This window comes from Cervus elaphus, chromosome 27 (assembly GCF_910594005.1).
Source record: "Cervus elaphus chromosome 27, mCerEla1.1, whole genome shotgun sequence".
Taxonomy (NCBI): Eukaryota; Metazoa; Chordata; class Mammalia; order Artiodactyla; family Cervidae; genus Cervus; species Cervus elaphus.
This window is the reverse complement of record NC_057841.1, coordinates 19182502-19254590: the sequence shown is the minus strand read 5'-3', so window position 1 is coordinate 19254590 and position 72089 is coordinate 19182502. Positions and strand designations below refer to the sequence as shown.

Here is a 72089-nt window from a genome sequence, read left to right as displayed (position 1 = left end):
CTGGCTGAAATAGAGAACAAAAAGTTAGTAATACTTCTAGAGATGATGAATGAGGAAAACCACACAATGAAAGGCGTTTATGCTTAGTGAAGCAAGGATTATAAAAAGTAAATAATATGTGAAATATGAATGCTCTGGACATCATTAAACAGAAAGGAAAACATGTGCAAAGACTTCAGGAGCAGGAAAGGAGCTCAGCTTGTTCATGGGACCAAGAAAAGATCAGTGGACAAAGAAAATGAGGTGCAATGTAGGAGGAGCTGAGTGAGAAAGGCAGGCAGGCATCACACATGCAGGGTGCACGTAGGTCATGGTGAGGGTTTTGGCCTAAGGCAAATAACAAGCAATATTAAGCATAAGATCTCTCTAATCTAATTATCATCTTAAAATCACTATTTCTGCCATATAGGAAAAAAAAAATGTTGGAAAGGGATGAGTAGAAGAAAGGAGACCATTCAAGAAGTTGCTGTAATAGTTCTATAGCTAGAGCTGTGGTGACCTAGTAAAGAAATAAAAGAATAGAATCTTTTCACTTTTTCTATAGGCAGGACTTGCTGATGGGCCAGGGAATGAGAGCATAAGGGAAAAGAATCAGAGATTGGTTCTAGATTTCTGTCTCTAACAATCAGCTGGTGGCAGAGACTTTAACTCTTGTGAGAAAGAATGGTAGACTGGGTAGGTGGTGGGGGGTTCAAGTTCCTAGAGAATCAGGAGTTTCAGTTAAACATATTAAGTTCAGGAACTATATCATAAATGCACAGGGAGATGTCAAAAGGGCAATTCTATATGCAAATTTAGAGTGGATACTGTAAGATAAAATATATATATAGGCTTCCTTTGTGGCTTAGCAGGAAAATAATCCCCTGCAATGTAGGATACCTGGGTTCAATCCCTGGGTTGGGAAGATTCCCTGGAGAAGGGAAAGACTACCCACTCCAGTATTCTGGTCTGGAGAATTCCATGGACTGTATAGTCCATGGGGTCACAAAGAGTTGGACATGATTGAGCATCCATGTAAGATACTGTAAGAGAAAATCTCTAGATATTGTAAGAGAAAATTGTGAGAAAGAGAAAATATATGTATATATATATACACACACATGCATACATACATATATTTGGAAGTCACCAGCACATAGAGAGTATTGATTTCTAAAATGGATAGGCTTCTTTGGATTATTTTCTGTTATAGCAATGCTTCCTTAATCTTTGTATGAAACAGAGCCTATCCAAAAATGAGAATATCTGAAAATCACATAGTGGTAAGCTTGGATGAAATAAGGATATATGAGACTTGAAATAAGTTCACTACTTTTGCCTTGCAGTATATAATTATGGTAAGAGTCCTAAGTTGGGTTCCTTGGGAAGCAGACCTTGAAGTGGAGGTTTACTGGGGCATGTTCTCAGGATCAATATATGCAAGGGAGTTAGAGCAGCAGAATTAGGAAGGAGAATATAAACTTTGACATGGTCTAGCAGAGTCCTTGACCAATCCTATCTGTAGAAAGCTTTGGACATTGGGTAGCCTCTCAGAGTTTTCTAAATTGTGGCCTGGGGTTTAGGCTTTTGTGTCCCCCCCACCCCCATCAACTAGTTATTGGAGTTAAACTCTCTCTGAAAAGAGGATATAACCTTGTTGGAGGCAACTCCCTTTGGAGAAAGACAATTTTTAAGGAGGGACTCAGCTAAGAGTCATCAGCAGGCGACATACCTGACAGAATAGGAGTCTGGGTTGGGTAAGTGTGGTCTTAGGGTGAGAAATGACATATCCACTAATACAGGGGCCCCAGACCCTGATACCAGTCCATGGCCTGTTAGGAACTGGGTTTGCACAGTAAAAGATGAGTAGTAGGTGAGCAAGCAAAGCTTCATCTGTATTTACAGCTGCTCCCAATCCCTCATATTACCACCTGAGCGCCACCTCCTATCAGATCAGTGGCAGCATTAGATTCTTATAGCAGCTAGAACCCTACTGTGAAGATGAATGCAAGGCATCTAGGTTTCATATTCCTTTTGTACACTTGTAGGAAAATAAGCTCAGGGATCCTACTGATTCTGCTATATGGTGAGTTGTATAATTATTTCATTACATGTCACAATGTAATAATAGCAATAAAGTGCACAATAAATGTAATGTGCTTGAATCACCCTGAAATCATCCCCACGTCCCCAGTCAGTAGAAGAATTGTCTTCCACAAAACCAGTCCAGGGACCAAAACAGTTGGAGACTGCTATGCTAAAGAATGAAAGAATTAAATACAAAGTATCAGGAAAGATATTAAATACTGAAGTTGCATTATCCTAATACTTTGGCCACCTGATGAGAAGAGCTAACTCATTTGAAAAGACCCTGATGCTGGGAAAGATTGAGGGCAGGAGGAGAAGGGGACGACAGAGGATGAGATGGTTGGATGGCATCACCAACTCGAACGACTTGGGTTTGAGTGGACTCCGGGAGTTGGTGATGGACAGGGAGGCCTGACGTGCTGTGGTTCACGGGGTCGCAAAGAGTCAGACACGACTGAGCGACTGAACTGAACTGAACTGAACTGAAACCTACCATATAAAATGTTTTCACTTTTTTAAGAGCTTCAGTGTGCATCTTCAGTGGATGTAACTTTTTATTTTATTTTTTTGGATGTAACTTTTTATATTAGGTTATTGTTACATGTAATTGTTTTTTAATGATGATCTCTTCAAATTAGTCATAGTAACCCCAGTGTGAAATTTTGCACTAGTGATAAAAATATTAAATTATATTTTTGAAACTTCAGAAAACTTTTGAGTTGAAATTATGCTTACATATTATAAAAGAGAAGAGTTATTTTCCTGTTGACAAATATAGTGTTGAGTTTTCTTATGAAATGTCTTCAAATATAATTGAATTTTTGCCATAAAAATAATTTCAAAATAAAGATGGAATTCCCATTTGCAGAAAATGCTTCTGTTTTCAGTAGTCACTTGGCAGCTAGTTTTGTTGCCCCGGAAAGCCAATCCTGAAGCAGTGTCTTTGGTTGTGCTCAATGCAGTGTTAGTCACGAAGCCCAACACCTGAGCGATGGCTATAAATATCTTCTGAATCCCACTCTATTGAAATCACCTTACCAGAAACCTTAAACATGGCTGCTCACTTTAGGAAATGAACACAGCAAAGGTCCATGACACCTCATGCGTTGAACAAGCTCTTGAGGGCTAAAGAAACGTCTGCCCCGTGACATGGCTAAAAAGTCACTGAGAACTGAGAACACCATTTACTGTCCCTTCATGAAGTGATACTGGAACATGACATTAAAAAAGGACTTAGCAAAAAATAAAGTTTATTCTCGTTATATGTAACAGTTTTGTTCTATAAAGTGTCTGAAAACACTGATTTAGTGATTACTGAATGACTGTTCTTAGAGGGAATATAGGATAAGGTTCCTACCAATCTCTGGTCACTACATTTTGTAACCAGAGTAAAGTGTGGCATTAAATAGAGCACAAAAAGACACTTGTTTACATGATGAGGGGTTAAAGAGAAGGCAGAGTGTGGTCCCATTTAATCTCCACTGAGAACACGTGCGTTGAGTAAGTCAAATTCGTTTTCATTCTGTGCATATCTACAAATGACGGTAAAAACATAAGAAGTAAGGCTTGTGGGAAATCCTGTGGCCAGAGGAGACTGGCAGGCTAGTGTCCATGGGGTCGCAAAAGAGTCGTACACGACTAAGTGAATGAACACACACACACACACACACACACACATTTTAGCTAGTAGGAAAATTCACAAATATCAGATATGAATAATGAGGATTAACTATACTTTTAGAAAATAAAGCTTGACTAAAGCAGTTTCTTATCCAGACCTACTTGGAGACCCTCACCTTTCTGGGTCCACTAATCCAAAACTATTATGTCATGATTTCTACCCAATTCTATCCAACTCAGCTTGCAAGATCACTATTACAATCACCCAGTCATGAACCCTGTAATTATTTCTCCCTAATTTTTCCATTTTGTGACACTACTTAATTGCTTTCCCTTACTGTAGCAAGTCTAATAAACTTAGTTTTTCATAATGAGCTGTTGATTTTTTTCTGATTATCTTTTGGTAAGCAACAGCACCATGTTTAGCCCAGCAATGTTCTAGGTATGTATAGTTATAGCAAGCTTTTCTGTAGTACATACGACTATGAATCTCTAAGAACACCTTTAAAATTATTTAAATCTAACTCTAGTTGAAAACTATGACAATTGGGTGTCACTTTCTGTCTTGCTCAACAGTAACTCACTGGAACAAGCTATCGGCTCCTTTATTTTTTTATTTCTCCTTTGGTTTAAGATACAGACAATTAAAAATACCTGTGGTGGAAAATTGAAATAGTGCTGAGCAATGGAAGCAATGTGCCTAATTACTATGAGATGGGAGAGAGATGGTAAATGACTGTTGTGTCAAGCTGAAGGCGTCAGCACTCATATTTCTCATATGATATGGACTGTGACCTGATCTCACATTTATTCAATTAAACCAGGGAGTAAAATTACAAAATGTTTTTTTGTCTTTTCACATCTGCCAAATCAGCAAGACCTTTAGATTTATTTCCATAATTATGTCACCAGCCCAAATACCAAGGATCAAATAAAAGGGGGTCATCTGAAAATCCTACATAAAGAAATTTGAGAATATGGACCAAAATGGGAGAGCAAGGGCTCTGGTTCTATTCTGGCACTAACACCAGGCAAGTCACTTACGTTCTTGAGACTTCAATTTCTGTCTCCACAACATAAACAAATAGGATCAGATATCACTGAGGTTTCCTTCACCTCAGACTTCTTACAATTTGCATTGACAGGGTCAACATCTCTTCTTGTATTCTTGGATATTTAACTTTACGCATATTCATCTCTCAGAGAAAATGGCTGGATCTGCTATAGCCCAGTTTCCTCTCATTTCAGAACTATAAAAATTAGGACATCTGGCAAATATGTGTTCATAATTAGTTATTATCAATAGGACCATGGGCATGTTTCAGAAATAGTTCAATAATTTTAAGTCTCATGAGTTTTAGTAAACAAAAGCATTCTAGTATTTTCAAGCTCTGTAGAATCTCAAGAGGATGTCTTTTTTTTTTTTTCCTGCCCTTCACTGCACTTTACAAACAAGACAACTGAGGCCAAGAGGAGACAGCTTGTAGCCAGTTGTCATCAGGAAGGAAAACTAGTTGAATAATTAAATAATGTGATAATCATCAGGTTGGTCTGGCTGTCAGTTTAAGGAGAAAGGTAACAAGTTTTTTGGTTAGAGGTAACAACCTGATTTTACTTCAAAATAAAGTTTTTTGAACAGAGAATAACAGTGGAACCTCTGGGGATGTGGGCATATATATCTTCAAGTGTTTCCTGCTTGAGGCGGCTAGAAATGAAGAACTAGTCTTAGAGAAAAGCACATTTCAGGCACAGTGTTCAAAGTCAGCTTTCATACCTACCCTTCATCTCAAGTTCTTTGTGTTCTTAACCTAGTTTGGGGATCTGCCAACTGATCTCTGTGACAGTTTGCTCTCAAATATAAAAGATCTTTGTGTTCTGGATAATATGAGTAACTTTTGGTCTAAGTGTGATTTATCTGCTTTAAATGGAACTCTGTCTTTGAGACTAAAGTTCTTAATAAAATATTCTGTTAACTCTCAACTGCCCCCAATTTGTATTTAGTGCCATTTTAAACAAACGATTGATGAAAATCAAAAATCAAAGGAAAACATCACTCCAAAAAGAGATTCCTACTCACAGTGCTAAAAGAGCATCAAAAATAGATATGGAAATCTAAGTTCCAGATATTCAGTGGTACTTTTAAGGGCCCACAGTGTTCAGTTAAATCATGCCATGCAGTGAAATGCAATCACTTTCCATGAACAGACCTGTGTCTCCCAAAGCTCAATCCTTACTTTCAGGGTTAGAGGTTGAAGAAGAGCCTCTCCTCTCCAGGCACTTACCTGCAACATTCAGCTGCTTCCCGCACGGTGGGAAGGCTATTTTAACCAGTAGGTTTCCCTCCTTTCCATCTTGCCTTCTATGTGCTGGCTTCTGAGATAGACACAATTTTATCTAGCTAAAATACTCTGTAGTCTTAATAACTATCTGGGCATTTGCCTTTTCCTGTTTCATTTTGTTTTGTTGTATGTGTGTGTGTGTTTTCCCCCCTTCCTTTCCATTTATTCTACACAGTCATTTGCATTGCACGTCCCCATTAGACTATCACAGGGAAGCTGGAGAGATCCCATCTGTGCGTTTCAGGGGGTGAAATCAAACAGCCCTGGGACAGGTGGAGCAGGCAGCAGGAAGGTGACCCCAGGCACACAGCAGGTGGGGCAAGCAGCGCCGGAAATCAGCAGGCGGCAGGCAATCTGAAGGGCAGAAAGGCCCTTGCCGCCTACGTCCAGGCAGCAAATCAAGCAGAGGTCAGCAGGTAAGGGTGATGGGAGGGCAGGCCAGGCATGTGACCAAGGGGGCGGGAGAAACAGAAGGCAATTAGCCAAGGGGAGAAGGCAGATGGAGGGCATCCACCAACAATTATCAGGGGGCCGGGGAGCAGGAGGGTAATAATAGGAGGCCGTTCTGAGGGGCAAGAGGACAGCAGGCAAGGGACACGCAGCAGTGAGGACACTGCGCATGCACATTGAGGAAAGAGCCTCATTACCTGGGAGCAAGACCAAGCAGTTAGCGGGGCCGTAGGTGACCAAGAAGTGTGACCCCAAGAATGTGCAGGCTTGGCAATCTGGGTGCCTATTACAAATCCTCACCTTAGAAATATTTGCACTGCATGCATTGATCCCTTGCCCTGAGGACCTCCGAAAAATGTTGTCTGATGACAGTAACAGAGAAAGCAGAGGCCAATTGCAGGGCAGGCTACTTAGCGTACCAGGTAAAATTTTAAAAACAGAGAAAAACGGAGAGAAATTCCATTTTTTAGGTGTTTTTCATGAGTCAGTCTCTGTCAGATCCTTTATGTGTGTGTGTGTGTGTTAGTCACTCAGTTGTGTCCGACTCTTTGCGATCCCAGGGACTATAGTCCACCAGGCTCCTTTGTCCATGGGATTCTCAGGCAAGAATAGTGGAGTGGGTTGCCATTTCCTTCTCCAGATCCTTTATATGTGTTATCTTATCTAATTGCATAACACCAGTATTGGTGTTAAGTTGAGAAAACTGAGTTTAAGAGACAATATGGACCTACCCCAAGACCACAGAGCATGTACACAAGAGCTGTGATTTCAACTTGAGTCCATCTGCCACTCAGACTCTTCCATCTTATGTAGCATGGTGGGTCTCAAGATTGGAAACCTCAGAGATAAAGTCTTTGGTTTTATTTAAACATAAATTTCCTCAAGAAGACACTTACTACAACATAGTGTTTCTCAGATTTGAATATTGTGCAGATCCCCATAAGATCAAAAAGTCCTCAAATATCCTCAAGTTTCAGAGGTCTGTGTGCAGTACCAGAAACTGTAAATGACATATTCAACAGCTCTATATGAAAAGTAGACTCTTTGAAAACCTATTACACTGGTGAGCTCTGTATCACCAATCTCTCCATTCTGCATGTTAGGACACTTTCACCTGAAATTCACAGAAAGCCCTGATCCAGAATGACTGGTAATTAGAAAATGCATTTCACATCACAGAAAGTTCAGAGCTGGAAAACGATCCAGTGTCCCTCCCAAGATTCTCTTGCTCTGCTTCTCCCATGGTGACTTTCTCTTCAGCTCAGCAGCAAGATGGCATTAGCAGCTCCAGGTGTTACAATAAGCAGTGTTCTGTGCTGGGAAGAGATGAAGGACTTTCATATCTTGTGTCACTTTCTTAGAAGTAAAGAGAGGGGTTCAGAAGCCCCTTAACCCAAGTATACTTCTTTATACAGCTCATTGGCCAAAAGCAATGATATACTGGTTCTGAACCAGTTACCTGCAAAGAATGGGACTATCATGACAGGTGATTCTAATACGATCCACTCTTCCTCAGAACTATGTCCTGAAAAAGGTGGATACCTGAATATGAAAATTCTTTTAAACACAAGGAGAAGGATGGATGCTGGAAAGGTAACCGAGTGTCTGCTTCAGTCCTAAATCAGTGATTGTTGACAAAGCAAATAACTAAATGTGAATGATCGCTGAGCAAGTTTGATTGGGGAAAGGAGTAAAAACACTAAATGTGCAATTGTTTTCTAAATTGTTACTCATCCTATAGTATCAATGTGATCTTGAACAAATCCCTTCATTTCCTCTGCCTTGGTTTCCTCATCTATAAATCTAAGAATATCAGTCCCATTTAACTCATAGGATTGTTATGAGAATTATGTGTGTGTGTGTGTGTGTGTGTGTGCATGTGCTCAGTCATATCTGATCCTTTGTGACCCCATGGACTGAAGCCCACCAGCCTCCTCTGTGCACGGAATTTTCCAGGCAAGAATACTAGAGTGGCTTGTCATTTCCTTCTCTAGGGTATCTTCCTGATCCTGGGATCAAATTCATATCTCTTGTATATCCTGCATTGGTAGGCACGTTCTTTATCATCTGAGCCACCAGGGAAGCTGATACATCTATGTGTATATAAATGTATATATGTATATGTGTGTGTATATATATATATGTGTGTGTATACATATGTATATATGCATGCATATGTAAATGCGTTGTATGTGACAAAGGAATATGTAAATGTGAAGCCTTGTTATTATTAATATTCAAAATTTAATCAAACTGGTTATTCTGTCAGTGAGAAAACATTTATTATACTCTATGAGCCAAATACAATTTAAGTGCAAGCTTCAGAGGCCACTAAGAAATATAACACCTAGGAAATTCATAAAACTCACTGTGGAATCAAAATATTACATGTCTAAGATTATATACTAGACCATTAAAAGAACAAAACATAATTTTAATTGTATCAGGAAAATTGGATTTAACTTAGAAAAAAATAAAGTTAGGTCTCTTTATATTTCAAAACAAATTATCAATAGAATAATGATCTAAATAAAGAAATCTAAAAAAGTGTTAGACAAACCATTAGAAAATATTTATTTTCAATCTCAGGGTGGAAAGGGCTTTCCCAAGCAAGTTTCAAAATCCTGAGGCCATAAAAGGAAAGAGATTGATGTACTTTAGTGCATAAAATTGTAGACTCCTACAATAAAATATAGCATAAGCAAAAATAAAAGACAACTGAAAATTTAGGGTAAAATATCTATAACATTTATAATATATAAAGTATCAATATCTATGAAATACTTTTGAAGTAAATGAAAAATCAAATATAAAACTGAACTATTTTCAGTAAAACAGTATTAATTTTCAATGCAAGTAAAAGAAAAGAACATTCATCTTAAGAAATTGTACAAGAATTTAAAAATCAAAACCATACGATAATACTATTTTTGCCCACCAGATTGGCAAAAGGTTTAAAGGTTGGTATCCCATGCTATAAGTTTAATGTAGGGAATTCGACAGGTGCTTTCATGTAGATGGGGTAAAAGTATGTTTACTTTGGAAGGCAATTTGTCAGTATATAACAGAAATGTAAGTGCTCATATTCTTTCAATAAGCAGCCTACATTTAAGAAATATATTTTTCAGGATATATTTACAATGTAGACAAGAATATACATGGCCCCAATTGTTTTAGCTATGGGAATCTCAAAATAAACATCTATTGACAGGTTAGTGGTTAACAGAATGGCAGATGTTATCTAAATCTACATCTTATATACAATATACATCATGTATTTAGATAATATGCATGTTATCTAAGCTATCATTAAAAATATTAAGGTAGACTTCTGCGTAGTAAGATAACTAAGATGTATGGCCACATGACAAAAGGAAATTAGAAAACAGTCCTATTTTTCTTTAAAACTACTATAAACAAATAGTTATCTATATACAAATAGTTATATACTATATACATTTGTACATACACATATATACAAATATATACTATATGTACTATATACAAATAGTTGTCTATATACGTGCAGTCCCTCTCCGTCTCTCTTTTTCACACACACACACAGAGGTTTATTAATATATAGTCAAAGGAGTTTAGACTCCAGAGTGAAAAGTATGATGCAATATTCTGAAGGAATTGGGATGTGTCTGTAAGAGGAAGAAACGTAGATTTTACACTTTGGTTTGACAACTATCTTTTCAAGTCTTATCTGCTCATAGACCTGGGATGATTCCACATCTCCTGAGACTGAATCTATTACCTCCAGAATGACTCATTGTTTTCACATTTTCTGAAGTTCTGTTTCCAGGCCCTGCTCTAATAAATCCCATGTTTTAGAATACTGCATTTCAGGATTGTGAGACATGCTATAGATCTGCACCTATTTTATAGAGTAACTGCTAACTAGATGTGACTTTTAGGCACTTGAAATATGACTGAAGAACACTGAGACATTTGTAAATATAAAATACTTGCAGTATTTTGAAGACTTAGTGGAAGAAAAGAATTTGAAATACTTTGTTAATAATTATATACTATACTAATATGTATAAATAATATTATGGATATATTGGGTTAGATATACATGTATTAAAGTTCATCAGAATTCACTTTGATTAAGATCATATTTAAAATAAAATGTTATATAATGCCAGGTTTATATTTACCATAACATATCAGTGATTATATGAATTCTTAATGAGTAGCAAAATGAATAAAATAACGATGTATATGCTGTTACTTTTTAAAAGTATGATTTTTACCTTGTCATATTTAATCATTTTTTGTTCATATTTCAATTAACTAAATTTGCATTTATTCAATATTCAGATATTGTATTGGGGTAGGGGTGTTTAGAACAGATATCTGAAGCATCCATCACAGAGCAGCATATATACCTAAGGTTCTCAATAATTTATTGCTGGATGAGTAAATAAACTAATTCTTTAGTTCAAAATAGGACGATTAGAAGCTTCAGAATGTAAGAAATATATTACTGAATTATAGATCATTTACTGCAGTCTCACAGGATTTAGTCCCACGTGCACTAAGATAAACCAGTGTTTTCTTTTATCCCAGAGGAGAACAACTCCTGTTGGGAGGAATGATGAATGCTAATGAAAAAGAGGGTAACCCATGTTGTTCCTAGAAATAACAAAAAATTAATTGCCAAAAAAAAAAAAAAGGACTTCTTAGTAAAATAGTAATAATTTAAAAACCTCAAAAACTTGCAGTTTTCAATCTGGCATCGCTTAGAAGTGACCATTATGATCTAACAAGTAAAACCTTGTTAAAGTTTTTACTAAAAAATCAACCATTCTACTTAGATCTATCAGTGACATGAGGTTACTGGGCAAACCATTTCCCCTAAAACTGAAGAGATAAACATGCAGACACAAAAATCAGAATTTACCAAAGCAGAAACTCAGGAGCAGAAACTTCTTCAGGAATCAGTGCCTGTAACTGATGAATGGAAGCCCAGTGCGGACACTCTGAGAGGTAAAAGCACCATGAAAACACAGTCCTAGCAACCCTATGCTTTTGTGAAGTAACTCCATGAGCACTACCAGGTTCTGACATAAAAGAAATAAAGTATTCCCTCAGGCTTCTGGCACGGGGAGGGAAAAACTAACCACTTTGAAATATACTGGAGCATTCTGCTTTTTCCTAAGAAGAAACAATTTTGCCAGAATATAATTTATTGAGATTTTATCAGACTCTAATTTACCTCAGAGCAGGGAAGTATCCAACTCCAGAAACCTCTAGACATCCTAACCCACCTAAGGTGGTTTGGGAGAGTACTGAAAACTGGTAAAGTTCACAGGCAAGGAGCATAGGTTCATGAAAATACTGAGATCTAATCCCAGGTCGATAGAACACTTTCCCTCCCTCCAAACTTTACCACTACATTACTAAAGGAATTTTTATGGAAGTTCCTTTAATTCATGACATATCATAACCACTTTTCACCAAAAAAAAGTACATGTCATATTAAAAGGTAAAATCAAAATTTGAAGAGAATAATCAAGCCTTAGAGTTAAAGTCAGATATATCAAGAACGTTTGACTTATAAGACCAATTTTAATAAGGAATTTTTAAAAAATTATGAATAATATGCTAAGAACTTTAATGGGAAAAATAGACCATAAACATACAAGAGCATGTGGATAAGGTAAACAGAGAGAAAAAAATTCTGAGAAAGAATCAAAAAGACATGCAAAAACATTATTATAGAAATGACGAATATCTTTGAAGGATTCATTAGTAGACTAGATATTGCTGAGAAAAGAATCACTGAGCTGAGGATATGACTATAGAAACCTCCAAAACTGGAAAGCACAGGGAAAAACTGAAAAAGGGGAACTGAGTATCCAAAAACTGTGGGGCGACTACAAAGGGCATAATATACAAATAGCGGCAACATGAGAAGGAGAAAAGGGAAAAGGAACAGAAGCAGTGTTTGGACCAATTAACTCTATTTCCCCAAATTAATGTCAGGCATCAACCGCAGATCCAAGAAGCTCAAAGAACATTAAGCAGGATAAATGCAAAAGCCAAATAAAATAAAGCAAATAAAAATAATACCTAGGAACATCACTTTCAAACTTCAGAAAAGTTAAGGAAAAAAAAGAAAAAAATCTTGAAAGAAGCCAGAGGGGTAAAAAGTGTCTTATCTGGAATCACACAGGCACTCCTCTAAAGTGAATTGTGATCAGCTGAGAAGCCTATTGCAATCTTAGAGCCACCACTAAATAAATACTTAGAAGTAATGATTACACAACCAACAAAGAAATTAAAATGGCATTCTATAAAAATATTTACTTAACGCAAAATGTAGTAGTAAAAGAGAAACACAGGAATATTTTAAAACATAAGAAAAATAGAAAGCAAGAGGTAAATGACAGGCATAAATCTAACTATAGCAATGTTTACATGAAATGTGAATGGGCTAAATACAGCAAACAAAAGCAGAGATTGTCAGAATGAATAAAAACAAGATGTAACTAAATGTATGTAAGAGAAATAACTTATATTAATGGGTGCAAATAAATAAAAAATAAAGGCATGTAAAAAAGGTAAAACATGAAACACTAACTCTTTGAAAATTGGAGTAATTATATTATAAACATTATAAAAACATATTTAAATACAAGAAATATTACTAGAAAATAAAATATACATTTTATAAAAGTAAAATGCATCAATCATTAGGAATATATAATCATAAACATTTATATACTTAAGTATATTTGCCCAAAATACATGAAGTAAAAATTTGTAAAATTGAAAGTGAAATTAGACAAATCAATATTGCTAGTTTGAAGTTTAAATAACTATCTCAATAATGAAAAGAAATACTACACAGAAGATTAACAAACATAAAAAGAACTTGAATAACACTATAAACCAAGGCTTGGATATTTAAAGAATGCTCTAACAAAAGAATATATATTCTTCTCAAGTGAACATGGAATAGTCTCCAGGATAGGCTATATTTTATGGCATAAAATCATCTCAATAAATTTAGAAGTTTTGAAACCACACAAACATATACTCCAACTATGATGGAATCAAATTAGAAGTCAATAACAGAAAAAAACTAGGAAATTTATAAATATTTAGAAATTAATCAACATTCTTCTATATAACCAATGAGCCACAGAATGCCTGAATTTATAAGATGAAGTTATAGGAGTGCTTAAAGAAATTATTTTTAAATCTCTATATCAGAAAAGAAAAACCTCAGATTCAAACTATCAAATGTCTACCTCTTCACTAGAAAGAGTGAAAATGAAAATAAACCTAATCAGAAGAAGGAAATAATATAAAAATTGGAATAAAAAAATAGAGAAAATTTTAAGAGTTTATTTTTAAAAATAATCAATAAAGTTGACAAACATTAAGCTAGATTAAACAAGAAAGTAAGGGAGAAGGAAAAATGTGGAAACAGTGTGAGATTTCATTTTCTTGGGCTCCAAAATCAATGGGGATGGTGACTCCAGCCATGAAATTAAAAGACTATTGCTCCTTAGAAGAATAACTATGACAAACCTAGACAGAGTTTTAAAAAGCAGAGACATCACTTTGCCAAAAAAGATCAATATAGTCAAAGCTATAGTTTTTACAGTAGTCATGCATTAATGTGAGAGCTGGACCATAAAGAAGGCTGAGCACTGAAGAATTGATGCTTTTGAATTGTGGTGCTGAAGACTCTTGAGAGTCCCTTGAACTGCAGGGAGATCAAATCAGTCAGTCCTAAAGGAAATCAGTCCTGAATATTCATTGGAAGAACTGATGCTGAAGCTGAAGCTCCAATATTTTGGCCATCTGATGTGAAGAGCTGACTCATTGGAAAAGATCCTGATGCTGGGAAAGATTGAAAGCAGGAGGAGATGGGGACGACAGAGTATGAGATGTTGTATGGCATCACTGACTCAATGGACATGAGTTTGAGCAATCTCCAGGAGTTGGTGATGGACAGGGAAGCGTGGGGGTGCAGAGTCAGACACAGCTGAGCGACTGAACTGAGACTCTCAGTAAGTCAAATGTTTATATCATAAATGCTGTAGTGAGTAAACATAGGTCTTCAGTAAAAGTCTCAGTGCAAATAATATAGTTAGTCTTTAATGGTCATGTTTTTCAGGTTTTCTCACATTCTGGAGACTGAAGAAATGATGTTTTCCTTATTTATTTATTTTTTTTTTTCTGGAGGTGGGCGTTGAAGTTTTAATGATTCTTCTGCATAGCAAGGGCTTCCCTGGTGGCTCAGTAAGTAAAGAGTCTGCCTGAAACACTGGAGAGCAGAGTTCTATCCCTGGGTCAGGAAAATCCCCTGGAGAAGGAAGTGCAACTCACTTCAGTGCTTTTGTCTGGAGAATTTCATGGACAGAAGAGTCTTATGGTCTATAGTCCATCTGGTCACAAAGAGTTGGACACACCTGGCTGACTGACTAAACTTTCACTTTCACTGCATAGCAAGAAATGAGCAACCGCTGGACAAACTTAAAAGTATATGAGGCTTCTGCTTCAGAGAAAATAGTGAGTTTGAGCAGGGAGATAGTGAAGGACAGGGAAGCCTGGCATGCTGCAGTCCATGGGGTTGCAGAGAGTCAGACACAGTAGTGACTGAACAGCAACAGAAATTAAACAAGAAAGTAAGAGAAGATAAAATTACCAAAATTAGAAAAAGAGGAGACATCACTATCAAAACCTTCAGAATGAAGTATATTTTAAAGAAAAATTATGAACAACTTTATGGAAGGAATTACATAAAACAGACAAAATATACATTTATACTGTATTCCCTAAAGCAACAACTAAGAAATAACTCAAAAATAAAAAGCAAACAAACAAAACCTGAAGAATTAAAAAAATCATTCATTTTTTAACATAAAGGAAGGCAGTAAAGAGAATTTTAAAATGAAAGACATAAAAACAAATCGCAAAATTACTAAAATTGACTCAAGAAGAATTATAGCAGCAATAGCAAAAAAACTGAAATGGTAAGTAAAATTTCCCCATTTAAAAAATCTCAGGCTCATATGGCTTCACTTATATATTTTTAAGAAACTTTTTCAGAAATTAGAGGAAAAGCAAACAGCTACCATCTCATTCTGTGAACCTAGTGTTATCCTAAAATGTGATCCAAAAAAGACATAAAAAATAATAGTAAAATAAAATGACAGATAAATTTAGAATTGAAAGACTGTCAACAAAATATTAGCAAGCCAAATCCTGCACTATATGAAAAGAATTATACACCATAACACAATAGACATCCCAGAAGGCACAGTGGCTTAACATCCAAAATCAATTAGTGTAATACACCATATTAGTGGGATAAAGGACAAAATCCATATGACTGTCTTCATAGACACACATACACACAAAAACTGACAAAAATAAAATACTCATATGATAAAAGCTTTCAACACATTAGGAAAAGAATAGAATTTCCTAAATTAATGAAACATACCTTTGTAAAACCTCCAATTAATACTCTATTTATTGGTTGAAGAAAATTCTTTTCCACTGAGATCAGAAACAAGACCTGGATATCGATTCTCACTACTGCTTTTCTTTTTTAATTGAAGTATAGTTGATTTCTGGGATTCCCAGGTGGTGCTATTGGTAAATGCACTGCCAAAGCAGGAGACTTAAGAGACGTGAGTTCAATCCCTGGGTCAGGAAGATCCCCTGGCAGAGGGCATGACCACCCACTCCAGTATTCTCGCCAGGAGAATTCCATGAACAGAGGCGCCTGGTGGGCTACAGTCTATAGGGTTGCAAAGAGTCTGACGCAACTGAAGCAACTTAGCACCCACACCCTCATAGTTGATTTCCAATACTGTTTTAGTTTCAGGTATCTATATTTTTACAGATGATACTCCATTTAAATTTATTACACAATAATGACTATATTTTCTGTACAACATATCTGTGTTGCTTATATTTATTATACATGGTAGTTTTTAATCTCTTAATCCCATACTTCTATCTTGCCACTCTCCCTTTCCTCACCCTTTCCTCTCCCCACTGGTTTCTACTAATAAGTTTTCTGTGTTCATGAGTCTGTTTCTGTTTTGTTATATACATTTGTTTCTTTTAGTTTTCAATTCCACATATAAGTGATATTATACAGTATTTGTCATTTTCTGCCTGTCATTTCACTGAGCCCAATACTCTCTAGGTCCATCCACATTGTTTTAAAGAATAGAATTTCATTATTTTTGTGACTGACTAAATTCCAGTGTGTGTGTGTGTGTGTGTGTGTGTGTGTGTGTGTGTGTGTGTATCATATCTTCTTTATCCATTCATCTGTTGATGAACATTTCAATTGGTATAATGCTGCTATGAGTATTGGGGTGCCTGTGACTTTTAAAATTAATATTTCTACTATTATTTTTGGATATATACCAGGAATGGAACTACTCGATCATATGATAGTTCTAGGCTTAGTTTTTTGAAGACTTTCCATAATTTTTTCCATAGTGGCTTCACCAAGTTACATTCCCACCAACAGTGTACAAGAGTTTTCTTTCTCCACCTCCTCACCAACACTTATTACTTACAGATTTTTTGATAACAGCTATTCTGAAGGGTGTGAGGTCATATCTCATTATTGTTTTGACTTACATTTCTCTAATATTTAACAATGTTGTACCTCTTTTCATGTACCTGTTATCTATCTCTATGTCTTCTCTGGATAAATATCTATTCAAGTCTTCTGTGTATTTTCAACTGGGTTACTTTTTTTTCTAATAGTTTCATGAGTTGTTTATGTATTTTGAAGATAATCCCCTATCAGTCACATCATTTGCAAATACTTTCTCCCATTCAGTAGGGTGTGTTTTTGTTTTGTAGATGGTTTCTTTTGCTTTTCAAAGCTTTTAAGTTCAATTAAGTCCCATTTGTTTATATCTAATTTTATTTACTTTGACTTAGGAGTCAGATAAAAAAAATAGTACTACATTTTGTGTCAAAGTGTGGTTTGGGCTCAGGTCTTACATTTAGGACTTTAATCCATTTGGGTTTATTTTTGTACATGATATCAGGAAATGTTCTAGTCTCATTTCTTTACATGTCCCTGTCCAGATTTCCCAGAACCACTTACAGAAAAGATTGTTCTTCTCCATTGTATTCTTGCCTCCTTTGTCATAGATTGACCATAGATGAATCAGTTTATTTCTGGGCTCTTTATTCTGTTCTGTTGTTCTATGTGCCCATTTTTGTGTCAATAACATGCTACTTTGATTATTATGTCTTTGTGATGTTGATGTTCAGTCACTCAGTTGCCTCTGACTCTTTGCTACTCAATGGACTGCAGCAGGACAGACTTCCCTGTCCTTCATTATCTCACAGTGCTCAAACTCATATCCACTGAGTCAAATATGCCACCCAACCCTCTCATCCTCTGCCACCATCTTCTCCTTTTGTCTTTAATCTTTCCCAGCATAAGGATCTATTCCAATTAGTCAGCTCTTCACATCAAGTGGCCAATGCATTGGAGCTTCAGCTTCAGCATCAGTCCTTCCAATGAATATTCAGGGTTGATTTCCTTTATGATTGATTAGTTTGATCTCCTTGTTGTCCAAGAGACTCTCAAGAGTCTTCTCTAGCACCACAGTTTGAAAGCATCATTTCTTGGGAACTCAACCTTCTCTATGGTTCAACTCTCACATCCACACATGACTGCTGGAAAAATCGAAGTTTTGACTATGTGGATATTTGTCGGCAAAGTGATGTCTCTTCATTCTAAAATTCTGTCTAGGTTTGTCATAGCTTTTCTTCCAAAGAAGAAGCGTCTTTTAATTTCATGGCTGTGGTCACCATCCACAGTGATTTTGGAGCCCAAGAAAATAAAGTCTGACACTGTTTACATTTTTTTCCCTATTTGCCATGAAGTGATACAACCATATGCAATGATCTTAGTTTTTTGAGTGTTGCATTTTAAGCCAGCTTTTTCACTCTCCTCTTTCACCCTTACAAGAGGCTTTTAAGTTCGTCTTCACTTTCTGCCATTTGCTTTCTACAAATGACTTGCAGGTGTCATCTGCATATCTGACATTCTTGATATTTCTCCCATCAGTCTTGATTCCAGCTTGTGATTCATCTATCCAAGATTTTCACATGATGTACACTGCATATAAGTTAAATAAGCAGGGTGACAATATACAGTCTTGACATACTCCTTTCCCAATTTTGAACCAGTCATTTTTCTATGTCCAGTTCTAACTGTTGCTTCTTGACCTGCATACATGTTTCTCAGGAGGCAAGTAAAGTGGTCTGGTATTCCCATCTCTTTAAGAATTTTCCAGTTTGTTGTGATCCACATAGTCAAAAACTTTAGTGTAGTCAGTGAAGCAGAAGTAGGTGTTTTTTCTGGAATTCCCATGCTTTTCTTCTGTTATCCAACAAATGTTGGCAATGTGATCTCTGGTTACTCTGCTTATCATAAATCCAGCTTGTACATCTGGAAGTGCTTGGTTCATGTACTTTTGAAGCTTAGTTTGAAGGATTTTGAGCATTATCTGGCTAGCATGTGAAATGAGTGCAATTGTATTGTAGTTTGAACTCTCTTTGCCAATACTTTTCTTTGGGATTAGAATGAAAATTGGCCTTTTCAGTCCTGTGGCTACTGGAAAATTTCCAAATTTGCTGGTATATTGCTTTAACAGCACTATCTTTTAGGATTTTAAATAGTTCAGCTAGAATTCCATCACTTCCACTAGCTTTGTTAGTAGCAATGCTTCCTAAAACCCACTTGACTTCACACCCAAGGATGTCTGGCTCTAGGTGAGTAAACACACCGTCTTGGTTATCTGGGTAATTAAGAACTTCTTGTATGGTTCTGTATGACCAGTTTGGTCTCCTTGCTGTTCAAGAGACTCTCAAGAGTTTTCTCCAGCACCACAGTTTGAAAGCATAATTTCTTGGGTGCTCAACCTTCTCTATGGTTCAACTCTCACATCCACATACGACTGCTGGAAAAACCATAGCTTTGATTATGTGGACCTTTGTTGGCAATATGATGTCTCTACTTTCTAAAATTCTGTCTAGGTTTGCCATAGCTTTTCTTCCAAGGAAGAATCTTAGTAGTATTTTTTGAAGTTAGGAGGTATTGATCTTCCAGTTTTGTTCTTTATTCTTAAGCTTGGTTTGACAATCTTTGGTTTTTGGTGGGTCCATATAAAATTTTAGATTATTTTTTCTAGCTCAGTGGAAAGAGTCATTGGTATTTTGATAGGGATTTCATTAAATCTAGATTGTTTTGAGCAGTGCAGTCGTTTAAACAATATTAATTTTTCCAGTTCAAGATATCTTTCCATTTCTGTGCATCCTCCTCAATTTCCTTCATCAAGGTTTTATACCTTTCAGACTGTAGGCTTTTCACCTTGTTAGTGTATTCCTAGTTTTTTTTTTTTTTTTAATACAATTTTAAACAGGATTATTGTCTTCTCCTTCTGACAGATTATTAGTTTTCTCTTTCTGACAGCTTATTATTAGTGTATAAACTGATAAAACTCCCATCAAAGCTGATAGGAGGAAACATATCTCAAAATAATAGTGGTCGTTTATGACAAACTCACAGATAACATCATATTCAAGAGTAAAAACCTAAAGATCTTTTCTCCAAAATCAGAAACAAGATAAGGCTGCCTCTCTTACCACTTCAATTTAACTTAGTATTGGAATTCCTAGCCACAGCAATAAGGGAAGAAAAATAAATAAAAATTGGAAGGGAAGAAGTAAAACTGTCACCATTTTCAGATGTCATGGGGCTTTGTGGGTGGTGCTTGTGGTAAAGAACACTCCTGCCAAGACAGGAAACTTAAGAGACATAGGTGGAATTTCTGGGTCAGAAAGATCCCGTGGTGGAGGGCATGGCAACCCACTCCAGTATTATTGCCTGGAGAATCCCATGGACAGAGGAGTGTGGTGGTCTACAGTTCATAGGGTCACAAATAGTAGGACACAACTGAGGCAACTTAGCAGTAGCAGTAATATTATTCATAGAAAGACCTGACATTTCCACCAAAAAAAAAAAAACCCACCAAACTGTTAAAACTAATAAATTAACTTGTAAAGTTGGAAGATACAAAATTAATATACAGAAATCTGTTGACATTCTCATTACTTCTATACAGCAATTATTCTGGGGTTTTTAAAAAAACTAATCAAGCCAGAAAAAAAGAAATATAAGGCATTTCAATAAAAATGAAGAAATCCCACAGAATCTACAAAATTAATTAACTGAAACATTGTTAACACTAACAAATGAGTTTGTCAATGTTGTAGGATAAAAACAAAAACAAAATAACTTTATGATGGTGATGAATATCTGAAAAATGATTTTTATACTGCATTTAAAGTAGCATCAAAAATACATAAACCTAGGAGAAATTCTGTTGGAGATGAAGGACAAATAAACTAATAACTATGATGTGCTCAGTCCCTACTGCCATGTCTGACTCTTTGCAAGCCTGTGCATTATAGCCTGTTAGGCTCCTCTGTCCATGGGATTCTCCAGCCAAGAATACTGGAGTGGGTGCCATTCCCTTCTCCAGGGGATGTTCCTGACCCAGGGATCAAATGCACATCTCTTATACCTCCAGCTTTGGAGGTGAGTTCTTTACCACTAATGCTACCTGGGAAGCTCCAATAACTGCAATATATTGCCGAAGACTATAAAGAAGACTTTAATAAATAGATGAATATATCATTTTCATAAATTGAATATTTAATAGTTCTAAGATAATAATTCCTCCTGAATTGATCTATAGATTCAATTCAATCCCAATCAAAAGCATAGCAGGTTTTATCTTGAAAATTGACAAGTCAGGTCTAAAATTCTTATGTAAATACAAAGATCTTAGAATAATATAAACATGTTTTAAGGAGAAGAAAAAAAATCAGAGAATTTAAATGATCTGACACCAAGAATTAATAGAAAGCTACAGTATTTGAAACTGTGAGGTATTGGTAAGACAGAAAAAATAAAATAAATCAGTGGAAGAGTTGATAAACCATAAATAGAGGAATTCAAAAAAGTTATAAAGATAATTCATTGGAGAAATGAGAATGAGAGTGTTTTAAAAAATAGTGCTGAGTAAATTGGATATGCACACAGAAAAATATAAACTTTTATGCCATAATTTGCTTCATACCAAAAAGAAATACTCATAACAGATCTAAATGTAAAGACTAAAACTATATAATTTTAGAAGAATAAATAGGAGAAAAATCTTTGTGATCTTGGTTTAGGCAATGTAATTAGATACAACACTAAAATCAGAATTTTCAATAATCATTACCCTAAAATAGACTTTGATAAGATTAGGATCTTCTGTTCTTTGAAGTAAATAACCAAGTTGTGAAACATACACACACACAGAGACACTGAAAGTTCAGTTCAGTCACTCAGTTGTCTGACTCTTTGCAACCTCATGGACTGCAGGACACCAGGCTTCCCTGCCCATCACCAACTCCTGGAGTTTTCTCAAACTCATGTCCGTCGAGTCGGTGGTGCCATCCAACCATCTCATCCTCTGTCATCCTCTTCTTCTCCTGCCTTCAATCTTTCCCAGCATCAGGGTCTTTTCCAATAAATCAGTTGTTTGCATCAGGTGGCCAAAGTATTGGAATTTCAGCTTCAGCATCAGACACTGAAATACTATTTAGAAATAAAAGGAATGCAGTATTGATATATCTAAGGATATTGATGTATCTCAAAATACTGCTGCTAAGTGAAAGTTAACAACAATAAAAAAAAGTAGATTATGCTATTTATATAAAGTCAAGAAAATAAAAGATACAGTGATAAAGAGCAGATCAATTGTTCCCTGGGAGAGGGGGACTAGGGAGAGTCAGTAGGGGGGATTACAAAGGATCAGAGGAACACTTTTGTAAGTGATGGATATGTTTGTTATCTTGATGTTGTTGATGGTTTTCCAGATGTATGTCATAATTTATCAAAAAGTATACTTTACATATGTGCAGTTTAATGTATATCAGTTATACCACCATATAACTGTAAAATGCACACATCTACACACAAAATGAGGAGAGAGGAGATAAGTGAATGAGGAGAGAGGAGAAAAGTTAATTCTTAATTCCCGTGGTCATCATGAGTAATTAACTCTGTTTCAAAAGTACGAAAACTTTTGAAGGACCCTAACATTCATGATGCACAACAAGAGAAGACACTGCAATGAGAAGTTCTCACATGACAATGCAGAGTAGCCCCACTCACCGCAGCTGGAAAAAGCCTGCATTCAGCAAGAAGACCCACTGCAGCCATAAATAAATGAACTCTTTAACTGAAAAAAGAAAAAGAGAAAGCAGCTGTGTATATTCAGTGCTTGATATAGTAGAAATTATTGAGGTTTTTCTGTCCTTTCTGTGGTCTCCATTAATTGTAATTGGTATAGGTCCAGTTAAACTAGAAAACCTTAAACTCATTGAAGTTCTGCAAAAAGCAGTGGGAGATATTTTTCAGTGATCCAGAGCTAATGTCAAACATTGCCTATATGCAGATAAAACTGACTTAACCTCAAAGATGGGTTCAATCAATATTCATTTCTAATGTATAAGAATATTTTGATTAAATATATTATAGTTGACCCTTGAACAGTGTGGAGTTAGGGATGCTAACCCTCCATGTAGTTGAAAAACCATGCATAACGTTACTGTTGTCACTTTCCGTATGTTCATCTACATGTACAAATACAACCAACCACAGATCCAATGTAGTATGTGTTACATACTTTTTAATAATTTTATTTATTTACTTATTTTATTTTTGGCTGTGCTGGGTTTTCGCTGCTGTAGGGGCTACTCTCTAATTGCAGCCTGTGGGCTTCTTATTGTGTGGCTTCTCTTGTTATGGAGCACAGGCTCTAGGTTTCCAGAAATTGCAGCATGTGAGCTCAGTAGTTGCAGCTCCCAGGTTCTAGAGCACAGACTCTAGTTGCAGTGCATGGGCTTAGAAGCTCTACGGCATATGGAATCCTCCTGGGTCAAGAATGGAACTGTGTCTTTGGCATTGGCAAGTGGATTCCTTACCACTGAACTACCAGGGAAGCCTTACATATTTAAAAAAAAAACCCACATATAGGTGAATCCATGAAAGTCAACCCACGTTGTTCAAGGGAATATCATATAATAATTAATATGATGAATAATTATCTCCAATTTATCTTACTCTAAATTTTACTTGTTGCAAGGGAGAGAAACATATCAACAGAGGTCTGTTGTTTGTCCTTGGGATTTTTGTGACCTTTGAGAATGTTCCTCATTACGCCTTTGGATCTCAGTTTACCCTTTTGTAAAATAAGGCCATGGAGATATTTCCATGCATCCAGGATGTTGTAGGATAATGAATTTCTTGATAACTCCTTGTGATCTTTGACACAAGCATAAAGTATTGTTATTGCTACTCAATACTATTAGCTAGGGTATGGTGTTGAACTGATAATTACTTCAAAGAACACTTCATAAAATGCTAACTGTAAAGTGTACATAAATTTATACATCCAGTAATATCAAACCAGCTTTGAACAAATATTTTGGAAGGCTGCCAACATTATTACTTTCATGGTGTTGGTAAATTTTAATTTATATTCAAACCCATCACCTCAGTTCTTCAAGCGCAGCTCTCTTCAATACCAATTCAAGTTCTTTGGGATGAATAAAGCCAATTCATTTACCTGTTTCACTAGAATGATAACAGCTTGTGATACAGTATTATGAGGAAAACCCCTCTCCCATAGTTTAGTTGTGGTAGCTTTATATTTTAATGTTTTAATAAGAAAAGGGAAATGGTTGTAGAAGTTAGGAAAGCCTGAAGTCAGAATTTGGGAAGGTTAAAAAAAAAGCAAGTAAACACTGCTATGTTAACAGAACTAGTCATGCACTTATTGTTGAATTTGCCAAAAACACTGTTCACTGGAAAACAGTTTTATTGTCATTTCAGAATACATATTATAATTCTGTAATCAGAACTATGAAGGATCAACAAGAGGCAGGGTGTGAAACTGCTATCAGTACATGCTAGTGTTATTCATATACATTTCCCTTTGTATATTCATATACATTCAAACAGAGGGAAATGCGTATGAGTCTCATTTGTCAACAACTTAAGGAAACCCTGGTGTCTATTGGATCGTTTGAGCCCCAGGACTACTGCCCCTACATCTTCTCACTTTTAATTTTGAAGATTTTCTATTCTACAAAAAAATTGAAAGACCAATATAATGAATACATATATAGCCATTATCTGAACCCACTAATTGTTAACATTTTTCAATATTTGCATACAATCTTTTGCTCTTTCTCCTTCATATTTATAGAACCATTTGAAAATACGTTAAGTATATTTCTCAGTCTTCTTATTTCTTCTGAAAAAGAAGAGTTGCTTTTAGCCACTGATACCAAGGTTCATTGTCCCCCAAAAGGAATGAGCAACGTTCACCATTTTGTATAGGTTGATCATGTATGGATACATTTTAAGAAACTCACATAAAAAAGACTTCTGTCTGGGCATGTACAGAATTTTATTTTCAATTTTTGATTTTCAGATTGAGCATGCAGAATAGGAGTGACCACATAATTTATTTCCTAAACCAGGAAATTTATGAACGTGAAAGGGGTCACTGTTAATAATTACTCCAGGAGAGCAAGTGTAAAACAGGACTGCCTCAAGTATGCTGCAACCCTTGGCCATTCTACCTTGCATGCACAGTATGGATACATTGCTGAGGAGTAACTTGGACCCTAATTAGTGTGCTTAACTCTTAACAGACACAGCCCCAGAGGACAACAAGTTCCGATGTCAGCTGATGAATCTGGGGCACAACTCCTAGTCTAGTCTGTGTGATTAACCCTTCAAACAGTGTAGACTAATTTTTGATCTTTAAAAAGAAGGAAGGAACTTATTTATTTAACAAAAATTTTCCAAGGAAAATGAGATTCACTGTATGTTAATTGCAGTCAGGGTGAGGTTCAGGGTCAGTTAGTTAGTCAGTAAGTTGGACTTGCTGGACACTCAGACTTCACCACTGCTGTCAAGTCTCCAACTAATTTATTGTGAGTCCTTTAGGCTTCAAAGCTTTGTAAAAGAATCAAAGGTCAAGATCTGATTGCTGAACAACATAAGAGGGTTTTTTTTCCCCCCACTGCTGAACTGTACATCTTTTGAGAAAGTATTTATGCAAATCCAGTTTAATTTTTCCATCTGAATGCAACCCTGCAAGTCAAAATAACCATTTCCTCTCACCCACTGTTTGGTCGGGCTTTACCCTGCAAGTCACTCCTCTGGTCAGTAGTAAGTACGTGAAGTGAAATTGTACCAACATCAAGGTATCAGTAGAAAAAAGCATAGTTTAAAAAAAAAAAAGATAAAAGAGGTGGATGTTTTAAAATAATCTGAATCTCTATAGATTGCATCTCAAGTCACTATGGACTAGTCTAGCTGAGCAAAGGAGGAGATGGGAAGCATGACTGTACAATGCCAGGACTGTTTCCTAATGACCTGAAGTTCTCCTCCTTGATCTTTCAAAGATCCTCCTTTCAGGTTTAGAGAATTCCCTTGGCTGATGCCCAGTCTCTCGGTTACTAGAGAAAGGAGAGAAAAACCAACTTTTCCAAGGAATAGAGGAATCTTGTAAAACATTTAACAGAAGATGACCAATAAAGAACAAAAATCGGTAGCATGATCTCTTGTAATTACCAGTCTAAGAGTGCTGTTAGCTACTGTGGGCTCTGAGCTCTTGTAGAAGACTTCAGGGAAGCCTTATTCATTGACCTGGGATTTGACATGTGGATAAGAAAGAAATAGGTAATGCGGATAGTCAAACATTTAAGGAAGGAACAAAATAATTGAAATTGTGAAGGCATGATGCAATTCCAAAATGTTTTAAGTAGATGAGTATAGTTATATAATATGTTATGGTTTTCAAAGTACTTGTATGTATAGTGGGAAAAAAAAAAAAGTGAAGTAAAAGTTGCTCAGTCATGTCTGACTCTTTGTTACCCCATGGACTGTAGCCCATCAGGCTTCTTTGGGCAACACTATCTTTTCCAAATTGTAGTTAAAAAAAAAAATTAATGAGAAAATTAACACCCAAGTCCTTTTGAGTTTTCAACAGCAGAGTTGGATCAAGTAGATGCAAATTTTGGTGTACTGTTGTTGTAATCATTTTGCTTTTATAGATGAAGAGAGTGAAGTTCAGAGTCAGGACTCAAGCCAGTAGTTTCATATCTCATATTCTACACTTTTTCACTGTATCTTATAGACTAAAGAAAGAGAAATTGGGGGTCAAATAATCCATTAAAAGAGAAAATCCCAAAGGACAAATTAGGGAGAAGAAAGCTGTGATTTCCAAGTGGAATCTTTGGTCACAATAAAAAATAGATAGACTATCAGGGAACAGAGGTGCCAGGCAAATACCTAGGGAAACCAATCAGAATTCATAAGATTTCCACTAACTTTCTCCTGCTTTCAGTCAATCTTGGGTACAAATATTATATTTGTTCCTTTCTCTCACATTCTTCTCTGCTTACAGAGTTCTTGTTCTCTCTACCCCATCTTCTATATCCCTCAGCATCTTGCTCTTTAAATGCTGCTCAGAACTCTAAGTCATCATTCTCTGATCCTCATGAGCTTCTCCAGCACTGGTCTCTGAAACACACATTATCATGGCATTGTTCTGTGTACACCGAATATGTCTCATGTTCTACTGTTGATTCTTGTGCCAAGGCAGAGTAGAACGTAGCAGTATGGTTTGCTGAGAGCACACTGCTTTGTGTGTGTGTGTGTGTTTTTTTTTTTTTTAATCTTCTTTTCACCAATTTGGGATTCATTTTATTCAAAAAATTCTTTATTTCTTGATTTTCTAGTAATATTTGCTTTCTATTTTAAGTAATTTTGATGGTGGATAGATGCATTTTGAAAATGTTTATTCCATATTTTATAACTTTATTCCAAAAGGAAAGGAAGACATGTGACACACCAATTCACTGTGCACATGAGGGCCTGAAATCTTTCCTTCAGACCTAGAGCACAACTGAATTTTCATCCAGCACCATATTTGGCTCTAAGCTGGGAGAACACAGCTGTACAGAGGCCTAAAGTTCTCATTTTTTTCACATGCAGTGAATGAACAATGTCCCACATGCCCTGATATCAGTCACTATAGTCCCTCTTAGTATCAAAGGAATGAGTTGGCATGATTAGGGTGCATTTTGGCTGTGTTCTCTTCATTCTCCTGATTTCGACCAGACACCTGCCAAGACTTATCATTCGGCTTTACTCTTTGAAACTGAAAGAAGTTTAAAATAAGATATTCAAGCTTTGTTTTCTAATCACTATGAGTTGCATACTATTGCCCTGGTGTCACTTAGAGCAATAGGTCTGATTTATGCACCCTAGAAATCTGCATTTTAAATGAGGCTTCTTGGTTTGGGAGTCTATATAAGCTATAAGTGATAAGCTGCTGCTATTCAGTCACTCAGTCATGTCCAACTGTTTGTGACCCAATGAACTGCAGCATGCCAGGCTTTCCTGTCCTTCACCAAGTCCCAGAGCTTACTCAAACTCATCTCCATTGAGTTGGTGATGCCATTCAACCATCTGGTCCTCTGTTGTGCCCCTCTCCTCCTGCCATCTCTCTTTCCCAGAATTAGGGTTTTTCCAATAAATTGGCTCTTCACATCATATGGCCAAAGTACTGGAACTTCAGCTTCAGCATCAGCCCTTCCAATGACTATTCAGGACGGATTTCCTTTAGGATTCACTAGTTTGATCTCCTTGTAGTCCAAGGGACTCTCAAGAGTCTTCTCCAAAAGCAGCAATTCTTCAGTGCTCAGCTTTCTTTATAGTCTAACTCTCATATCCATACATGACTACTGGAAAAACCATAGCTTTGACTAGACAGAATTTTGTAGGCAAAATAATGCCTCTGCTTTTTAATAAGCAGTCTAGGTTAGTCATAGCTTTTCTTCCAAGGAGTAAGCACTCATTTTCCCCCTGTCTATTTGCTATGAAGTGATGGGACCAGATGCCATGATCTTAGTTTTCTGAATGTTTAGTTTTAAGCCAAATTTTCACTCTCCTCTTTCACTTTCATCAAGAGACTCTTAAGTTCTTCTTCAATTTCTGCCATAAGGGTGGTGTCATCTGCATATCTGAGGTTATTGACATTTCTGCCGGCAATCTTGTTTCCAGTTTGTGCTTCATTCAGCCTGGCATTTTGCATAATGTACTCTGCATATAAGTTAAATAAGCAAGATGACATTATCCAAGCCTACTTTTATTCCTTTCGTGATTTGGAACTAGTCTGTTGTTTCATATCCAGTTCTACCTGTTGTTCCTTGACCTGCAAACAGATTTCTCAGAAGACAGGTTAGGTGGTCTGGTATTCCCACCTCTAAGAATTTTCCACAGTTTGTTGTGATCCACACAATCAAAGGCTTTGGCATGGTCAAAAAAGCAGAAATAGATGTTTTATTGGAGCTCTCTTTATTTTTTTGATGATCCAACGGATGTTGGCAATCTGATCTCTGGTTCCTCTGCCTTTTCTAAAGCCAGCTTTAACATCTGGAAGTTCATGGTTCACATAATTTTGAAGCCTGACTTGGAGAATCTTGAGCATTACTTTGCTAGTGTGTGGGATGAATACAATTGTTCAGTTTGAACAAATTGCCAGTTTGAACAGTCTTTGGCATTGCCTTTCTTTGGGATTGGAATGAAAACTGATCTTTTCCAGTCCTGTGGCCACTGATGAGTTTTCCAAATTTGCTGGCATATTGAGTGCAACACTTTAACAGCATCATCTTTTAAGATTTGAAATAGCTCAACTGGAATTCCATCACCTCTACTAGCTTTGTTCATAGTGGTGCTTCCTAAGGCCCACTTGACTTTGCATTCCAAGATGTCTGGCTCTAGGTGAGTGATCACACCATCATGGTTATCTGGGTCATGAAGATCTTTTTTGCACAGTTCTTTCGTGTATTTTAGCCACTTCTTCTTAATATCTTTTGCTTCTGTTAGGTCCATACCATTTCTGTATTTTATTGAGCCCATCTTTGCATGAAATGTTCCCTCAGTATCTCTAATTTTCTTGAAGAGATCTCTAGTCTTTCCCATTCTATTGTTTTCCTCTATTTCTTTGCTTTGATCACTGAGGAAGGCTTTCTTATCTCTCATTGATATTCTTTGGAACTCTGCGTTCCAATGGGTATATCTTTCCTTTTCTCTTTTGCCTTTAGCTTCTATTTTTCCCCCAGCTTTTTGTAAGGCCTCCTCAGACAACCATTTTGCCTTTTTACATTTCTTTTTCTTGGGGATGGTCTTGATCCCTGCCTTCTGTACAATGTCACGAACCTCTGTTCATAGTTCTTCAGGCATTCTGTCTATCAGGTCTAATCCCTTGAATCTATTTGCCACTCCCATTGTATAATCATAAGGTATTTGATTTAGTCATATCTGAATCGGCTAGTGGTTTTCTCCAATTTAAGTCTGAATTTGGCATTAAGGATTTCATCATCTGAGCCACAGTCAGTTCTCATCTGGTGATATTCCTGTGTAGAGTTGCCTCTTGTGCTGTTGGAAGAGGGTGTTTGCAGTGACCAGTGCATTCTCTTGGTAAAACTCTGATAGTCTTTCCTTGCTTCATTTTGTACTCCAAGTCAAATTTGCTTGTTATTCCAGGTATCTCTTGACTTCCTACTTTTGCATTCCAGTCCCCAGTCTCTTAGGATGAAGAGGACATCTTTTTCAGGTGTTAGTTCTAGAATATCTTGTAGGTCTTCATATAATCTTTCAACTTCAGCTTTTTTCAACATTACTGATCAGGGCATAGACTTGGATTACTGTGATATTGCATGGTTTGCCTTGGAAATGAACAGAGATCATTCTGTCATTTTTGAGGTTGCACCCACGTGCTGCATTTTTGACTCTTGTTGATGATGACAGCTACTACATTTCTTCTGAGGAATTCTTGCCCACAGTAGTAGATATAATGGTTATCTGAGTTAAATTCACCCATTTCTGTCCATTTTAGTTCACTGATTCCTAAAATGTCGATGTTCACTCTTATCATCTCTAGTTTGACCACTTCTAATTTACCTTGATTCATGGACTTAACATTTCAGGTTCCTATGCAATATTGTTCTTTACAGCATCTGACTTTACTTCCATCAACAGTCACATTCACAACTGGGTGTTATTTTTCCTTTGGTTCTGTCTCTTCACTGTTTCTGAAGTTATTTCTTCCCCCTTCTCCAGTAGCATATTGGGTACCTACAGACCTGGGGAATTTATCTTTCAGTGTCATATCTTTTTGCCTTCTCATACTGTTTATGGGGTTCTCAAGGCAAGACTATAGTCAAAGCTATGCTTTTTTTCCAGTAGTCAAGTATGGCTCTGAGAGTTGTTCCTATATAAAGAAGGCTCAGCACCAAAAAATTGATCTTTCAAATTGGGCTGGTGGAGAAGACTCTTTAGAGTCCTCTGGACAGTAAGGAGATCAAACCAATCAATCCTAAAGGAAATCAACCCTGAATATTCTTTGGAAGGCTTGATGCTGAAGCTGAAGCTCCAATACTTTGGCTACCTGATATGAAGCACCAACTCATTGGAAAAGACCCTGGTGCCAGAAAAGCAAATCTACGTTGAAGACAAAAGGAGAAGATGATGGCAGAGGGTTAGATGGTTGGATATCATCACTAACTCAGTGGACATGAATCTGAGCAAACTCAGGGAGATAGTAAAGGACAGGGAGACCTGATATGTTGCAGTTCATCGGCTTGCAAAGAGTCAGACACAACTTAGCGACTGAATAACAACTCCTTCATCCAAATGTGTTCATTCATTCACTCTTTATGAAGTAGTTTTAGCTTGAGGCACTGTACTAAAGATAGAATAATGCATGAATTGCCACTTCTGTCTTCAAGAAGATTACTATTTTTTTGGTAAGAAATAAATAAGCATTTAAGAAGTGAATGGTGTTTCCTTGGTGGCTCGGATGGTAAAGAATCTACCTGTAATGCAGAAGATCCCTGAGTTGGGAAGATCCCCCAGAGAAGGAAAAGGCAACCCACTCCAGTATTCTTGCCTGGGAAATCCCATGGACAGAGGACCCTGAAGGGCTACTGTCCATTGGATTGCAGAGAGTCGACACCACTGAGCAACTAACACTTTCATTTTTTCTGTTCATTGTGCCTTAAAACCACAATAAGGCAATAAGAGAAATAATTAATATAGACAGAAAGAGAGAGAGAATTAAGGAAAAAGTCTCCTTAGAAGGGATTCAGACTGTTGGTATGAGAAGAAATGATGCTCTATGTCAAGGGATAACATAGCATTAAGAGAAAGAGAATAAAATCACACCCACACCTAGAACATTCAATGAGCCTTTTGCCTTCTGATGTGTTGATTTAAACATTAATTTGACCTAATTTAGTAACCCTATTTTGCAAATACTATTGTTTACAATCCTTAAAGGGATTTAAAAACTAAGTCTTATGCCATTTTTAATCCCTAGATTCCTAATACACTACAGGAATCAATGACTGCTAAAGATGATCATGACAGTAGTGGTGATGGTAATAAATAAGATGAAGAGGAAGAGAAGGAAGGTGAAAAGAAACGAGAATAAGGATATAGAGAGAGAACATTTTGTTGGGATAGAGGTAGAATTGTGAACAACATATTGATTCCTTCTATGTTTGTGCCTAGAATTAAACTGAAACAGCCACAGCAGATTGTGAAGTATTTCTCCTGACTGCTCTTCTCTCAGATACAGAGGCATAGTTCTAAATACAGTGACTAATGTGTTGGTTCTGAATATTTGGCACAAGAGAAAAGATCTATTTTTTTCCAAGCCCTTATAAAGCAGTACAAATTAAGGGCAGTTAACCAAAGGAAAAAAGTCCATCTGTTACTCAGGGCAACATTTCCCTCCATTTCTAGTCTATGCTTCTTCATTTAGGCATTAAGCTGTTTTTTGTTTGTTTGTTTAGTTTTCTGCTGGAAAAGGTAAATAAAGTGAGCAAAAAATCAGTAAAAACCTATGGAAATTATGAATGGATGACACTTTAAACATAGCATTAGAGTAGTTGAATTGGAAGAATGTGATTTTTATCATCCTACATTTTGATAGTACCCTGAGGATAAATTCAAGAAACCTCAAAAAATGAGGTTTGAATGTTAGATCAGTAAAAGTTACACTGATATCTTCTTAGGGTCTTACTGCTAAACAAGGTGATATAAATTTTAGAAACTTGGTGTCCCATGAGCTATGATTATATAGAGACATTATATTATTTAAGAATCAAAAATGAGAATCAAATATATGTTTTCATGTTTTCTTTGAGTAGCATCAGCCTTGTGATACACTCAACTATAGTTCTATTGGAACCTTTTCCACAATCATTTTATTCATAATAAAAATAGCAGCAAAAACATACAGTTTGTTTAATTGCTTTTTAAAGGGCACTATATGAAGAAATTTACTCAGACGTGCCAGGTGACTCTAGAATACCTGCTATCTCTCTTCTTCCAGTCCAGATGCTGTCTGTCCTTTGATTTCAAATGACTTCCCCCTGTCTTGAACATCTATGAAACTTGTTTTCCACATCATTTATATGACCTTTTTATGTCATTTATATGACCATTTATATTATATATTATATTATATAATATAATATATTATATACAATTTGAAGTTGTATCTTTTTATCCCAACTAAAGTATAAATTTATAAACATCAATGAAAAAAATTGTAAATATGGTGACAAAATAAAAGTTTTTGCAGATTATTTAAAATATCAGAGTCAATTCCTATTCACTCCATAAACAGTTTTTCATTGTATTAACTTTTAGATCAGAATATATGAGCAACATATTGGGTGATTTTTCACTCGCTATTGCAGCTAACGCTCAGTTCAGTTCAGTTCAGTCCTCAGTCATGTCTGAATCTTTGCGACCCCATGGATTACAGCACACAAGGCCTCCCTATCCATCATCAACTCCCAGAGGTTATTCAAACTCATGTCGATTGAGACTGTGATGCCATCCAACCATCTCATCTTCTGTTATCCCCTACACCTCCCACCTTCAATCTTTCCAGGCATCAGGGCCTTTTCAAATGAGTCAGTTCTTCACATCAGATGGCCAGACTATTGGAGTTTCAGCTTCAACGTCAGTCCTTCCAATGAATACTCAGGACTGATTTCCTTTAGAGTGGACTGGTTGGATCTCCTTGCAGTCCAAGGGACTCTCAAGAGTCTTTTCCAACACCACAGTTCAAAAGCATCAATTCTTTGGCACTCAGCGTTCTCTATAGTCCAACTCACACATCCACACAGGACTACTAGAAAAACCATAGCTTTGAATAGACAGACTTTGTTGGCAAAGTAATGTCTCTGCTTTTTAATATGCTGTCTAGGTCGGTCTTAACTTTTCTTCCAAAGAGCCAGCATCTTTTAATTTCATGGCTGCAGTCACCATCCACAGTGATTTTGGAGCCCAAAAAATTTAAGTCTGCCACAGTTTCCACTCTTTCCCCATCTATGTGCCATGGCGTGATGGGACTGGATGCCATGATCTTAGTTCTCTGAATGTTGAGCTTTAAGCCAACTTTTCCACTCTTCTCTTTCACTTTCATCAAGAGGCTTTTTAGTTATTCTTCACTTTCTGCCCTAAGAGTGGTGTCATCTGCATATCTGAGGTTATTGATATTTCTCCCGGCGATCTTGATTCCAGCTTGTGCTTCATCCAGCCCAGCGTTTCTCATGATGTACTCTGCATATAAGTTAAATAAGCACAGTGACAGTATATAGCCTTGACATACTCCTTTTCCTATTTGGAACCAGTCAGTTGTTCCATGTCCATTTCTAACTGTTGCTTCCTGACCTGAATACAGATTTCTCAAGAGGCAGGTCAGGTAGTCTGGTATTCTCATCCCTTTCAGGGTTTTCCACAGTTTATTGTGATCCACACAATCAAAGGCTTTGGCCTAGACAATAAAGCAGAAATATATGTTTTTTTTTTTCTGGAACTCTCTTGCTTTTCTGATTATCCAACAGATGTTGGCAATTTGATATCTGGTTCCTCTGACTTTTCTAAATTCAGCTTGAACATCTGGAAGTTCACGGTTCACATATTGTTGAAGCCTGACTTGGAGAATTTTGTAGCTAACACTACACATTGCAATTACCCTAACAGAAGGGTTAGCAAGCTACCTCCCTTGGGCCAAATCCAGATGTGCACATTTGTTTACATATTATCTATGGATGCTTTCTTGCTGCAATGACAGATTTTGAGTAGTTGCAGCAGAAAGTATATAACTTGTAAGGATGAAAGTACTTACTATTTGGCCCTTTACAGAAAAAGTTTGCTGATCCCTGCTCTAAAACCTATCTAGAAAAATAATTCAATCTGAATTGTCCATTTTTGTGTTTCCACAAACCTCATATAAAAAAGTGGTTAGTTTTATTTGTGTCTATTACACCATTTACTTTCTTGATCAAATTTACCCAATATATTGACCTTATCCCAACAATTATATTACTAAGTTAGACTGGTCATTAGAACAAGTATGTTTAGTTAGTCAACTGTGAAATTAGACACTTATACGAAATCTGTTGTATTAAAAAAAAATAAACTGTATGCTCTAGAATACACAGTTCTAAAAGTAAGACATTTTTAAACAAGCTAAAATGAAAAATGATACAATTTTTGAACTTCATAGGTAATAGCTAGTCAAGGGTCACAAGAGATGTTGCAGGCAAATAATTCTTTTTAACCTTACAATTCTTTTTATGTTTAATAATTTTGGACATAAATAAAGTGTTGCTCTTAAATGACAGTTACTTTGAGGAAAGATGGTCATTTAAAAAATATATGGGTTTCTAAATAAGCTGCAGTGTCTTCTTACTGTGGAATACTACTCAGCTACAAAAATAAAATATTAATACAAGTAACCACTTGGATGAATCACAAGGAAATTAAGCTGGAAGAAAAAAAAAAAAAACTCAAGAGAACACATAATGCATGATTTCATCTGAATAGCATTAATGAAATAACATGAATATAGAGATGGAAGACAGATTAGTGATTAGGGGCAGAGAGGAGTTACAGGGAGAAGGGAAGTGGTAGCTACACACACACACACACACACACACACACATGAATGAGGTAAGTACATGTGTAACTACTGAAATGTGAATAAGCATTGTGAATTGCATCAATGCCAATTTCCTGTTTTGATATTTTGCTATAGTTATGAGATATTACCATTGGATGAGACTGAGTAAAATATACACAGGATCTCCCTGCACATTAATTTGCCAATTCCTGAGAATAAAATAAAAATAAAATAGTTTTTTAATTAAAATGTTTAAAAATATCAGAGAGGTACTATTGCAAAGTAGTTTCTTTGAACAAAATATTATCCTCTGGAAGGAGAATAACTATGGCCATTAAAAAAGATTTGAATCTATATTCCTTCAGACCTCTGTAGTACCTTTAGTATTACAAAAAAAAAAAAAAAAACAAGAGAGAGAGAGAATTAGGTAACTTAATGATTACTATCTTCTTTTCGGTTCTATGGGCTATGTAAATTAAAAATGGAATATTTTCTCTTCATTTGATTGGGGCCTCTTGGAATCTGTTTTAAAAATTAACTTTGAAAAGTGTATGTACTTTTCAAAGTTCATATATATATGAACTATACTATTTAAGAACTATGCACTTAAACAATGCATTTAAGACAATAAAACTCTTGCCTAGGCTGGCATTGATTAAGGTTTTATTCTATAGTTTTTGTTTTTATGGTGATTTAGGTGTTAAATGGTTCACAATTTCCTATTGAACTCAATGTTTCCTCTCAATATGGTTGTTTATTTGATTTTTTAATATAAATTGACCCCAAAAAGATATCCTTTTCATCCTAGGGGACTGGAATGCAAAAGAAGGAAGTCAAGAGATACCTGGAGTAACAGGCAAATTTGGCCTTGGAGTACAGAATGAAGCAGGGCAAAGGCTATCAGAGTTTTGCCAAGAGAATGCACTGGTCATAGCAAACACCCTCTTCCAACAATACAAGAGAAGACTCTACACATGGAAATCACCCAGATTGTCAATACCGAAATCAGACTGACTATATTCTTTACAGCCAAAGATGGGGAAGTTGTATACAGTCAGCAGACAACAAGACTGAGAGCTGACTGTGGCTCAGATTATGAACTGCTTATTACCAAATTCAGACTTAAATTGAAGAAAGCAAGGAAAATCACTAGGTCATTCAGGTATTACCTAAATCAAATACCTTACAATTATACAGTGGAAATGAGAAATAAATTCAAGGGACTAGATCTGATAGACAGAGCGCTTGAACAATGAACAGAGGTTTGTGACATTGTACAGCAGGCAGGGATCAAGACTACCCCCAAGAAAGAGAAATGCAAAAAGGGAAAGTGGTTGTCTGAGGAGGCCTTACAAATAGCTAAGAAAAGAAGTGAGGGCAAAGGAGAAAAGGAAAGATATATCCATTGGAATGCAGAGTTCCAAAGAATATCAAGGAGAGATAAGAAAGCCTTCCTCAGTGATCAATGCAAAGAAATAGAGGAAAACAATAGAATGGGAAAGACTAGAGATCTCTTCAAGAAATTAGAGATACCAAGGGAAAATTTCATGCAAAGATGCACTCAATAAAGGACAGAAATGGTATGGACCTAACAGAAGCAGAAGATATTAAGAAGAAGTGGCTAGAATACACAAAAGAACTGTACAAAAATGATCTTCATGACCCAGATAACCATGATGGTGTGATCAATCACCTAGAGCCAGACATCCTGGACTGTGAAGTTAAGTGGGCCTTAGGAAGCACCACTACAAAAAAAGCTAGTGGAGGTGATGGAATTCCAGTTGAGCTATTTCAGATCCTAAAAGATGATGCTGAGAAAATTCTGCACTCAATTTTCCAGCAAATTTGGAAAACTCAGCAGTGGCCACAAGACTGGAAAAGGTCAGTTTTCGTTCCAATCCCAAATAAAGGTAATCCCAAAGACTGTTCAAACTACTGCACAATTGCCCTCATCTCACAGGCTAGCAAAGTAATGCTGAAAATTCTCCAAGCCAGGCTTCAACAGTACGTGATCTGTGAACTTCCAGATGTTAAAGCTGGATTTAGAAAAGGCAGAGGAACCAGAGATCAAATCGCCAACATCTGCTGGATCATCAAAAAAGCAAGAGACTTCCAGATAAACAGCTACTTCTGCTTTATTGACTGCCAAAGCATTTGATTGTGTGGATCACAACAAACTGTGGAAAACTCTGAAGGAGATGAGAATACCAGACCACCTGACCTGCCTCTTGAGAAATCTGTATGCAGGTCAGGAAGCAACAGTTAGAATTGGACATGGAACAGCAGACTGGTCCAAATCAGGAAAGGAGTACATCAAGGCTGTATATTGTCACTGTGCTTATTTAACTTATATGCAGAGTACATCATGAGAAACGTTGGGCTGGATGAAGCACAAACTGGAATCAAGATTGCCAGGAGAAATATCAATAACCTCAGATACCCAGATGACACCACTCTTATGGCTGAGAGCAAAAAAGAACTAAAGAGCCTCTTGATGAAAGTGAAAGAGGAGAGTGAAAAAGTTGGCTTAAGGCTCAACATTCAGAAAACTAAGATCATGACATCTGGTCCCATCACTTCATGGTAAATAGATGGGGAAATGAAACAGTGGCAGACTTTATTTTTCTGGACTCCAAGATCACTGCAGATGGTGACTGCAGCTATGATATTAAAAGATGCTTGCTCCTTGGAAGAAAAGTTATGACCAACCTAGACAGCATATTAAAAAGCAGAGACATTTCTTTGCCAACAAAGGCCTGTCTAGTCAAAGCTACGGTTTTTTCAGTAGTCAGGTATGGATGTGAGAGTTGGGCCATAAAGAAGGCTGAGTGCCAGCTAATTGATGCTTTTGAACTGTGGTGTTGGAAAAGATTCTTGAGAGTCCCTTGGACTGCAAGGAGATCCAACCAGTCCATCCTAAAGGAGATCAGTCCTGGGTGTTCATTGGAAGGACTGACACTGAAGCTGAAACTCCAATACTTTGGCCACCTGACGCGAAGAACTGACTCATTTGAAAAGACCCTGATGCTGGGAAAGATTGAAGGAGGGAGGAGAAGGGGATGACAGAGGATGAGATGGTTGGATGGCATGACTGACTCAATGGACATGAGTTTGAGTAAACTCCGGGTGTTGGTGATGGACAGAGAGGCCTTGTGTGCTGCAGTCCATGGGGTCGCGAAGAGTCGGACACAGACTGAGCAACTGAACTGAACTGAACTGCTGTTTGCCTTTATTGGTGTGATTTTTCATTTCATAATTTTCTTATTTTTAGTTGTGGCCTTTATTGCCTCCAGGGATACCTATAACATTTGTTGTAATTCTGGTTTGACAGTGATGAACTCTTCTGTTTTTTGCTAAAGATTTTTATTTCTCCATAAAATCTGAAACAGAGAGTTGCTTGGTTGGTTATTTTTGGTTGTAAGTTTTTCCCTTTCATGAATTTATATATATTAATACCATGCTTCTCACTACTCCTCTGTACAATCTCTGGTGAAAAATCAGCTGATAGCCTTATGGGAGTTCCCTTTTATGTTATTGGGCTTCCCTCATAGCTCAGTTGGTAAAGAATCCACCTGCAATGCAGGAGACCCTGGTTCAATTCCTGGGATGGGAAGTTTCCCTAGAAAAGAGATACGCTACTCTCTCCAGTATTCTTGGGCTTCTCTTGTGGCTCAGCTGAAAGATCTGCCTGCAATGTGGTAGACCTGGATTTGATCCCTGGGATGGGAAGATCCCCTGGAGAAGGGAAAGACTACCCACTCCAGTATTCTGGCCTGGAGAACTCTATACAGTCCATGGGGTCACAAAGAGTTGGACACAACTGAGCAACTTTCACTTCACTTCAGTTCACTTTGCATGTTATTTTTTCCTTTTTTCTTGCTGTTTTCAATATTCTTTCTTTATCTTTAATTTTTGTAATTTTGATTACAATGTGTCTTGGAGTGTTCCTCTTTGGGTTAACCCTACATGGGACAACATACTTACTGGACTTGGGTGACTTTCTTTTCCAAGTTGGGGAATTTTTCAGCTTTTCTGTCTTCAAGTATTTTTTCAGGCCTTTTCTCTTTTCTCCTTCTGAGACTTCTATAATTCAAATATGAGAGTGCTTGATGTTGTCCCAGAGGTCTCTTCAAATATCTTCCTTTCTTTTTACTTATTTATTTTTCTGTTCAGTAGGAGTGATTTCCACTATGGTATCTACCATCTCACTGATCTTTCTTGTATATAATTTAGTCTACTATTGATTCCTTCTAGTCTTTTTCATTTCAGTTACTGTATTCTTCATTTCTGTTTTGTTGTTCTTTATATTTTCTAACTCTTTGTTAAAAAATTCTAACTTTTCACTCTGTACATACATTTTTTCCAAGTTTTTGATCATCTTTACAATTATTACCATGAACACTTTCTTTGGAAAATTGCCTATCTCTACTTCACTTAGTTCTTTTGAGGTTTTATGTCACTCCTTTGTATAGAGCATGTTTCTCAAGCCACATCATTTTGTCTAAGTTGCTATTACATTTTTATGTATGTGGTAGTTTAGTTACGTTTCTCAGCCTTAGAGGAGAGGCCTTCGGTGGGAGACGTTCTGTGCATCTCAGCAGTGCTCCCTCCTTTCATCATTCACATTATACGTTCTAGGGCTTTCCCATAATAGAGCTGTGTGGGTCCTTCTGTTGTTGCAAATGAATTATGTGGGCAGTCTGCAGGTTTGATTAGTCCCTAGCCTTGTTCATTGCCACCTTGTACAAATGATGTTGGCTGCTGTCTAGTGGGACCAGGTCATGAGGCAACTGCCTATAGAACCATAGACAGCCTCAGGGCAAGTGCAGGTTCACTAGTAGGTAGAGTTCAGTGACTGTTTCCTTCCCCAAGTCCTAAAGACTCCAAAGCCTTTGCATACCCACTGGCAGGTAAAGCCAATTCCTGGAGTTAGTGCTAGATTACTGCGAAGGAGAACTGGTTAGTGAAATCTAGCTATAGATCCCAGAGATCTCAGAACTTGTTTCAGATTATTGGTGATATGTGTTTCGGAAGGGGCAAGGGAGTTCCTGACACAGTTGAGTATGGAATCTAGGGTGTTCTGAAGATTATATTCGACTGTTAATGGACAAGACCAGGGCCTAGCTGGCCCCAGAATAGGGCCTGGCCTGCTGTAGGTGAGCTTGGCCTACGGGTTGCAGAATTATAACTTTCTTGCATCTGATATCTGCCCCTTTGTGGATGATGTTGGTCTAGAAGTTACTCCAGACTTCCTGGTGGGATGGTCTGATACCTACCCACTGGTGGGTGAAGCTGGGTCTTGGCCATCTGGCGGGTAGGGCCATGACTAGGGATATATCTTGAGGTGGCTAAGGGCTAAGGAATTGGCAGTCTATTTGCTGATGAATGGCACTATATTCTTGCCTCATTAGTTTTTGAACTAAGACATCGCAGCACTGATTCCTACTGTTGGGTGGGGCCAACACCAGGTCTTGATGCTAATAAGCCAAGATGCCAGCCACCAGCATCTGTGTTCACAGAAGTAGAACTTTCTCAATTATTGCCACTGATGTTCATGTCCCCAGGGTGACCACACTCACCTCCCCAGAAGACTGGAAGACCAGCTTGTAAGTCTGGCCCGGACACCTGTCAGATTATTGCTTTTGCCCTGGGTCCCAGTGCATGTGAGATTTTGTGTGTGCCCTTTATGAGTGTCCTACAGAACTTCCGAAGTTAAGATCCACTGGTTTCAAAGCCAAATACTCTGAGGACTTGTCTTCTTAGTGCAGGACTGCTGGGCTGTGGAAGCTGATATGCGGTCAACACTCTCACTCTTGTGGGAGAATCTCTGCAGTATAATTATGCTCCAGTGTGTGGCTTGTCAGCCCAGGGATATAGATTTGATTTATTGTGAGTCTATTCCTCTTACATAGCTCATTGTGATTCCTTCTTAATATCTGTAGTTGTAGAAGACCTTTCCTGGTATGTTCCAGTGTTTTTCATCAGTGGTTGTTCCACAGATATTTGTGACTGTGGTGTGCTCCTAACAGGTGAGCTCAGGGTCTTTCTACTCTGCTGTCTTGGTCACATGTCTTCTCTTTCATCTTTTAATTCACCAATTCCAGCCTTTGCAAGATCATGTTTGTTGCTGAATACTATTACAACTTACTATTTAATATTTTTAAAATTTGTATTTATAATATATTCTCATTTCCAAGATTCCTATCTAATCAATTTTTATAAATCTGTTTATATATGTATGGGTACATTTCTTAAATGTTCAAATTCCTTTGAGTTTAATATTGTTTCTAGTAATACAGGGATTTATATAATTAATAAACATTTTTAATGACATTGCCCTGCTCATGGAATTGTACTAACAGGTTTTATTTTGTTTTGATCTATATTCTTTTTCTTTTTTTATTTTTTGGTCTATATTCTGATTTTCATCAGGTATTAACATCAGCCATAGATCTTGGTTGCACTGCATTAAGGAGGCATTTCTGTGTTCCTGCAGGATCAACTCATATTTGCCTCTGTTTGGTCTCTGAGTTTCACCAGGTCCAAACTGAATTTCATGCTAATTCATTAGAGTTTACAGTTTCTAACCCACCAACCATTCCATCTTAAAAACTAACACATTTCAAACTTGGCATTCTAATCTTCTGTCACTGATTTTTTTTTTTTTTTTTTGTCTATGGCATAGTCCAGATATCTTTATTCTATGAAAATGGGCTGATTTGCAGATAAAGTTTCCTATTTACAAAGGAAGCACTTTTTAAAAATCTGCATTCATTCAAAAAATTATTTTCCTGTAGCACTTCTGAGACACTTACTCTCATTGCCATGGGGGCATATAAACCCTAGCTCCTAAAACTGGTCTTACTGTGGTCAGTTTATTTTCAATTTATATCAGAACTATGGGATGCTTCTTTATTTCTGGAGTATGGAGGTTTCTGTTTCTTTCAAGCTTTACCATGCATATTTTATAAATATTCAAAATATTTCTTCAACATTTCATGTGTTAAAATTGAAGTAAGGTGCAAAGGGTACTCTTAGTTTACTTAGGCTTCTTTGTTTGTTTCAACTATTCATTGTGTGTATGGTCCAATTTTCTTTTATTGCTTTAAAAACACAAAATAAGGACAGTATAAAATATTCATTAGGAGAGTGAAATATTTTCATAGTTGCATTTTTTCTACTTAGAGTATAGCTCTTTTCCTTCTTTCTGCTATGTAATTACTTCAAACACTTTTTTGTTTACTGTTTAGCAATTCTTGAATTCAAAATAGCTATCCAGTATTTTTGTGTTTTCCAAGTGACAAAATGTTTTATTGTCCCTTTCAAAAAATGTGTCTAGAAATTAAAAATAAAAAAAAAATTTGGGTGGCATATTCTTTGATACAGATAAAAGTCCTCCCATTGACTGTCTGGGGAGAGACTATATAGAGTTCATTTCATTGTTTATAGTATTAAACTGAAAGTTCTACATTTGGGGAATTGGCTTCTTAACTTGAAGAATTTTCCAATTGAGATGCATTCATTTCATTTTGGTGGAAGAGATGATTCCAGTGCTATAATGGCTTTTTGGATAATAACCAATTTATACTCAGCAATATTATCCTAACATTTATCTGCTAATTTTCCTCTGAATAGCCAAGGTTGTCAGGTGTTCTTCTAGGAGGTTCTAACATTTTCTTTGTTATCACATTAAATAACAAGACAGCTTTCAGAATGGGAGAAAACAATAGACAAACGAAGCAACTGACAAAGAATTAATCTCAAAAATATACAAGCAGCTCATGCAGCTCAATTCCAGAAAAATAAATGGCCCAGTCAAAAAATGGGCCAAAGAACTAAACAGACATTTCTCCAAAGAAGACATACAGCTGGCTAACAAACACATGAAAAGATGCTCAACATCACTCATTATCAGAGAAATGAAAGTCAAAATCACAATGAGGTACCATCTCACACTGTTCAGAATGGCTGCCATCAAAAAGTCTACAAACAATCAATGCTGGAGAGGATGTAGAGAAAAGGGAACCCTCTTACATTGCTGGTGGGAATACAAACTAGTACAGCCACTATGGAGAGCAGTGTGGAGATTCCTTAAAAAACTGGAAATGGAATACTGCCCTATGACCCAGCAATCCCACTGCTGGGCACACACACCAAGGAAACCAGAATTGAAAGAGACACGTGTACCCCAATGTTGATTGCAGCAGTTTTTACAATAGCCAGGACATGGAATCAACCTAGATGTCCATTGGTAGATGAATGGATATATACACAATGGAATATTACTCAGCTATTGAAAAGAACACATTTGAATCAGTTCTTATGAGGTGGATTAAACTGGAGCCTTAAATTATACAGATTGAAGTAAGTCAGAAAGAAAAACGCCAATACAGTATATTAATGCATATATATGGAATTTAGAAAGATGGTAAAAATGGCCCTACATGTGAGACAGAAAAAGAGACACAGATATAAAAACAGACTTTTGGACTCTGTGAGAGAAGGTGAGGACGGAATGATTTGAGAGAATAGCATTGAAACATGTATATTACCATATGTGAAACACGTAACCAGTACAAGTTTGATGCATGAAACAGGGCACTCAAAGCCAGTACACTGGGACAACACAGAGGGATGGGATGGGGAGGAGGTAGGAGGGGGTTTGGGGGTGGGGGGACACATGTACACACATGACTGATTCCTGTAAATTTATGGCAAAAAACACCACAATATTGTAGTCATTAGCCTACAATTAAAATAAATAAATTAATTAAAAAATAAAAGAAAAATCATATTTTACTTGTGTTTATTTTGTATTTCCCTGAGAATATGAGTTTACTTTTTCAAAAGTTACATTATGTAATACCTATTTGTTCATCCAAGTGCTGTTGGATTATTGAACTCATATCTCATAAACAAATTGGAGAGTGCAGATTGCAACTAATTTTCTAGACTAGATTCACTATTCTGAGGGTGCATCATCGCTAGCTATCATTGTCTTATTTTCTAACTATGAGATAGTGTATCTGTTTTCAGTTACTGCTTTAACATATTACCACAAAATTAGAAGCTTAAATAACACAAATGTATTAAATCGTATCTATTGTTTAGAAGTCCTACATAGATTTCACTGAGCTAAAATTATGTTATCAACAAGATTGCATTCCTTTCTCAAGATTCTAGAAGAGAAATCCTAGAATTTTCCTTGCCTTTTCTCGTTTCTAGAAAACCATCCACTTTTCTTAGCTCCTCGTTTCCTCCTCCATCTTAAGCAGTAACTTGCATCTCTATGACCATTTTTCCATAGTCACTTGTCATTCTAACTCATCTCTTCCTCCTCTCACCTCCATTTTAAGAACTCTTGAATTACTTCAAACCTACTGGGATAATCTAGGATAATCTTTTTTGCGGTTGGTTAGCAATTTAATTTCATCAGTGACCTTATTTTTCATGTAACTGACATATTTACAAAATCTGGGGATTAGGGTATGAACATCTTTGATAGGAATTATTCTGAGTATCACAGGTATTAGTAATTGTTTTCTATCAATAATTGAAATTTTCTAATTTCATTTTTGCTAAGTGCAATGTTTCAAAAATATTTAAGAATCCTGAGAGTATTCTGAGAGAACTGAACTGTAAATGGTTACCAAAATGAGCTTCCACCTTTACAAAGTGTATAATTCATTTCAGTAAACTTGTTTCAAAGACAGTCTTTCTGACAGTCATTTCCTTCTATGAAACGAATTAGAGTAATGTCCGGGAGTTGGTAATGGACAGGGAAGGCTTGCGTGCTGTAGTCCATGCGGTCACAAAAAGTCCGACATGACTAAGCGAGTGAACTGAGTGAGGTAAATGAGACAAGTGTCGCCTTTGAAGGAAACAGCTACTGAATGGAAATGAAAAGAGGAGAGACGACTACCAAACTTAAGTTATGGCAGATGTTCTAGTATCTGATATAAGGAAAATTTAAGAAAGATTTTGAAATGGGCATAATGATTACTGGATATCTTTTTAATGGAATGTAGAGCATATTCTAGCAGACCTTTCAGGATTATCTGAATCTATAAGGGGGTCTTACTGTTTTCATCACTGACAAATTTCATGATTCTGCAAATTGTACAGAACTGATGTCAACACAAATCAATTTTGTCTTTAAAAACGTGAATTTTTCCAATAAAGATACAATTGATTTTCACTTCTGTTAAAGAAAGCCAGAGCTAGACAGTAGTTTAAGTGGTGAAAATCAGGTTTTATTCAGAAATTATTGCAGTAGATGAATAGTGAACTCAATATAGAGCTAAGTTAAATTCCTAGAACAACCTGGACAATGCATGGGGTTGGTGGGGGACAGAGTGTTACTGGATAGAAAATACTAAAAGAAAATATCAGGGGTATGATGGATTCTGGCTAAAACTACTTGGCAGAATTCTTTGTGAAAGCCAACTATGGTGATCAGAGGCCAAGGGTGGGGGATGATAAACTTGACATGAAATGGAGGGTGATCAGACATTAACAGTGAGGAAGCTTCTTTAAAATTACTCAGCAGGATTCTTGCTACAATTGGATTACAAAGGTCCAACAACCACAGACACAGAAGCCCAATATTGAACCATAGTTGTGAAGAGGACTTAGAGGAGACTGATTCAAGTTTGATCAAGATGACAATCTTTGTCACTTTCCTTAAAGAAGACATTAAGCATTTTCACATTTATTAGGAAAGTTTGAATATTCTTGATTGGATATATATGTGTGTATATATATATATATATATACACACACATACACACATATATATGATACGTTTTTTGTGAAATGAACTATTTTCTTATATACCAGTAAACAAGCATGTCACAGCCATTAGTAATTCCAACCTTCCAAATGCAAATTTTTGAGCCCAGGTGAAGCAATACCAGCCATCCAGCAGCTATCAGCCACTTTCTCCCCTGTAAGAGCTGATGAGCTCTGAGGGATGCTAGAAAGCTCAAGAGGCAGCCATCTGCTACATTTGCCTTTCCTCAGGATAAATGAGGAATTAAGGGTGAGAACAATCAGAAAACAGGATTTGGCCCCAGATAGCTGAGATGCATAAGAAAGAAATTATTTCATTAAGACTAGACACTTGCATCTTCCCATATATAGAAGAGTGCTAAATCCCTTAATGCAAAAGATCTGGCTTTCCTTAATTAACAGTGATCTTTTAATATTCAAATTACCTGCCCCTTGCTGCAAACTTCTATATAGCCTGGCTCCTCCCCCAACTTGCCTCCTCAGAAACAGTTCTCTTGGGGTCACCTGAGATGCGGTCTCCTGGGCTGGAAATCCTCACAATTTCCACAGAATAAATCTAGCTCTTAACTTGAAGGCCATGAGCTTTTTTTCAGTTAACACATTTTAACACCTTACTAGTACCCTCATTAATGAGTTAAATGAAATCATTGACACACATTCGTTTAAAATTTTTATAGGAGTTGAGATTTTACTTATCTTTTTTTGAAAACTCCCTTTAACACAAATGAAGGAATGCAGAGTAAAGTTCCCATGTGATGTATTCTCTGTCATATCAGTCTGCTGTCTATCACTTTTCAATTGTCTTTGAACTTGGAAACAATTTGTTCCATACATTGACTAATCACAGAATACATTTTGCTTCCATTGCAATTAGCTACAGAATTTCTTGAATGATTTTAAATAAGAAATTTGGTGATGATAACTTAGAGAGGTCAACCGAGGAATGGAAAAAAGAAAAAGCATAAAGAGCTATGAGTTTAGTTTTATTCTGTGTCTTACTGAGTACTGTAGCCTGGGAAACAGCCTCTCCAATAGTTCTGAAGGATTGTTCCAAAGAGGTCAGGGGACAGGCCAGTATATGTGTGATTTTAGCTGGGGGATCCATGCAATCAAGTCTGCATCTCCACAAAAGGTCACTGCTAGTCAGATATCAGTTATTAGTTTTAGAACTTTTCCAAGTATGGGAAGATATAAGAATCTGTGTTCATAGAAATTTCTCCTAAAATATATCTAACTATGTAAGGGTTTGTTTTTCCTGTTTTCCCAAAGGACAAAATGTCTTATTCTGAATTATTTTCAGGGTGTACTACAGGTCTGCAACTGCATTGGCTAAGGACTTGATTTTTGCAGAACTGGAAAGGCAAGAAACTTTTTTTTTTTTTTTCCTTTACAGAGAAATGAACAGTAAACTTTATGCAAGATCCTCTTCTTAAGGCAAATTCTAGGAAGGAAGTATGTCCACAGAAAGAAAAAGATCCACAGACACAGGGAAAAAAGTAGAAAACAAAGAAAATGTTCAAACTTTGCATTTTTTACATACAACTCCGCACAAGCTCAGAGGTTTTATTCCTAACATGGAATATAGCAGGAAGAAAGAGAGGAAGATGAGAGAACAAAAGTTGATGATAACAGTGAATTTGTGTGAGAAGCTGACTGATTTCTTCCCTCTTAAAATTCATGATGGGATTTTGCTTAGTTTAATATGTATGGGCATGTGTGTGTTTTTTCTCTTTCAGCTTGGATAACAATAACACCAATATTTCCTTTAGAATGTTCCACCCCAGAGCATGGTAGAATATAAGGCAATTGGAAGTCACACAGAGTGAGAACCCCTTAGGTTGCCTGGAAGCAACTTAACAGAGTGGGAGCCAGTGTTACTGTTTCTCTTCAATTATGCTTGTTCTTTTTTGTTTTTCCTTTTCAAGCCGGTTTTGGATTGTAGAACCTTGAATTGGAAACTCAACATTAGCAATTCAAATTCTAAACTCAGCTTTTTAATGCTAAATACTTGTAGATATCATTTGAGAAGATTGTCAAGTTAAACAATGTAGATTTTTCATATATACAGCAAAGTGACTTTGCAGATATTACTCAGTTAAGATCCAAGCCATGATATTCATCTTGTGCTTATGCATAAAATCCAAAACCAGCAAAGTATTTTGTAAATTCAGCATTTAGTTATCTCTTACCCATTAAGGGGAAGAAAAGCAAACATTTCCCCCTCCCAACACTTTTATTCATGCCTGAAGCTAAGCAAGGAGGAAGGGAAAAGGTTTTTAGAATTACAAATAGAACCTTTAAATTGTAGAAACTTGCTAATTTCATTTATGAAAGCACTGTCTAACTTCTGCTTTCTCTCCCAGTTGTTATTCAAATCTTTGTCCCTAGCCAAAGAGAAAAAGAGAGAATAATCCTACTAGGAATTTAGTGAATTTTCTTTTAGAGATCAGACATAAATGCTGCATATTTCAATATGCAAATTTAATAGAACAGATTGCCAAGAAATGAAAAATGATTGTATGTTTAGCCCTAGGAAGTTAGCCTACCTTAATAGAGTTGACAATGAGTTAAGGAGTGCCCACTTGCAAAACTCAAACAGGGAGGAAATTGTGTATAATTTCCTTGACTAACAGGAAGGGACTCTTTAAAGTGAGCTGGATTGTTAAGACCTGGATTCTCCCAAATTAACCAACAGTTCAGTTCAGTTCAGTTGCTCAGTTGTGTCCGACTCTTTGCGACCCCATGAATCACAGTACACCAGGCCTCCCTGTCCACCACAGCATTCATATAAAAGGTCTCTTGTGTAAAATAAAGATTATTTTAGGTCATCTCTGAGGTTATTTTCTTTCTGAAAGTAGAAGATATCTTTCTAGAATATCCAATAAGCTCACATTCAAGGGAAAGTAGCTCTGAGCACATATGGGTCACACTGTTTTGTGGTATTTGTAGACACATATGGAGTTTTCACCCCCAGTTGCTCTGGTCATCATTCATGTTTTGTGCTTAGTCTTGTGTACTTTGCCATTTTAAAGCACACCCAGTTTGTTTAACTAACAAAAGAGGAAATTTCATCAAGTTAATTTACATTTGTAGGCACCCAAGTGGTAGCTAATCAAATTGTTTGTTTCTTTGCTTTGGCCATGCTACATAGCTCACAGGATCTTAGCTGGAGCTCCCCAACCAGGGCCAAGAGCAGTGGAATTATTAAATCCTAACCACCGCACTGCCAGGGAGTTCAAGGTTTTTCTCTTTAATTCTTCTTCTTTTGTGTGTTATGAGACTCAGCCACCTAGTATTCAGAAATTGAAAATTATTTTCTCTTTTAGATTTACAGTAATCATTCAGGCAGGTTGTCGATATCAATTTCCAGCCTACATGATTCTTTCATAGTGCAACTCTAGGAATTAGTTCAAAACTGTCCTTGGCTAGAAAATTAGGCAAGATAAATCAAAGATAGTCAGAAGAAAAACAAAATCCTCCATCAACTTGAGCTGGAGTGGGGTAAGGAAAATAACAATTTACCCAGTATCCAGTTTGAAGATCTAGAACTATATTCACATTTTGGTAGCATGTCACAACCCATATGGCTCCTGCTCCATTTAATTAAAAACCAATAATGACCTTTGGATTATACAGTATTTCTTCAATTATATCATTTGGCAGGGTGGCAGAATATGTCACCCCAAAATATAATTTGTTTGTAAGGGAAATTCACATTTATTTATATTTCTCCATTTGTGAATAAATCTTACTTATTTCTAAATCACCATTTATAAGGGTATCTCCCCCTCTATACCAAGAAGAGAAGGATGGCTAAGTTAGAAGATGCTTAACATTGGAGAAGACTCTGATGGAAATCTGCATAACAAAGCAAGTTTTGTTTATAGTAGTTTTCTTGAGCACCTCCACATAACTTGCCTACTCCAGAATTTCTCTCTTGCCTTTAGAGAAGAATACATTAAGCCTTAATTTTTATTCACCTCTGAGAGTTATTCTTTGTTTTTGTTTTTTTTTTTCTTCTGAGTATCTCTTATATAGACATAAGGTGGTAGTAGTGATGGTTTAGTTGCTATGTCATGTCTGACTCTTGGGACCCCATGGACTGTAGCCTACCAGGCTCCTCTGACCATGGGATTCTCCAGGCAAGAATACTGGAGTGGGCTGCTATTTCCTTCTCCAGGGGGTCTTCCTGACCCAGGGATAGAACCCAGGTTTGCAGGCAGATTCGTTACCCACTGAGCTACCTGTTAATAACCTGCATGTTTTTCTCATGTTAATCTGTCTTTTTTTTTTTTTTAACAGGATTTCTAGAAGAGAACTTAGAAAGTTAGAGTGAAAATTATTGTTTCTCCTTTATAATTTCATAATGAAGATTGTTAGAGGTCACATTCATACTTACTTAGTGAGCAAAGTCACTTTTTCATAACATAATAATAACAATTGTTATAGCCAATGTTTATTGAGTGCTTACAAATAAGACTGACTCTGATCTAAATACTTTATGGACATGAGCTCCTTTAATAAAAAAAAGTAAATGTTACCTTCATTTCCAATTCACATATAGAACTGAAGTTCAGAAAAATTAAGTATCTTGCCCAAGATCACACAGCTAGTAAGTGATGGAACTGGGATTTGAATACAGGTACTTTGCCTGCAGAGGTAAGTTCTTAAAATTTCATGTCACTGCCTCTAATGATATTTGAAGCTAGAATGATCATCCATATGTAATATTGACGAAGAAAAGTTAAAATTTACAACAACTTCCTGCTCGTTCTGCTTCTGTAACTCAGCTTGCTCCTTGCAAAGTCACGTAAGTCATGTAACTTGGAGAAAATGGAGACTTAAAGCAAGTGCTAGGAGTGGAAGCTTATCTTGCTCACTCTTGCCCTGTTTTTTCAATTGCCCAGCCCCTGTAATCCTGCTTAGCCAAGTTTGTTTGTGTAAAGGTCAGGCATTCCCCCACCCTGTCCTAACCCCTGTCCCCATGCATGTAAAACCCCTAGTTTAAACCAGCCTATTTAACAGTTAGTATTGCCCTCTATAGTCTGACGTCTTTCACTGTCTATAAAAACTTTGTAACCCCTTTCTTCGGGCTCAGAACTTGGAGTGCTAGCTCCTCTGGGCTTGCCAGCGTAATAAACCTGAGTTCTTGAACTCTCTGAGTGTGGTGCTTGGTTTCTCAACAGTCCGACTTCTGCAACAATATGAACATCTTTTACAGGATAATGACTCAAGAAAAATATTGTAGGCAATTTATTATATGAATTTTGCAATCTATACAGACTATACATTTTAATAAGTTGCATTTATACATACAATTCATTTCCCTTGAATGAAAATTTACTTCAAAAATGGGTATGTAGTGAGTAATAAGCAAGTACATTCATTAGTAATATTTTCAATATGAATGTATGAAATCTTTGTGAGCAAATAAGATGCTGTGTGAAGCAAAATGGTTTATTTTCCATACTACTTCATCCTCTCATGTAGCTACTATATTAATAATTCTTATTTATCCTTTCCAAAATGTATATAGCTTGAATGGTGCCTTTACTTTGATGCAAAAATGCTATCTGTATTATACTCAGCAATGTCAAATTTATGTGACTCTAACATAATGGCTCTATAATGATCCTCAAGAACACAAAAGGTAGTTTTACAGAGTCTTCAGACAAGCTACTTTCCAATTTTATTGAATAGAAGCTACAAGGGGAGAATTAAAATAAGCAATGGAATGGTGTAGTAAGAGAGAGCACTGCACTATCAGTCAAAGCAACATGAGTATTAAAATATGTGGATTGAATACAGGGTTTTAACTGGATTACATGAGTTAAACTGGTATTGTGGAACACAAGTTCATGTGCCTGACCCACAGTAAGGCCAAGACAATACACTGGAATGTGGAACATAGAACATTTTACTGCAAGGAAAATGGTAGGATCATGCTCAGAAGATCTGACCTTCCCAGTGCTTTGGGGGGAGGGATTTTATAGACAAAATTGGAGGTGAGGTCTATAGGCTGTGTGACTTTCTGATTATTGGTGGTGAGACAATAGGGTGGTGTCCCAGAAATCATGCACTTAGCCTGAAGTTACTATCTCCACCCAGAGGTGGGAGTACCTACAGAAAAGCTCAAAAGTATATTGTTTTATATATATATATCATCTGAAGAGAAACTAGGACCCTGCCTCATCACCACACAATTGTTTGGCTGCTTTTCCTTTGTTTCTGCAATACCTCACTTTCATTATTAGTAACTATTTGAATCTGCCTTTTGAAACTCAGAAAATGTCTAGGAGGCTGAAACTTATCCCTACAAACACAGAAAAGATTTTGTACCTGGAATGTCGCCTCAACATTCAGCTTGATTTCAACCCCTCTCCCCTTTTCTCTTATATTCCTCAGTACTGTGGGGAATATGTATTGGAAAAGAAAGAGAATAACATTTTGGATAGAGGGGTTAATCATACATTCTACAGTATGCATGATCCACTGGAGGCAGGAATGGCAAACCACCCCAGTATTCTTGCCTCAAGAATCCAGTGAATAATATGTAAAGGCAAAAAGGCATTACAGTAGAAGACAAGTTCCCAGTTGGAAGGTGTCCAACAAGCTACTGGGGAATACAAGAGAAATAGTTCAAGAAATAATGAAGACACTGGGTCAAAGCAGAAATGATGGTCCGTTATGGATGTGTCTGGTTGTGAAAGCAAAATCTGATGTGGTAAAGAACAATATTGCATAAGGAACCTAGTATATTAGATTCAAGAATCAAAGTAAAGTGGACGCAGTCAAGCAGGAGATAGCTAGAGTGAACATTGACATTTTAGGGATCAGTGAACTAAAATGGACAGGAATGGTGAATTTAATTCAGATGACCATTATATTGACTGCTATGGATAAGAATACCATAGAAAAAAATGGAGTAGACCTCACACACAACAAAAGAGTCCCAAAAGTACTTGGGTGTGTTAGGTAGTTAGAATAGGAAAAAGGAGTCCAAAATGGTAGTGGCTAAAAGACAAAGAAACGGAAAAGCCCCCAAAAATGGAACAAAAGGAAATCCAAGGACCAGAATGAGAACTTCAGATGAAACAAGCAGACCTCCTTCTTGGCCAGTCCAATTTGTATAAAGCAGGCTTAACGGTGGGGGGGTGGGGGGAGGGGACAAACGTATACAAGATGGATTGAGGCTTCTCCTTTGGGGGTCGGCCCGCCCTCACACCTCCTTTGCTTGCCAAAGAAAACTGAACTGTAACAGAGCTGTAACACTGGTCCACCATTTCAAATATTTGCTGTGGTGAAACAGAACTGAGAAAATTACACAATTCCCCAGCATATATGGTGCCATGACTTGGATTTTTTTCAGAGGGATTCTTCCTTTTATTTATTTATTTGAAATTTATTTACTTCTTATTGAAGGATAATTGCTTTACAGAATTTTGCTGTTTTCTGTGAAACCTCAACATGAATCAGTTATAGGTATATATATATCCCCTTCCTTTTGAATCTACCTCCCGTCTCCCTCCCATTCCACTCCTCTAGGTTGTTTGAGTTTCCTGAGCCATACAGCAAATTCCCTTTGGCTATCTATTTTACATATGGTAGTGTAAATTTCCATGTTACTCTTTTCATACATCTCACCTTCTCCTCCCTTCTCCCCATGTCTATAAATCTATTCTCTATGTCTGTTCCTCCACTGTTACCCTGTAAATAAATCCTTCAGTACCATTTTTCTAAATTCCATATATACGCATTAGAATGCGATTTTTATCTTTCTCTTTCTGGCTTCCTTCACTCTGTATAATAGGTTCTAGGTTCATTGACCTCATTAGAACTGACTCAAATGTATTTCTTTTTATGGATGAGTAATATTGCATTGTGTATATGTACTGCAACTTCTTTATTCATTCATCTGTTGATGGACATATAGGTTTCTTCCATGTTCTAGCTATAGTAAATGTTGCTGCAATGAACAATGGGATACATGTGTCTCTTTCAATTTTGGTTTCTTCAAGGTATTCGCCAAGGAGTGGGATTGCTGGGTCAGATGGTGGGTTTATTTTAAGGAATTTCCATAACATCTTCCATAGTGGTTGTATCAATTTACATTCCCACAAAGAGTGCAAGAGCGGTTCCTTTTCACCGCATCCTCTCCAGCATTTTTTTTTTTTTTTTTGTAGACTTTTTGATGATGGCCTTTCTGACCAGTGTGAGATGATATCTTATTGTAGTTTCAATTAGCATTTCTCTAATAATGAGTGTTTTTTTTTTTTTTTTTGCTTGCTTGTTTGTTTTTTAACCTTTTCATATTGTCCATGGGGTTCTCAAGGCAAGAATACTGAAGTAGTTTGCCATTCCCTTCTCCAGTGGACCACATTCTGTCAGACCTCTCCACCATGACCCAGCCATCTTGGGTAGCCTCACAAGGCATGGCTTATTTTCACTGAGTTAGACAAGGCTGTGGTCTGTGTGATCAGATTGGTTAGTTGTCTATGATTGTAGTTTCAGTCTGTCTGCCCTCTCTGATCCCCTGTCTCAGTGTTTACCATCTTACTTGGGTTTCTCTTACTTTGGACGTGGGTTCTCTCTTCACAGCTGCTCCAGCAAAGCATAGCCACTGATCCTTACCTCTGATGCAGGGTAGCTCCTCTCAGCCACTGCTCTTTTGGTGATGGACAGGGAGGCCTGGCATGCTGCAGTTCATGGGGTCACAAAGAATTGGACATGACTGAGCGACTGAACTGAACTGAACTGAATAATGAGTGACTTTGAGCCTCTTTTCATGTGTTTGTTAGCCATCTGTATGTCTTCTTTGGAGAAATGTCTGTTTAGGTCTTTTTCCCACTTTTTGATTGGGTTGTTTTTCTGGTATTGAGATGTATGAGCTGCTTAATATATTTTAGAAACTAAACCTGTGTCAGTTGTTTCATTTGCTACTATTTTCTCCTATTCTGAGGGGTGTCTTTTCACCTTGCTTATAGCTTCCTTTGCTGTGCAAAAGCTTTTAAGTTTAATCAGGTCCCACTTGCTTATTTTGTTTTTATTTCCATTACTTTAGGAGGTGGGTCACAGAGGACTTTGCTTTGATTTATGCCATCAAGAGTTCTGCCTATATTTTCCTCAAAGGATTTTATAGTTTCTGGTCTTACAGTTAGGTCTTTTGAGTTTTTGAGTTTATCTCTATTTTGAGTTTATCTCTATATATGGTGTTATGAAGTGCTCTATTTCATTCTTTTACATGTAGCTGTCCATATTTTTCCCCAGCACCATTTATTGAAGAGGCTGTCTTTGCCCCATTATATATTCTTGCCTCCTTTGTCAAAAATAAGGTACCCATAGATGCATGAGTTTATTTCTGAGCTTTCTATCTTATTCCATTGATCTATGTTTATGTTTTTGTGCCAGTACCATACTGTCTTGATGGCTGCAGCTTTGTAGTATAATCAGAAGTCAAGAAGGTTGATTCCTCCAGCTCCATTCTTCTTTCTCAAGACTGCTTTAGCTATTCTGGGTCTTTTGTGTTTCGATATGAATTGTGAAATTTGTGTTCTATTTCTCTGAAAAATGTCATTGGTAATTTGATAGGGATCACATTGAATCTGTAGATTGGACTTGGTAGTATAGTCATTTTCACAATATTGATTCTTCCTACCCAGGAACATAGATTATCTCTCTATCTGTCTATGTCATCTTTGATTTCTTTCATCAGTCTTATGTACAGTTCTTTTATCTCCTGAGGTATTTAATTACCTAAATACCTAATATATTCCTAGATATTTAGTTATTTTTGTTGCAATGGTGAATGGTATTGATTCCTTAATTTCTCTTTCTGATTTTTCATTATTAGTATATAGAAATGCAAGTAATTTCTGTGTACTGATTTTGTATGCTGCAACTTTTCTAAATTCACTGATTAGCTCTAGTAATTTTCTGATACTATCTTTAGGGTTTTCTGTGTACAGTATCATGCCATCTGCAAACAGTGAGAGTTTTATTTCCTCTTCTCCAATCTGGATTCTTTTTATTTCTTTTTCTTCTCTAATTGCTGTAGATAGGACTTCCAGAAATATGTTGAATGATAGTGGTGAAAGTGGGCACCCCTGTCTTGTTCCTGATCTAGGGGGAATGCTTTCCATTTTTCATCACTGGGAATAATGTTTGTTGTAGGCTTATCATATATGGCCTTTACTATGTTGAGGTAGGTTCCTTCCATGCCCATTTTTGGAAGAGTTTTAATCATAAATGGGTGTTGAATTTTGTCAAGGGCTTTTTCTGCATCTATTGAGATGATGAAATGGTTTTTATCTTTCAATTTGTTAACATAGTGTATCACATTGGTTGATTTGTGTATACTGAAGAATTCTTACATCCCTGGAACAAACCCAACTTGATCATATTGTATGACCTTTTTGATGTGTTGCTGAATTATGTTTGCTAAAATTTTGTTGAGGATTTTGCATCTATGTTCATCAGTGATATTGGCCTGTGGTTTTCTTTGTGTGTGTTATATTTGTCTGGTTTTGGTATTAGGGTGATGGTGGCCTCATAGAATGAATTTGAAAGTATTCCTTCCTCTGCAATTTTTTGAAAGTGTTTTAGAAGGATAAGCATTAGCTCATCTCTAAATGTTTGATAGAATTCTCCTGTGAAGTCATCTGGTCTTGGGTTTTTGTTTTAGGGGAGATTTTTTATCATAGCTTCAACTTCAGTGCTTGTAATTAGGTTTTTCATAATTTCTATTTCTTCCTGGTTCAGTGTTGGAAAATTGAACTTTTCTAAGAATCTATTAAGGTTATCTTTTTCATTGCCATATAGTTGTTCATAATAGTCTGTTATAATCCTTTGTATTTCTTCACTGTCTTTTTTAATCTCTCCTTATTCATTTCTAATTTTGTTGATTTGATTCTTCTCTTTTTTTTTTTTCTGGCTAGAGGTTTCTCAATTTTGTTTATCTTCTCAAAAAACTAGCTTTTAGTTTTATTAATCTTTACTATTGTTTCTTTGATTTTTTTTCTCATTTATTTCTGCTTGGATCATTATGATTTCTTTCCTTCTACTAACTTTCTTGTTGTTGTTGTTGTTGTTCTTCTTCTTCTTTTTACAGTTGCTTTAGATGTAATGTTAGGTTGTCTATTCATTGCTTTTCTTGTTTCTTGAGGTAGGATTGTATTGCTATAAACTTCCCTCTTAGAACTACTTTTGCTGCATTCCATAGGTTTTGAGTTGTCATGTTTTCATTGTCATTTGTTTCTAGAATTTTTTTTTAATTTCCTTTTATTTCTTCAGTAACCTGTTGGTTATTTAGAAATGTGCTTTTCAATCTCCATGTCTTTGTGTTTCATACAGTTTTTTCTTATAATTGATACCCAGTTTCATAGCTTTGTGGTCAGAGAAGATGCTTGATACAATTTCAATTTTCTTAAATTTACTGAGGTTTTATTTATGACCCAAGATGTGGTCTACCTGAAGAATGTTCCATGTGCACTTGAGAAGAAGGTATATTCTTCTACATTTGGATGGAATATCCTGAAGATATCAATGAGATCCATCTCGTCTATTGTATCATTTAGGAATTGTGTTTCCTTATTAATTTTCTGTATTTATGATCTATCCATTTGTGTGAGTGGGGTGTTAAAGTCTCCTACTGTTATTGTATTACTGTAAGTTTCTCCTTTTCTGTCTGTTAGTGTTTGTCTTATGTATTGAGGTGCTCCTATGTTGGATGCGTAGACATTTACAATTGTTATGTTTTCCTCTTGGATTGATCCCTTGATCATTATGTAGTGTCCTTCCTTATCTCTTGTAATATTATTTACTTTAAGGTCTACTTTGTCAGATAGGAGGATTACTACTTCAGCTTTCTTTTGCATCCCATTTGCATTGAATATATTTTTCCATCCTCTCACTTTCAGTCCATATGTGTCTTTAGGTCTGATGTGGGTTTCTTGTAGACAGCATATATATGGGTCTTGTTTTTGTATCCATTCAGCCAGTCTGTGTCTTTTAGTTGGAGCATTTAATCCATTTACATTTAAAGTAATTATTGATATATATGTTCCTATTGCCATTTTCTTAATTGTTTGGGGTTGATTTTGTAGATCTTTTTTCTTCTCTTGTATTTCTTGACCATATAAGTCCCTTTAACATTTGTTGTAAAGCTGGTTTGGTGGCACTGAATTCTTTTAACTTTTGCTTTTCTGAAAAGCTTTTTATTTCTCCATCAATTTTGAATAAGATCCTTGCTAGGTATAGTAATTTTGGTTGTAGATTTTTCCCTTTCAGTACTTTAAATATATCCTGCCATTCCCTTCTGACCTGAAGAGTTTCTGCTGAAAGATCAGCTGTTAAGCATATGGGGTTTCCCTTGTATGTTACTTCTTGATGCTCCTTTGCTGCTTTTAATAGTCTTTCTTTGTATTTAGTCTTTGTTAGTTTGATTAGTATGTGTCTTGGCATGTTCTCCTTGGGTTTATCTTCTATGGGACTCTTTGTGCTTCTTGGACTTGATTGACTGTTTCCGTTTCCATGTTGGGGAAATTTTCAACTATAATGTCTTCAAAAGTTTTCTCATACCCTTTCTTTTTCCCTTGTTTTCCTGGGACCCCAATAATTTGAATGTTGGTGTGTTTAATATTGTCCTACAGGTCTCTGAGACTGTCCCTAGTTCTTGTGACTCAGATTTAACCTGGCTGAAACAACCTTGGCTCGGTTCCCGCTAGGTGGAGACCAAGCACAGCAGCAGAAGCAAAACTCGGTGAAAGCTCACGTGGTGGAAGTTGAACACAAAGAAAACTCAGCACAGTGGAATTGACAAGAAGTCCAGTATGCTGGAAACTGGGGTAGCCAAAACAAACTTGGCAGAAAGCTAATGCGGCTCGGTCTCAGACTCCAGAAGACCTCCAGTTAAGGTAGGAGGTCCTTGCCCCTATGGCTGGAAGGACATATGGCTAACAAAATCTTTATTCCTTTACAGTCTCCCCATTCTTGTTTCCTTGAACCCCCTGTGAACAGACAAGTGGCATTAGGTGCAATTGAGGGACTCTGACAGGGGCTACTCCCCAGTGTGCCCCAAAGGCTCCACTATCTGCTGTGCCCTAGTAGCTGTTGCCCACGTGGGTGAAGGTTCATCTGTCCTTAAACTCCTTTGTGCCAAGGATTGGGCCAATGAAAATTGTGGGCACAGATCAGGCATTTAGCAGTTTTTTTTTTTTGCAAGTTATGAAAGGGGTTCTTTGGCATGTTTTCCCATTGCTTTTTCCTCCTGTCCTTCAGATCCTCTCTCCATCTATGCCACTGTTTGATTGGGCAGGTCATCATCTTTCCATTTCTGAAAGTTTTGTTTGAAACCGTTTAACTAGGATTGGGACTCAAATCCATGTGACAGGGACTCTGTGCTATGCTTAGTCACTTAGCCATGTCCGACTGGGACTTGAGCCTGGCCAAAACCCATAGTGCTTGGTTTCAGGATCTAATTAAGCTCAGGTTCTTGATGTCTCATTGCAAAAAAATATATCAGTGAGAGATATAGTGATAGGTAAGAGGTAGATTTGTTGGGATTCAGAGAGAAGTACAGTCCCCAGAGTGTGCCATCACAGAGGGTGAATGCAGTGGCCATGAAATGTAGTGTGGTTACATTAATTAATTAGTGGGAGGACCATTCCAACAATTGGGGAACCACCCACTCCTTGGTCTTTTGATAGTGCCTTGGAACTGTCATGGCACCTCTGGGTGTTTCATTTAGCTTGCAGAATGAGGATTAAGGTTTAGTTGAATTGACTTGCCTGCCATCTTGGACCCACTTGATTTTAATCAGTTTATGCTATGTTCTTGGGCTATGTCATTCTTTCAAAAGTTGTGCCCTGCCCCCTTCCCTCCTGTTTCATGCTCTTTTCCTGAGCCCACAATGTTGCCTCTACAATCTTCTGGAGAGACAACCAGAAAGTAGCTTACACTTGGGAGGGAAATACTGCATAATATCCAATCCCTCTAAAGATTCAGGCCTTCATCTTCCATGTTTCCTCCAACACATGCTGTGCAACAACAATATCTCTCATTGAACCTGCTAGGGTGGGTGACAGGCACACAATGCCTGCTAGGAGTCCATCTGCTGGTGGTATCCCTTCAAGGGCAATTGGGCTTTCGGGGATAATATTTGCTTCTTTGGGAGTTAGCCCCGCAGGCCGTTTGGGACTAAACACTTATCACCCTTCTCCTAAAGCTCCAAACATGAGGATCAAATCTCCACTCCACTTTTTAAAACATCTGGTCTGTTGTCTCTTTTCATTTTGTCCTTAAGCCACTTACTAACTCTGTAGACCCTGCTCCCTCTGTAGACAACATCACTCCACCCAGCTTATTATTAAAATACTCTTAAAGCCCCTAACAGAATCAGATAACCCACTCATGTGTCATTACTTCTGTCATTACCTAGAGTGATAATGACAGAGACAGTAAAATGTTTACCAGTGGAAATACCGTAAACTGCTCTTATGGAGGACTAGGGCAGGAAAGCAGTGATGTACATTCCCTCAGAGCAATAAGAAGATAAGTCATAACTATTTTGCCAGGTTCCCAGTCTCAGGGCACAGACTTGGATTGCTTTACATCATGGTATCTATCCTCATCCATGATGAACAAACTGGCAATGAGTTAAGATTCAGCTCAGTTCAGTTCAGTCGCTCACTTGTGTCCGACTCTTTGCGACCTCATGAATCACAGCATGCCAGGCCTCCCTGTCCATCACAAACTCACGGAGTTTACCCAAACTCATGTCCATCGAGTTGGTGATGCCATCCAGCTATGTCATGCTCTGTTGTCCCCTTCTCCTCCTGCCTTAAATCATTCCCAGCATCAGGGGTTTTCCAATGAGTCGACTCTTCGCATGAGGTGGCCAAAGAATTGGAGTTTCAGCTTCCGCATCAGTCCTTCCAATGAACACCCAGGACTGATCTCCTTTAGGATGGACTGGTTGGATCTCCTTGCAGTCCAAGGGACTCACAAGAGTCTTCTCCAACACCACAGTTCAAAAGCATCAATTTTTCGGTGCTCAACTTTCTTCACAGTCCAACTCGCACATCCACATATGACCACTGGAAAAACCACAGCCTTGACCAGATGTACCTTTGCTGGCAAAGTAATGTCTCTGCTTTTTAATATGCTATCTAGGTTGGTCATAACATTCCTTCCAAGGAGTAAACATCTTTTAATTTCATGGCTACAGTCACCATCTGCAGTGATTTTGGAGCTCAAAAAAATAAAGTCTGACACTGTTTCCACTGTCTCCCCATCTATTTCCCATGAAGTGATGGGACCAGATGCCATGATGTTAGTTTTCTGAATGTTGAGCTTTAAGCCAACTTTTTCACTCTCCTCTTTCACTTTCATCAAGAGGCTTTTTAGTTTCTCTTCACTCTCTGCCATAAGGGTGGTGTCATCTGCATATCTGAGGTTATTGACATTTCTCCCAGCAATCTTGATTCCAGCTTGTGCTTCTTCCAGCCCAACATTTCTCATGATGTACTCTGCATATAAGTTAAATAAGCAGGTGACAATATACAGCCTTGACATACTCCTTTTCCTATTTGGAACCAGTCTGTTGTTTCATGTCCAGGTCTAACTGTTGCTCCCTTACCGGCATACAGGTTTCTCAAGAGGCAGGTCAGGTGGTCTGGTATTCCCATCTCTTTCAGAATTTTCCACAGTTTATTGTGATCCACACAAAGTCTTTGACATAGTCAATAAAGCAGAAATAGATGTTTTTCTGGAACTCTCTTGCCTTTTTGATGATCCAGCGGATGTTGGCAATTTGATCTCTGGTTCCTCTGCCTTTTCTAAAACCAGCTTGAACATCTGGAAGTTCACAGTTCACATATTGCTGAAGCCTGGCTTGGAGAATTTTGAGTTAAGATTGCAACCCCTTAATCCTTCCCAGCACTAGTCATGTTGGAGACCTTGGGGACACCCAACTCCAGCCTTAGGTCCCAGGAGGTTGACCTGCTTAGAGATCTAGTCTCCAGGTGGTTCTCCTGCTTCCACCTGCTTGGGGATCCATGAGCCCAGGATCCAGGAGGTCAGCCTGCATTGACTTGCCTAGGGATCTGGTCCTTGGGAGGTTGCCACACCTCAACCTTCTTGGCGATCTGCCAGTCCAGGGATCCCAGGAGGTTGATATGCCTTGACCTGTCCAGGGACCCAATTCTCGGGAGGCCAACATGCCTTGACCTGCCCAAGGAGTCGATCTCCAGGAGGCTGTGAAACCTCAACCTGCCTGGGAATTTACACCCTGACTCGGTGATGCCTGGCTCTCAGGTTGCAATAGTACTGGATAGGATAAGCTTCAGAAACACTCACCCCAAAGAAGTCCACCCATGGAAATAGAAGAAAGCTCATTAGTTGTGGGACTGTGCCTGGTCTCAGCAATAACTCAGGAGCCCAACAAGAACCCAATTGCCTTTCTGGGAAGGCTAAAAAGAGGCCTTCCAAAAGTTTACCAATCTGGACTTAGACTCTTACAAGGGATAGGTGATTTTAAAGGACAAATTTCTGTCCCAATGTGCATCAGACATGAGGATAAAGTTACAACAGCTGCAGTTGCTGTTTCTTTAGATGAACTGATCTAGACAGCCACCAATACCTTCTATAACAGAACAGGAGAGGGAGACCAAGACCCAGGAAAGGGAGAGAAGGAAAGAGACAAGGCATGCCCAGAGGCTGGCCACCCTCCAAGGAAGCCTATGGCAAATGCCAAATCTGCAGATAGGTGGGACATTGGGCCAAAGAACGTTCAAACCTTGACAAGTATCATAAAATGACTTGCTACAAATTCCATCAATTGGGACATTGGGTAGCACTCTGCTCTTGGGCCTCAAGCATCTCAAGGTCAAGCACCAAGCCTTCCCTTATGACGGTTTAACAGGACTGAAGCAACCCACTCCAGCCAGCCTGCCTGTCAAAGATAAACATCACCAGGCTTGAGTCAAGGGTGCAACTGGATGTGGCAAGTAGGTCCAAGAATTTATTGGTTGACACAGGGTTTCTTGCTTGATACCCACTCTGTTCTAACCTCCTACTCCAGAGCCTTCTCCTCCAAAAGCTGTACCATTTTGGGTGCAATAGGAAAGACAATTACATAAAGAACATTTTTTGTTTCTGAGATGGACAAATGTTTTCCCACCAATTTCTGGTGGTCCCTGAGTGTCCTACTCCCTTATTGGGAAAAGATCTTTCTCTGCCTTTGAAATTGTGCAGCTATTGCAGTCCTGACAGAAGATGCTTTGAAACTTTCTCTTGGGGGCAAACTAACTATTTTTATCAGCCAAGTGAAATAACTCCTGAATGGGAGAAGCCATTTATGGATGCCTGATCAAAGGATCCTCAGATATCAAGTAGTGCTGATGGAAAATCCAGGCCTGACTATATCCCCTTATGATGTTCTTAGCCCAGCCACCCTCCTGCCTACCCTGGAGGGCTCTCTCCCTTTTCACTTTTGCCTGGAAACTTTTGACTATTGAACAAAACCCCTAGAGTGATTGTCAGAAGATCCTCTGACCAATCCTGAGGAAATCTGTTACACTGATGGAAGCAGATTTGTCTTGGATGGAAAAAGCAGTAGTCTCCAATTTTGAGACCATAGAAGGTAAACCTTTGCCACCAGGTGCTTCAGCCCAATTGGCTGAGCTCATAGCCCTAACTCAAGCTTTAGAGCTGAGAAAAGGAAAAAGATTAGCCATTTACACTAACTCCAAGTATGCCTTTCTGGTGCTACATGTACATGCTGCTATTTGGAAAGAAAGAGGCCACTTGACCACCTGAGGGTCCCCAATCAAGTATAGTGATCAAATCCTTAGGCTCTTGGAGGCAGTCCATCTGCCCACTGAGGTTTCAGTCTCCCACTGTAAAGGACACCAAAAAGGGGGCACAGAAGCAGCATGAGGGAACCAAGAAGCTGATCAGGCAGCTAAGAGAGCAGCATTACAAAACGATGACCTAATAGAGGTTGCCTCCTTAGTTGCACAGACTAATTTGCCAGAAACTCCTTCATCTGTTGAAGGTGAGACTCTTAAAGCTAATAGTGAAGGCCTTCAAGAGGATCATATGGGGTGGTTCCAATAGGAGGGACTCCTTTTTCTGCCTTGGAACCTCCAATGGAAGTTAGTTAACTCCTTACATGCCACCATTCATTTAGGGGAGAAAGTCCTCCAAAGATTACTAGAAAGCTCCTTCAGAGGAACAGGCTTCCAAACGACTATAAGCAAGTGGTCTCCTCTTGTCCCACTTTCCAATTAAACAACCCTCAAGAAGCTCGAAGATGATGCTTCTTATGATTGTTCTGTTATCAATTGTCTAACCCATTTTGTCTCTGCACAGGTCAATAAGCTACAACATGCAGTGCCAGTTCAACAAGGATATATAAAACTACACCCGACCATGGAAAATATCACTCACCTTTAGATGGACACCACTATAAGGACTCTGAGGCTTAAGACTAGCAAGAGAGGGAGACCCAATTCTCCTCACCATCCCAGCTCAGCAGGAAGTAGCCAGAGAGACCTCAGCATCCCTATTCCCAAAGAATTGGGTTTCCCATCTTTTAAGAGGGGAATTATAATAGGTAGTTAAAATAGGAAAAAGGAGTCCAAAATGGTGGTGGCTGAAAGACAAAGAAAGGGAAAAGCCCCTGAAAATGGAACAAAAGAAAATCCACAGACCGGAGTGAGAACTTCAGATGAAACAAACACACACCCTTCTTGGCCAGCCCGATTTGCATAGTGCAGGTTCAAGACCTCAAGATGGGGAGGAGAAAATGTATAAAAGAAGGAAGCCAAAACGGATTGAGGCCTCAGCTTTGGGGTTGGCCCACCCTTATGCCTCAAAGGTGTACTACCCTTTGCTTGCTAAATAAAACTGAGTTGTAACTGAGCTGTAACATTGGTCCACCATTTCAAATCTTTGCTGTGGCGAGACAGAATCAAGGAAATTACACACTCCCCTGACATATCTGGTGCCATGACTTGGATTCAAACTGAGGTTGCTGTGAAGGAAATTGCACACTCCTCCAACAGGTGCAAGCTCAAAAATGATGGAATGATCTTGGTTCCTTTCCAAAGTAAACCAGTCAACATCACAGTAATCCAAGTCTATGTCCCAACCACTGATGCAAAAGAAGATGAAGTTAAATGATTCTATGAAGACCTACAAGACCTTCTAGACCTAACATCAAAAAAATAAAAATAAAAATATATATTTTTTAAATCATAGGGGTTTGGAATGCAAAAGTAGGAATTTAAAAGTTACCTAAAGTAACAGGCAAGTTTGATCTTGGAGTATGAAGTGAAGCAGGACAAAGGCTAATAGAGTTTTGCCAAGAGAGCACACTGGTCATAGCAAACACCCACTTCCAACTCCATAAGAGACAACTCTACACATGGACATCAACAGATGATCAATATCAACATCAGATTGATTATATTCTTTGCAGTCAAATATGGAGAAACTCTACAGTCCACAAAAACAAGACATAGAGCTGACTGTGGCTCAGGTCATGAGCTCCTTATTGCAAAATTCAGGTATAAACTGAAAAAAGTAGTGAAAACATCTAGGTCATTCACATATGACATAAATCAAACCTCTTATTATTATACAGGGGAGATGATGACTAGATGCAAGGGATTAGATTGGGTAGACAGAGTACATGAAGACCTATGGAAGGATGTTCATAACATTAAACCGGAAGCAGTTATCAAAATCAATCCAAGAAAAAGAAATGCAAGAAGATGAAGTAGTTGTATGAGGAGGTTTAACAAATATTTGAGGAAAAAAGAGAAGTGAAAGGCAAGGGAAAAAGGGAAAGATACACCCAATTGAATTCAGAGTTCCAGATATCAGCAAGAAGAGATAAAAAGGCCTTTAAAAATTAGCAATAAAAAGAAATAATGAAAACAAGAGAATGGAGGGCTTCCTTGTGGCTCACACACTAAAGAATCTGCCTGCAATGCAGGATACATGGGTTCAGTCCCTGGGCTGGGAAGATCCTCTGGAGAAAGGAATGGCAATCCTATCCAGTATTCTCACCTGGAGAATCCCATGGACAGAGAAGTCTGGTGAGCTATAGTCTGTGGGGTTGCAGAATCAGACATGGCTGAGGGACTAACACTACTACTACTAGAGATTTCATCAAGAAAATTGGAAATATCAAAGGAACATTTTATGCAAGGATGGGCAAAATAAAAGACAGAAACAGTAAAGGGTTAACAGAAGAAGAGAGATTAAAAAGAGGTGGCAAGAATACACGGAAGAACTATACAACAAAAGGTCTTAATGACTCAAGTTAACCGCAATGTTGTGATCACTCACCTAGAAGTGGACATTCTGAAGTGTGAAGTGAAGTGGGCCTTAGGAAGTACTGCTACATGCAAAGTTAGTGGAGGTGATGGAATTTCAGTTGAGCTATTGAAAATCCTACAAGATGATGTTTTAAAGTGCTGCACTCAATATGTCAGCATATTTGCAAAACTCAGCAGTGGCCACTGGACTGGAAAAGGTCAGATTCTTTCCAGTCCTAAAGAAGGGCAATGCCAAAGTATGTTCAAATTATCAAACAATTGCACTCATTTCACATGCTAGCAAGGTAATGCTCAAAATCCTTCAAGTTAAGCTTCAATTGTATATGAATCAAGACCTTACAGATGTAGAAGCTGGATTTAGAAAAGGAAGAAGAGCTAGAGATCAAACTACCAACATTCATTGGATCGTAGAGAAAGGAAGGGAGTTCTAGAAAAGCATCTACTACTGTTTCATTAATTTTGATAAAGCCTTTGACTGTGCATATCACAACAAACTGGAAAATTCTAAAAGAGATGGGCATACCAGACCACCTTACCTATCTTCAGTAATCTGTATGCAGATCAAGAAGAACAGCTAGCTCTGGACATGAAACAATGGATAGTTCAAAATTGGGAAAGGAGTATGACAAGACTGTATATTGTCACCCTACTTATTTAAATTATATGCAGAGTACATCATGGAAAATGTTGGGCTGGATGAATCACAAACTGAAATCAAGATTGCTGGGATAAATATCAACAACTTTTAATATACAGGTGATACTACTCTCATAGAAGAAAATGAAGAGGCACTAAAGGGCCTCTTGATGAGGGTGAAAGAGGAGAGTGAAAAAACTGGCTTGAAACTCAACATTCAAAAACCTAAGATCTTGTCATCCACTCCCGTCACTTCAATGCAAATAGAGTGGGAAAAGTGGAAGCAGTGACATATTTTTTTTTTCTTGGGCTCCAGAATCATCATGGATGGTGATTGCATCCATGAAATGAAGACACATGCTCCTTGGATGGAAAGCTATAACAAGTCTAGACCATGTATTAAAAAGCAGAGACATCACATTGTTGATGATGGTCTGCCTAGTCAAAGCTATGTTTTGTCCAGTAATTATGTGTGGATGTGAGAGTTGGGCCATAAAGAAAGCTGAATGCCAAATAATTGATGTTTTTGAAAATATGGTGCTGGAGGAGACTTTTGAGAGTGACGTGGACAGCAAGATCAAATGAGTAAATCCTAAATGAAAATAATAATAATATTTTCTAGAAGAACTGATACTGAAGCTCAAGCTCCAATACTGTGGCCACCTGATGTGAAGAACTGACTCTTTGGAAAAGACCCTGATGCTGGGAAAGTTTGAGGGCTGGAGGAGAAGGGGGAGATAGAGGATGAGATGGTTGGATAGCATCACTGACTCAATGAACATGAGCTTGAGAAAACTCTGAGGGATAGTGAAGGACAGGGAAGCTTAGTGTGCTGCAGTCCATAGGGTCACAATAAGCTGGATGAGGTTTATTGACTGAACAACAAGAACAGAGAAACTGGTTATGGGTTACTCAGTTTCTCTGGTCAAATTTTCCAAAAGACAGACAGGGAAATTGGGAAGAATATTTTGTTTTCTTTAGTTTTGTAGGTATCCTTGGGCAACATAAGAGACACAGGCTTGATCTCTGTCTTGGGAAGATCCCTTAGAGAAGGAAATGGCAACCCACACCAGTATTCCTGCTTGAAGAATTCCATGAACAGAGGAGCCTGGTGGGCTGCAGTGCATGGGGTTGCAAAGAGTTGGACACAACTGAAGCAACACATCTTTGGGCAAAATGTTGCTTATAATCTTTCTTTTCACTGATCTAGCATCCTTGGAATAGATTCCAAGTCATCATGGTAAGTAAAACTGATCAATTGGAAAAAATCTTCATATTTAGATGAGGCAACTAAATAAAGACTAAGCTTCCCTCTTTATCACTCTACCTGGTATTTGGGCAGTGCTTTCCCTTGCCTAAACCCCAAGTCATTTATGTAGCAACAAAAATGGAAACTATTAGTTAACTACTACACAAATAAAATTTCTTAATTAAAATACTTAAATATCAAACTGAATCTCTCATATAAAAATCTATGAATATTTATCGAAAACCCTTAGCTCTTATGTATTCACATATGCTTCCATATACAATTTATGCTTTTATGTTCTGAAGCACTGAGGATAAAATTACTCAATTAGATATCATCTAAATTGAAGAAGAAATGTAAAGGAAAATCTAAATAATTCTAGGATTATGTTGTCTTCAAGGACCAAATGAAAATACACTTTAAAAAATCAAATACATTATAAATATGATGTTCTGAAATAATTCCCTGTGGTTTAAGCTAGAATACTGCAAGAAAGCAAAATAAATTTACCTACCACATAAGTATTGTGTTTTATACTGTGTTTGCTTTTCTCATTTTGAGTAGCCTTTTGGTAATCCAGTGAAATCTTGAAATCCAAGACATTGGAATTTCAGTGTTTGGAATTTCGTTGGAAATATATCTAACACTCAAACACAGGGATGCAAAAGAGGAACAATAAATAAACCCTCCTAATAGCCAACTCATCAAAGATTCTAAGATCTATTAAATGAATAATATGAATGTAAAAACCAGTGTTCCTTCTTCTTGACTGATTTCATATTTCTGTTTTGCTCCACAGTGCTTCTGTTGACTTCCCTTAGGTCTTTCACTGATGCTGGGAAATACCTTTATTGTCATACCTCAGCTTATATCTCTTTCTCAAGTTTTCATCCTTTCCTAGGGCTACATACCTCTCAAGCCCTCTCTCATTTCTAACTAATATTTTTATATTTTCAGAGATTTTTAACTGGTACAAAAAACTAAACAGGCTTGTACACATTGACATCAATCAGGAAATATGAACCTAGCCTAAAAGGGATTATATAACAATTATCAAGATCAGTGAAGAAGAAAAAAACAAAAATACATGTGATTGGTTTTGTGCTATGTGACTGACTAGAATACCTCATGTTGTAGTGTGACCATTCTCCTGTTCAGAGGAAAGGTAGAATATTTCTTCCAGATAATTCTTAACATATTTGAAGATCAATTTTCAGCCACTCATAGTTTTAAACCATTGAACAAAAGTGAAATTTACATTTCAAAAGTAAGCCAGGTATCATTTGAGCACAACAAAGTGACTGATAGTGTTAGTAGCAATGGTGGGCTTCACTACTTTCATCTTCACCATTGCTCCCATTTTGCATACTTTCTGGAATCTCTATAATATTGTCATTGCATGACGTCTCGAGCTCTATAATATTCATCAAGATAGGGAGCAAAGAGGTGAATAAACACTGCAATTGTGTAGAATCAAAGGAAATAGCTTACCACTGGAGCACTAGGGCCGGTGACTCACATCTGGGGCAAAGAATGGCAGGAACAGGTATGTTGGATGGTTTTCGAAGCAGGTCAGGTCTTTTGATGCTCATTGCCTGTAAAATATCCCCCAATCAAATGAACCAGTCTTATGCAGTAACTCAAATTATTGAAACAATATCCACTTATGATTTAATTAAGAAGTAATGTGGTTTACTAGCCATCTACATGTCTTCTTTGGAGAAATGTCTGTTTAAGTCTCCTGCCCCCTTTCTGATTGCTTTTTTTCCCCTGCTATTGAGTTGCACGAGTTGCTTGTATGTTTTGGAAATTAATCCTTTGTTAGTTGTTTCATTTGCTATTATTTTCTCCCATTCTGAGTGGTGTTTTTTCCACCATATTTACAGTTTCCTTTGCTGGACAAAAGCTTTTAAGTTTAAATCCCACTTGTTTCTTTTTGTTTTTATTTCCATTACTCTAGGAGATGGGTCATAGAGGATCTTGCTGTGATGTATGTCATATAATGTTCTGGTTATGTTTTCCTCTAAGAGTTTTATAGTTTCTGGTTTCACATTTAAGACTTTAATCTATTTTGAGCTTATTTTTTGTATGGTGTTAGGGAGTGTTCTAATTTCATTCATTTTCATGTAGCTGTCTAATTTCCACAGCCCCACTTATTGAAGAGACTGTCTTTTCTCCATTGTATATGATCCCCTCCTTTGTCAAAGATAAGGTAAGCATAGGCATGTGAATTTATCCCTGGGCTTTCTATCTTATTCCATTGGTCTATATTTCTGTTTTTGTGCCAGTACCATACTGTCTTGATGACTGTAGCTAAAGATGTTCAACATTGATCATTATTAGAGAAATGTAAATCAAAACTATGATGAGATATAATGTCACACCAGTCAGAATGGCCATCATCAAAAATCTACAAACAATAAATACTGGACAGGGTGTGGACAAAAGGAAACTCTCTTGCATTGTTGGTGGGAATGCAATTAATACAGCCACTACAGAGAACTATACAGAGATTCCTTTAAAAAAAACTAGGAATAAATCTACCACATGACCCAGAAATCCCGCTACTGGACATATACCCTGAGAAAACCATAATTTCTGAAAAACAGAAATGTAATTCAATGTTCATTACAGCGCTATTTACAGTAGCTGGAACATAGAATCACCAATTAGATGTCCATGGACAGATGAATGGATAAAGAAGCTGTGGTACAAATATACAATGGACTATTGTGCCATAAAAAGAAATACACTTGAATCAGTTCTAATGAGGTAATATGAACCTAGAGCCTATTATACAGAGTGAAGTAAGTCAGAAAGAGGAAAACAAATACTGCATTTTTACACATATATATGGAATCTGGAAAGATGGTAGTGATGAATCTTTTGCAAGGCAGTAATGAAAATGCAGATAGAGAAAAGACTTGTGGGTATGAGGTGGGGGGATGGAGAGGGTGGGGTGAATGAATAGAGTAGCATGGAAACATGCACATTACCATATGTAAAACAGATAGCCAGTGGAAATTTCCTATATGACTCAGGGAACTCAAACCAATGCTCTGTGACAACCGACAGGGATGGTGTGGGGCGGGAGGTCTGAGGGAAGTCCAAGAAGAAGGGGATAATGTACACCTATGACTGATCCATGTTGACGCACAGCAGAAACAAACACCCTATTATAAAGCAATTATATATCAATTAAAAAGAAATAAATTTAAAAAGTAATATGGTCTAAAGTAAAAATCATTTCCTCTTAGTTTTTTGAAATATTTTAATAAAAATTCAGCATTCACCATTTCAACATTTTACTTATATGTTCATATTTTGATATGTCAGCTTCTTCAACTCTAAATAATGGGCTTGAACTTCTAGGCTGTTAGTATTCTATGATTGCTTATAGTCCAAAATCATAGGACTTTATTTATAAAGGTAGCTTCTATTT

The 72089-nt window shown here is 37.3% G+C and overlaps 1 long non-coding RNA gene across 1 annotated transcript; it reads right to left on the bottom strand.

The window, feature by feature from the left end:
• Positions 1-36611: 36611 nt before the first annotated feature.
• LOC122684912 lies at positions 36612-66096 on the bottom strand. The gene is made up of 3 exons (XR_006338194.1): positions 65842-66096; positions 63904-63909; positions 36612-36647 (listed from the first exon to the last, which is right to left on the bottom strand). It is a non-coding gene; the product is annotated as an uncharacterized LOC122684912 (long non-coding RNA).
• Positions 66097-72089: the final 5993 nt, after the last annotated feature.